Below are 72,089 nucleotides of genomic sequence, written 5' to 3'. Positions count from 1 at the left end.
CTATGTTCATATCGTCAGCAAAATCTAGGAAGGCTGATACATGATCCTCCGCTGAGTAACATATTTCTCCATTGAATCATGGGATATGTTTTAGATAACCATCGAGAAAATTTCCCAACTTTTTAGGGAGAACTAGAGCTACATACCTAGCTTGCACAATGGGTCGAAAATCCATAACAACAGGAGGAGTATGGGGTGTCTGAGTGGATGATGATGAGGAAGAGGAAGATGATGAAGATGAAGGAGATGAAGATGAGTTAGTAGGTGTATTAATATGTGGAGGAGAGGGATGAGACCTTTTTAAGGTTCTAAAAGGGGTTTTGATAACCAACTTCTTAACTTCTAGTCGAAAATCTCCTTTACTATCAAATGAAGCATTTGAATAAATAGAAAATGTTTCCTGAAAATTAGTTGAGGATGATGGAATAGAATAAGGCATTGGAGTAATGAAATTTTGAGGTTTGAATTCAGGTAAATGTAAACCCAATTCTTCGTCATATGAAGGTGATTTGATAGGAATCAACAGAACTTGATATGTTTCAAGTGACTGTATCAAAAAGGCTGATGGAAGGTCTACTCCTTTGGAAATAAGATCAGAAACTCTAGCAGGTAGTTCAGTCCACTCAGGATGGGTGAGTATAAACAAAAATGGATCTACAGATGGAATGTCTTCAGGGTGTAAAGTTGAAGATGAAGAAGGTTTTCTACATCTTCTCCTTGAAGAGGCTCGCCTAACAAGTCTTTCTGGGTCTGGTAGAGGGTTAACAATCTCAGAATCAGAATGTGATCTCGTATGCTTATAGGGAGCCATCTTGGACCAATGGAATCACTAAGTGAAATATTTTGACCTATATCCTTATCGTTTATTCACCTTAAAGGAAATGGAAAATTGTTGCCCCAGGGAAAATTTAACTTTCAATTCTTCGCTCCTCGGTAATGACGCCAATCTGATGTTGTCGTTTGAGATAACCTAAGGTCAATGGGCTATGCCATAACATCTAAAATGTTTTGTTTGATTTGAATGGGTGGATGACCAGTGAACTACTTTTAAATAGGTGCTTTAAACTTAGACAGATTTTCAATCAAACAAAAGGTTGTTCTTTAAACACATATGGTTATTTTGATTTTAAGTGGGATGGATAAGTAGAATATGAAGAAGTATAAATTATTTAATATTCAGACAAAGTATTTGATGTTTTATAAGCGGAAATTAAGAAAATTGGGTTTTCGTAATCAACAAAATATAATTAAGTCATTTCAGAAATCTAGTGCAATTTAAGTTCAAAGAGGAATTCACAATAACAGATAGTCCTGTAAACTAATCTCTTGATTAAATTACAACTTCATAGAGGGTTAAAAATGAAACTAAGATTCAATTAAATTTTCAATTGGATGACTGTAAAAGAAATAAATTATATGAGGAATACATAATGAAAAACACAATGAAAAGAACTCTCTGAGAGACAAGCCATATGAAGTAAATCCAGAATCTTTTATTATATAAAAAATGCTCCAGCTTAGTACAAATCTGTTTGCTAACTAGTTCAAGGGTGCAATCTTTCATACTTCGACAGAATTAAGTATTTAAACAAAATACAAAATATTACAATAAATGCCTGAGTGACAAGGCATGCTATTATTTCTTAAAACTAACCGAAAGGGAAGGAATTCGATAAAAAAGAATGAATCTACACATATGGCCCTGTTTTGATGGAAATTTGTTGCTGAGTGGCCACTATCCTGGTGCTGCATTGGAAAAAAAGATATTTCCTCTAATCCTGATATTCACACAGCTTTTCCCACCATTCTTCATCTGGAATTGATATCTTAGCTACTCTACGATAGATCTCATCTATCTCAGTATACTTGGCAAAAGTGGGTTTTACAGTAAAAATATGTTTTTTCTCATTCTGAATAAAACATATGGTGTCGATGGCCTCATAGAACGCCCTACCTGTCATGGAACCTTTGATGTTGGAGGACTTGGCTGTGTCCTTGGAAATATCCTGTAGCTTCTTCAAGTAGTCCTCCCTGGTCATTAACTTATCATTGATGACAAACAATGAAGGAATACCCTTCTTGTTTAATGCACCAATCCTTGTGAAAAATCTATTGATCGCCACTTCAAGAGTATGAAACTTCTCTATTAACTGCACTACTAAGTTCTTTTTGGTCATAACTTTCTTCACCTCCAGAATGGTCTCAGTCCTATCATCCACCCCTAGATCAACCAGTTCATACCTATTGTTGGAATTCAGAAACCTTATAATGTTGTTGGCTGTAGCAGGCATCTCTCCTAGTTGAGCATTTATATTGGCAATTATCTGGTTTGCCTTTTCCATTAACTCCTTCTCCTAAAAAATGATCTGGATACATGGCTAGATTCCATCAATATCCTCTATGATGTTGTTCCAGATAACTTCCTTGACATTACCAAGAGTGTAGCCAATGGAAGACTTAGTTGTTGACTTCTTCCATGCTTCTATTTGATTCTGAGCTCTCAGAAGCTCTACTGCATGAAAAGGGTCAAATTTCTTTTGATGACCCTCCAGTAGTTTTACTTGATCATGCAGTTTCTTAATCTCTTCATTCTGCAGGGACATATTTTGGATTGCATTGGCCAACTGGTCAACAACATCTCCTGTACCGGTGGTAGAAGATATGGAAGTCAGAATGACTGTGATAGGAAGTGCTTCTAAAGGAGCAATTTGTTTAGAAGCCTTCTCCTTTTCGTTGATTAATTTCTCCATCTGCTTAAGCTGAGCAATCTGCTCCATGATGAGTTTCATCATGTCTGTCTTTTTAGTCTCTATCTCTGCAATATCCTTGGCTAGAGGATCTTCAGTAGCTGGGAGTTTCAACTATTTCCTTAGTGTTGTTATATCCAAATTCTTCTTTTTGATCAGCTCCTCTGCAGCATTGATGTTTGTAGGATCATTACCCAGTTTGATTACCAAATCTTCCAAGATTTTAATATTGGTATATTTGGCAAGAGAAGAAAATTTCTCCATCTTTAGCTGTGATTGGACTTTTGCTAGTGTAGCCTGTAATTTGGACAAAGTCATGGCAGTGTTAGTGATAGTAGAGAAAATCATTTCCCTCGTTTTCTTATGCATATCCATTTGGTCAATGGGATGTATATCATTGACATGAAACTCAAAAGATGTCTTTTTGTAGTCTGATGTTCCCTTTGGCTGAGGAACTTGTGCTTGAAGGAATGCCATCTGCTTTTTCCCCTTCTCTGAGTCAAAGGCTGATAGTAGCTTGCTTTGTTCACCAGAAGTCTTCTTCTAGAACTGGTTGTATGTGTTAATATTCAAGGCTTCGTTTTTTACTTTTATTTCCTTGAAGATATCCATGATTCTTTTCTCTGGCTCGCTTGAAGTATATGTACTTGTGTGCATAATCTAATGCTGCTCTTGTGAGGTTGTGGAGCTTGTAGGAGACTGTGTAGACTGATCACCCACTAATGAAGATATAAGAGGCTCATTAGTGGTGATAAGAGTTTGCTGCTCTAAATCTTTGCTAAGGCTTAGTTTGGAACTAAGCTTAGCATTCTCCTTTTGTACATGATTTTAAATCCCTCACTGAAGATATCAGTCCCTAAAGGGGAATCTTCCTCTCTACTCCTTTTGGCTATCTTCTCTTTCATTATAGGAGTCTGCACTGTTGATGAGGAGACTTGTTTTTATTCTGCCTCTTGTATTGTGTTCTCTACCCACTCTCGCTGATTCTTGTACTTTTCTATTTCTAGTTTGGGTGTGTGAAAGTAAGGAGTAGACTTGGTTTCTACCATTAATCTAGAAATGATCCCTGATGGATCATAAGACCAGTTAAAACCGAGATTAAATTACATTTCCTTCAAAAGTTTGTCTGCCTCTTCCCATGCTATCCTGCTATTGCAAATGAATGGGCCAACTTGTGTTTTTATCTTGAACTGAGACATTTCCTTGGAAACAACAAAATAAACTTCAACCAATCAATCTCAATAGAGATGATGGCTGGAAGATCAGTTGTTGTTGGATCCCTGCCTTTTCTTCTTAGTCTTTTCGTTTTGTCCCCTTATTCCCTTGTTCCTTCTCCTTATAGCTGTCCTTTCCTTCCTCCCAGGGTTCTCCTTTTTGGTAATTTTTTACTATTGTCCTGTTCTTGTCCTCCTTGTTAAAAAATAAAAATAAATAAATAAATAGAATAAAATAAAATAATAATAATAAATAAAATTTGACGCCCGTTTTAATTTTTACTATTTCCTTATCAAAAATTTTATGAATATTAATATTCCTATTTACTAAGTCCTACCTTTACCATATAAATAAATTTAAAATGAAAATAGAAATATATATTAATTTTAACCTATTCTCATAATTTATTCCATTAAAATAAGTAAATGAATTAATAAATTAGTAAATAATTGAATAAATAAATATTTCTAATATATAAAGCAATTCCATTGACTAAATAAATTAGAATTGGGTAACTTAGTATTAATTAAAATAAAATTTGACGCCCGTTTTAATTTTTACTTTTTCCTTATCAAAAATTTTATGAATATTAATATTCCTAGTTCTACCTTTACCATATAAATAAATTTAAAATGAAAATAGAAATATATATTAATTTTAACCTATTTTCATAATTTATTCCATTAAAATAAGTAAATGAATTAATAAATTAGTAAATAATTGAATAAATAAATATTTCTAATATATAAAGCAATTCCATTGACTAAATAAATTAGAATTAGGTAACTTAGTATAATAATTAAAATAAAATAATTTAACATCCTATGATATAAAAAAACCCCCTTTTTTCGTATATGAATGAGTTAAATTAATAATTTGTTAACCTGAGAGAAAGATATTAATATGATAAATTACAAGTAGTTATTTATTCTATTATTTTTATTAATTTTCATCAATCTAGCCATTTTGGATAGTCGTTGATGGTCAATCGAGTCAACCTAGCTGTTTGGATTATCTTTTCTCCCTATATAATTGGTAGCTATGATCTAACTCCTCAGCTTGTCCTAATGATGAACCACACTAGTTGGTTCGAAACACGTCGACAAAGGTTCTCTATATGTGATTTACGCCAAAATTCTTCTTAATAACTTCAACCATGTTGATCATCTTCCTGATGTATTCTAAGGAAAAACCCTCATTGGGAAGAATTTTGGCAGCTTATAAGGTAGGAGCCCACATCCAAAAATCCTTATTTATGTGTAATTTTCACACAAGTACTAGTCTCCTGTTTGCACTTGTTTTGATAGCTACAAGACCTTTTTTATTTCTTCACTAATCCTTGGTTCTTTTCTACCACTTAGGAGGCCCAATGCTGGGTGAATAAACATCTCAGTAAATTATTTATAAGAATATTCTTTCTACTCTTTCACAACCAGAGTAGTCCAAAAAATGATCGATTTTTGGTTTCCCTTCTCATCTAGTTTTTGCAAAGACAAGTTCATGTTGTCTCCCTGAAATTATAGGAACATGTGGACTAAGACAGAGGCATATTTGAATACCTCCTCTGTGGGAAACTTAACCAATTGCTGATGAATGGACTCTGCAAAAAAATGGTTGAAATTAAACATAATTGAGGGCTTGGCATCAACAGAGAAGATGGATAAAAATCCTATAATGGCCTCATCTACCCACTTATTAGAGTAGTAGCCAAGAAGGTATGAAATGATAGTGATTATTTTCTTGGCTCTTTTAGGGAATATGGAGGAGTGATAAGGAGGATTTTTCTTTGGTAATCGATCATCTTGTGTCAAGAATAATTCAAGAGTCTAGGCTCTCTTAGCAAAGTCTAATTTCTGGTATATTTCATCCAGAGCTTCATAAGAAAATGGGGTAACATTGTTTACTGTGGGGGCTTGCATCATTTGAACAATAACCTAATGGGTTATGGTGAATAAAATTTGTCCAGTGGGATTGACTATGGCCCTTTGGCTTGGAAAATATGAGGCATGGCATTTTCTAGTGAAATCAGGAGTGTCGTGGGTGAGAGGAAAGATGTAGTGGGGTAAGTTTGACTCCCACAGTTGGATATCATCTAATTTGTCAATATATTTATCTTCGATCCAACAGTACTTTTCGAAGAGGTCAAGCTCACAGAGTGTCTCATGCATTTTGTAGTCTCTGTCAGCCATAGGGACATGGTGAAGGTCTACAAGATGATAGATTAGAGGATTGACAATTTCCTCATGTCCTTTGTCCTTTGGAGGCATGTTGGTGATGGATGAGAGTGAAAATGGATTGGAAAGAGACAATTCACAAACAGACAGAAGGTTTTGGAGACACAAACATAAGGAATAATTTGGAAATGATGAGACAAAGAGTGTCGCTGACAGTTGAAAATGTCGGGATTTGGTGAGCAACTTGTAATCAAATGAATGGCAATGATAAAAAAGAATTATGTAACCTGTAAACAGATAGGAAGGAGGTTTATATAGGAATTTTGATTTTCCGTTGGTGGCGTGGGTCCCCTAAATTAACGGCTAAGCAAATTAAATTCTTAACGGGTTGATTGTGGAGTGAATGAATATGATTTGATGGATTTTGACGAATAGATGAGGTGGCAGCAGAGGAATAGCGGAAGCACAATGGTCAGGTAAGCGGTACCAGGAATAAGGAATCAACTTTTTTTTTTTTTGGGGGGGGGGGGGGGGGGGGGTTGAGTGGTTTATGGTTTTACTCATGGGGGATTTGAAATGCTATGGAGCTGCCACGTAGGGGCGGGGCAGTTTGGTATATAGCCCATTTTGGACCCCCCTGCGATAAAGCTCAGATGGCAGGGGGGGCCAAAATTGCACGTGGGCCATCGGATGTGGGAAAATGGGTAGATATGAATCTTGACATGGCGGGGGATTAACCGTGATGTGACATGATTGCTTGGTAGGGTTGAGAATTGATGTAATATGGTATTGGGAAATGTGCAATATAAGAGGGGTATTAAACTTAGGGAAATGAGAATGAAGGGAATTATGACCGAAGGGGCTATGTGGGATTAAAACTAAGGAATCGTATTAATACCAAAAATTAATATAAAAACCTTAGAGTAAATCTTTACTCTTATTTCTTTTTCTTATGCACATGAAAACACAGTTGATGTTTGATTATGGCACATTTAGACTAGCAGCGTGTGCATTTTCAAAAACATAAAATGAAGCCTTCCTTTTCTTTTGCTTCCCTAACATTTTATTGATATGGATGCCTATAAAACATCAAATTTTCATAACATTTTATCTTTTATTTCTCTTGCATCCATATCCTAACTTAACATTTTATAATTATTTTGACTAATATTCTAACTTATCAAAACTAAATAATGTTACAACAGGGTCCAAAAACAAATTCTTGGGGCACTACCCTACACCCTGTGTAGGGGGGGCTACCGCTCCCTATGAACCCCCCCGTTACGCCTGACACAACGAAGGTGGTACTGATCACACCCCCTATAACCCCCCAACTTCAAGCGTGGATCTAGTCATGGAAATAATATAACACACACCCAACATTCTCCCCCTTGTTGTTTTCTTTCCACATGGGGGGTCATAGGAGAGTTTAATCATTGGTCCAGCCCTGCAACGCCCATTATTTCTCTACGCCAAGAAAAATTCTCAGTGCTCACAAAATTCATCAATTCATCTCCAACATTCTTCAAAGTGTCCACCTTTCCCAGCAACAACTTTTTGTCCTCAACCGTATCCCTCACAAAGTGATACTAAACATCAATGTGCTTTGTCTTTGAATTATAAGAAGGGTTCTTTGCCAAGAAAATTTCACTTTGGCTATCACAATCTATGCTTATAGTTGGATGTACTAACCCCATACTTGAACACAATCTCTGCAACCGAACTGCTTTCTTTCCTTCATGAGTGGATGCCATGTATTCTGCCTCTATAGTTGAGAGTGCCACTATAGATTATCTCTTGCTCATCCAACTAACTGCACCTCCAAATACGTTAAACACATACCCACTTGTGGATATTCTCTGATACAGATATCCAACCCAGTCTACATCAACAAAGCCATGGATGTCCAAAACTATATCCAACCAAGTCTTCCTAGGTAGCACAAACCATAATCACTAGTGCCACGCAAATACCTGAAAACCCATTTCATTGTTGTCCAATTATCCTTCCCTGGTTTTGACATAAACCTGCTCAATACTCCCACTACATGTGTAATGTCTAGTCTAGTACAAACCATGTCATACATCAGGCTACTGATTCAACTTGCATATGGAACACAGGACATGTCCTCTTCTTATTCTTGTGTCTTGGGACATTGTTTAGTAGATAACTTTACACCTACATGAATAGGAACCTTCACCGGTTTACTGTCCTGCATATTAAACCTCTGCACTATTGTCTCGACATACTTCCTCTGGTTTAACTAGAGATTTCTCTTTTCCCGATATCATTTAATTTCCATGCCCAAAATACAGTTTGCAGCACCAAGATATTTCATGTCAAATTTGGACCATGATTGGGTCTTCATTCCTGGATAATTTGTTTATCGTTTCCAATCAACAACATATCATCCACATACAAGACCAAATAAATAACACAGTCACCAATTAGCTTAAAATACACACAGTGATTCGCTTTACTTTTGGTGAAGCCAAGTCCCGTATAAATGTATCAAATTTCTAATACCACATCCTTGGTGACTATTTTACCCCATACAAAGACTTTTTTCACCTGCATACTAGTTCTTTCTTACCCTCAACCACAAAGCCTTCATGTTTCTTCATGGAGATCTCTTATTCTAGATCCCTACGAAGAAATGTTGTCTTCACATCCATCTATTCTACCTCAAAATCAAAAGAAACAACAACAGATAAAAGTAATCTAATAGAAGCTACCATAGCAATAGGAGAAAAAATATCACCAAAATCAATTCCCGACACCTAGGAGTAACCTTTTGCTACCAACCGAGCTTTTTATTTCTCTAGCTTGCCTTTTTTATTCATCTTCTTCTTAAAGACCCATTTGCTTGCAATGGGTTTCCTTCCAGCTGACAACTCCACCAAATCCCAAGCCTCATTTTTGTCCAAAGATGTCATTTCATCAACCATTGCCCCTTTCCATATTTTTCCATCATCTGAATATACTGCCTCCCTGATAGTTTTGGGATCATCATTAGTAATAGATCAAGAAAATTTTGAATAGAAAGTATATGGACTATACCTTTTTGGCTACCTTCTTTCTCGAACTAATCATATCAAAGTTGGAGTTTGTGGCTCCATCTTCTGATTCCTCTTCTATTGTAGACTCTGATTCTTCCTCCTTTAGCTCAAACTCTATCTTATTGGGTTCCTTTGGTAGGACTTAATGTTCAATAACATCTTTCACCTCTCTAAACACCACATCTCAGTTGTACACAACCTTCCTTGTTTCTGGGTTCCAAATCTTACAACCTTTTAAACCATCCTCATACCTAATAAAGACACGCCTTTCATATTTACTATCCAACTTGGTTCTTTTCTCCTTTGGAACATGTACATATGCATCACAACCAAATACCTATTAGATGTGAAAGAGAGGGTTTCTTATTAGTCCATACCTCATGTGGCGACTTATTGTCCAACGCTGATGAAGGTGATATATTAACCAAGTAACATGCAGTTTCCACCGCCTCTGTCGAGAATTCATGTCCTAACCTTGTACCACTGAACATGCTTCTTGCCTTTTCAATCAACGCCTTGTTCATTCTTTCTACAACTTTGTTTTGCTGAGGTTTGTATGGAGTAGTCTTCTATCATGCTATACCACACTTCTTACATAACTCTTCAAATTCCTTCTTTCAGAACTCTCCACCATTATCTATCCTCAACATCTTTATCTTCTTCTTTGTCTAGTTTTCCACTAGAGCCTTAAATTCTCTAAACCTGTCAAAGACTTCAGATTTATTCCTAAGGAAATATATCCATTTATTTCTTGAGAAGTCATCTATAAATGATACAAAGTACACAAACTTACCTAGTGATGGAACTAACACAGATCCAAACACATCACTATGCACAAGCCCTAATATCCATTTTTCCCTCTTAGCACCAAAGGGGAAACTCACCCGATTTTTCTTCCCATATACATAATGTTCATAGAAATAGAAATCCAGAGATAAATTAGACATACCTTCTACCATACCATTACCATGAAGTGTTTGAAGGCCCTTCTCTCCAATATGTCCAAGCCTTTGATGTCATATCATGGTATTTTTTCCAGAGACCACTAGATTTTCTGCTCCACTTTCAGGAACCCAGAACTGTTGCACTTGTCAATAATAGTGCTACCCAAAAGCTTATACATAGTTCCAATCTAAACTCCTTGCATCAATACCAGTGCTCCCTGAACTATCTTGAAGATATCTTTCTCGAACACCGTCTTTACACCTGTATCATCCATATTGCTTACAGAAATACGATTTCTGGCCAATGCAGGAATATGTAGAACACCCAGAAGAGTTCTAATCCTTCCACCTTGTAAATTCATCTTGAATTTTCTGCATCCAAGGATTGTAGCCTTCCTCTCATCCCCTAATAAGACATCACCACCATCATATTTCTCATACTCGCATAACCACTCCCTATGGGGAGTGAAGTTAAAGGTTTCACTTGAGTCAATCAACCATGCCTCATGATCTACATGTGTACTTGAAGAAGAAGATCAGTACACATCACTAAATCCATCTGAGGTGGTTTTAGGCTTTGGAGAAGGAGCATCATTAGATCCCTTTCCTTTCTCAGGAGATTTAGATCTACAGTCCTTTTTGAAGTTCCCTTTGTTGGTATTATGACACAGGTTGGCGCTATGGCACTAGTGTGGCACAGGTGTTGTCCTTGATGGCAACTCACTCTCGTGACAGATCTAAGTTCAGGCTCTCAGAATGAAGGAAAAGACATATACGTAGGTTCACCTAGACGAAGACGCATATACACGTGGGTTAGACGTTCCAAATGCGCATATGCATATACACGCACTTTCACGCAAGGAAAAGCACGTACATGTGGGAGAACTTACTTTTGGTATGTGGTATTTAGTCCTTGGTAATTGAACCTATGGTTTTGGGCCATGGTATCTCGTCAGAAGTGTTGATCCCAAGTATTGGGTCCATTGTATTGTTTTGTTATGGTTTTGGACCGTGGTATTGTGAAAGGCCTAAGACTATAAAAGAGGAAGGAGATAATTTGGCAAGGTATCATCTGAATTATTGAATATCTGATAAAGTGCTAGATCTGGTATACTGGTGATTGGTTTATGGTGCAAATCTGGAACTGATTGAAGGAGGAACTTGAGCGCAAGGAGAAGGCTATGTTCTATTGATGGGTCATAATCTTAAGGCTTGAATAATAGCATCTTTGTATGATTTTGATCTGTTATATGTGGTGCATGCTTGATCTATAAATATGGTAATCTGTGTTAACTAATGTCTGAATATTTGAAAGAGTGAATTATCCTTTATAGATCTGTACGCAGGTTCAGTGAATCGAAGGCACGTATACACGCTGGTTTTGTGGGTAAAAATAGCGTATACGCAGGTTGGTCCAAACACAAAAGTGTATGCACACGGTTTCTGGCTATCGAAGTAGCGTACGTCTTTTGAATTGTGTTCTAGTTGCTTCTGTTTATTGCTGCAGTGTTCTGGATTCAGAATTTGGTGTGTGGTTACTATTACTGTGTTCTGGGTACAGTTGTCAGAGAAGTTTATATGTGATTCAGTTTTAATTGGTGAAAAGGAGATTGTTTGATGCAGAAAATTCTTGATGTTTGATTGATGTTCATGGATCCAGTCTGAAAATTTATGAAACGTGGTCCCTGGAAGAACGAGAAGGTAACATCCTTCTGTAGGCCAGCACCTATGTACTAGTATCTTGGCTAGTGAAAGAGCTAAGGGGGTTGTATCTCCCTTACAGGAGAAGCTGGAGAATGAGAGAGGGTTGTAGTTCTCTGCAGGTTGTAGCATGCGTACTGGTAAAGGACTGCACCAGTACAGAATCATTGTAAAAGGAAGTTTCTAATTGAAAAGATAGAGACATATTGCAGCAGGTGGTTTTCACCCACATTGGATTTCCACCTTACATCTTGTGTTCTTGTGTGTGACTATCTGCATTTTTCTTGTTCCTGGTTATTGTTTCTATGGTTCTAACACACAGATTTAAAATCAGCATCTGAAGATTAATTAAATTACAAGTCTGTAAGTTATACGCAGGTTTCCTTTACTGTAGTTGCATATATACGCGGTTTTCTCTAACTGAAGTAGTGTATATGATTTGGGTGTGAAAAAGAAAATAGTTGACTTGATAATATTGATTCACCCCCCCTCTCGGTATTATTTCCAACAATTGGGATCAAAGCAGGTCATTCAGAAGAAGCTTGATCGCTTGAAGGAAGATCTATCATCATGATCAACTACAAGAGAGAAGCATCAATCAGGCCACCAATTTTTGATGGGACCAACTTCGTCTATCGGAAGGTAAGAGTCACAACCTATCTTCAATCTCTTGGTACAGAATTCTGGGATATCATAGATACAAGGTACACTTTTCCTTCAGCAACTCCTACAGATCTGGCTGGTAAGAAGCAATATGAAACAAATGCAAAGGCTGTCAATACTCTATTAGGATGTCTATCTCAATCATAATTCATCAAGGTTATGCAGTATAAATCCGCAAAAGAAATATGGGACAAGATCGTCTTGAGCGATGAAGGAGATGAACAGGTAAAATGAGAAAAACTTCAAACCCTCAGAATTCAATATGAAAATCTCAGAATGTACAATGATGAAAGTGTGGCTAACTATTTCCTACGTATAGATGAGATTGTTAATTGTATGAAAAACTTGGGTGAAGAAATAAAAGAGGTTGTTGTGGTTGAAAAGGTTCTAATATCTTTGTCTTCTAAGTTTGAATCAAAAGTTTCTGTAATAGAAGAAAAACAGAATCTACAGAACCTTACCATGTCACAGCTGCACGAAATTCTAACTGCTTACAAAATGAGGAAAGGAGGATCATCAGACAGGAGAGAAGCTGCATTCAAGGCTTCAGGCAAAGGAGATTACTATGAGTCAGGACATATGTCAGAAGAAGAGGAAGAATCAAATTTTTTTAAGAACCTTCAACGGGGTGCTGGAAGATTCAGAGGTAAGTTACCTTTCAAATGCTTTGCTTGTGGAAGAGTCGGTCACTATGCTGCCAAGTGTCCTCATAAAGATAAGCTTGAAAAAGGTAAGGAACCTGTTAGATGGAACAAGAAACAGAATGTAAATAAGAAAAGCTATTACACTCATGAAGATAGTGATGGACTTTCAAATAGTGATGAAGATGAACAAGGTAACAATTATAGACTTTTAATGGCTTTTGAAGAGGATGATTTCTTGGATGCTATAGATGAAGAAGGTCTATATGAAGAGATTTCTAAACTCAAAATTTTCTTAGAAGAAAAGAATATGATCATAGATACTCTACAATTTCAACTTGTTGAAAAGGATAAACATCATGAAAAATTAGAATGTGAAATTGTGGGACTCAGAAAAGAGATTGAGAAAACAAAAGCTCTTAATCTTAGATTTACTAAAGGATCTAAAAATCTAGATGAGATTATCAAAGTGCAGCGTTCTCCACTAATCACGATAGGTCTGGGATATAATGAAAAATCATCTCAAGCGTAGAAGCCATCCACTTCCAAAAGTTATCTTGATGCAGCAAGGAGAAGTGAAACAATTGAAAATCAACAACAAAGGCACAATGCTGCTCACCAGGTAAATCAGGGACAATTTACCTCAAGAATGAACAAAGACTACCAGGTAAATCGGGGCAATCTACTTTAAGGATGAACAGAAGCTACAACCAGCCACAGGTAAAACCTTCTCAATTTGCCTCAAGAATGGATGTCAATAGAAACTACAATCATTTGGCTGGTAGAGTTGATAATCATATGAGTTTCTTTAATGGCCAATGTTTCTCTTGTCATAACTTTGGTCATAAAGCAACTCAGTGTGTTGCCTACAAAGCTATCATGACTAGAGAAGCTCAAAAATAGAGGAGTATGACTGGGATCAAAAGAACCTACAATAACTTTTCTGCTCTTGAAAATGAAATAGAATGTTCTATTTGTAACAATTTCGGTCATGAAGAATCTGAATGCAGGAGTAGGTTTCGGCAGATAACTCAGAAGGAGCAAGCCTCAAGTGCCAAAATATGGGAATGAAAGAACCACAACCAGAAAGATGTGGTATAGCCTTATATGCGGAAGGGCAGGAAAATCAATGGTACATCGACAGTGGATGTTCAAAACATATGATAGGTGATAAAGAAAAACTTCAGTCATATAGTGCCTTAGAGAAGGAGAAGAAGGTCTCATTTGGAAATGACACCCCTGCACTCATAAAAGGTAAAGGTTCTGTTCAACTGAAAGAAAAGGTCAAAGCTGGAAATGTTATGTATGTTGATGGCTTAAAGCATAATCTATTGAGTGTCAGTCAGATGTGCAATCAAGGAACTTAGGTAATATTTCAATCAAATGGATGTAGTGTTCATGATCTTGATACATGAAAAACAGTGATCGAAGGCATAAGAAATCCAAATAATTTATACATATTCAAAGAAGGACAACATCAATGTTATCTAAGCAAGAATGATGAACACTGGCTATGGCACAGAAGATTGGGGCATCTTAGCTTCTCTAAAATAAGGAAAGCATGGAAATATTAGGCAGTTTGTGGTCTTCCAGACATCAGAATTCCAAACAATACAATATGCAAATCATTTCAGTTTGGCAAGCAAACCAGAACTAACTTCCCTGAGAAGGAAGGATCAGCTAGCAGGCCACTTGAGCTTGTCCATACTGATGTATGTGGTCCATCTAGGAAAAGGTCACCTCGAGGAGAAGAATACTTTATATTATTCATTGACGACTTCTCCAGGATGTGTTGGATAGGAATTATGAAGCACAAAGATGAAGCCTTCGAAAAATTCAAATCTTTCAAAGCCTTGGTTGAAAACGAATCAGATGACAAATCAAATGCCTCGGGTCTGATAGAGGTGGGGAGTTTACCTCAAATGAATTTTTCGATTTTTGTGAAGAACATGGAATAAGAAGGGAGTTATCTACTGCAAGGACTCCTTAGCAAAATGCAGTGGTGGAAAGGATGAACAGAATGGTTCAACAAATGGCTTGTGCTATGATGGATGAGTCTGGAACTCCCGCAACTTTCTGGGGTGAAGCTGCATTTGCTGCAGTTGTTATTTTCAACAAAACAAATGTCCGGGTGAACAACACACAAACTCCTCATGAGCTCTGATATGGTAAGACTCCTACAGTAAAACATTTCAAAAATTTTGGAAGCAAATGCTATATTAAAAATACTGATGAAAATCTTGGCAAGTTTGAACCTAGAGCAGATGAAGGCACTCTCCTTGGTTACTCTCCCCACAACAAAGCATACAAGTGTTACAATAAAAGACTTGGAAGAATTGTTGACAACATTGATGTAGTAGTTGACAAAGAAGGAAACATTCCTAGGCAAGTAAGTCCCGAAAATTTTGAAGATGATGAGGACTAACCTTCAACATAAAATCAGAATTATGATGAAGAAGAAGCTCAAGAGGCACCAGAAGAACAGATAAGGATAGAAGATAAGACTCCATCCAAATACGTTCAAAATAATCATCCTGAATCTAAAATTCTGGGGCAGAAAGAGGCAGGTATACAAACAAGAAGAACAATTGTAGAAGCTTCAAGCTATTTGGCATTGCTCTCCTCCGCTGAACCACAAAATGTAAAAGAGGCATGAAAAGATGAATGCTGGGTCAAGGCAATGGATGAAGAACTTGAGCAGATTGAAAAGAATAACACTTGGGAGTTGGTTCCTAGACCAAAGGATAGGAATGTCATAGAGACAAAATGGATATTAAAAAACAAGTTGAATGAAAATGGGGAAGTTATTAGAAGCAAAGCAAGACTTGTTTGTAAAGGGTATGCTCAACAAGAAGGAATCGACTTTGAAGAAACATTTGCTCCCATTGCTAGAATTGAGGCCATCAAAATGTTCCTTGCTCTCTCTAGTTTCCAGAAGTTAAAAGTATTTCAAATGGACGTGAAATCTGCTTTTTTGAATGGAGACTTAGAAGAAGTGTATATTGAGCAACCAGATGGATTCATCCTTGGAAATGATCCAAAACTTGTATGCAGACTTAAGAAGGCTCTCTATGGTCTTAAACAAGCTCCAAAGGCTTGGTATTATCTTTTGGACAAATATCTTCATCAACAAGGTTTCTCAAAAGGATCAACAGATAGCAATCTTTACATAAAAATTGAAAATGACAAATTGCTAATACTTGTTGTGTATGTTGATGATCTCATCTTTGGCAGCAATGAAGAAGCTATGAGTCAAAACTTTGCCTTGGTGATGCAGAAATATTTTGAAATGTCCTTGCTTGGAGAACTGACATATTTTATTGGTTTACAAATCCAACAAAAGGAAGGCGATATCTTTGTATCTCAAACCAAGTACCTCAAGTAGAGCTTGAAGAATTATGGCATGGAAGATTCGAAACCAGTATGTACCCCTATGGTTACAGGATGCAGCTTCAGTGCAAAATGATGAATCAATAGTAGTGCATCAACCAACTTATAGATCCGTGATTGGAAGTCTGCTCTATTTAACAGGTACCCGACCAGACATCATGCATGCAGTGGGAATGGTTGGAAGATTTCAGGAAAATCCAAAGGAAACTCATCTTTAGGTAGAAAAGAGAATTTTCAAGTATCTTCAAGGAACTAAAAACTATGGCTTATGGTATCCTAGAGATACAAATCTCACACTTCATGCTTATACAGATGCAGATTGGGCTAGAAGCGTGGATGACAGAAAAAGCACTAGTGGTGGTGCATTCTTTATGGGTTCTAGATTAGTATCTTGGTTTAGCAAGAAACAGAGTTCAATTGCTTTATCTACAGCTGAAGCTGAATATGTGGCTGCTGCATCTTGTTGCACACAACTCCTTTGGATGATGCAAACTTTGCAGGATTTTCAAATCACTTGTACTCCACCTATCTCCATCTTTTGTGATAATACAAGTGCTATCAGTATCTCTAAGAATCTTGTCATGCATTCAAAGACTAATCACATACTGATCAAGTATCATTTTCTCCGGGAACAAGTATTGGAACAAAAGGTCAAATTGGAGTATGTTCCCTCTAAGGAACAAGTTGCTGATATTCTCACAAAACCACTGCCCAGGGAAACGTTTGAATACCTCAGACAAAAGAAGGGGGTAGTTGATGCATCATATTATTGTTGAAACCTGTCTGTTTCACGGACATATGGGTGTACGCGAGTTGCATGGGGGGATCTGCGTATATATGCCGATTTATGCAGATACAGTCGCGTATATGGTGGATTGAGGAAAATCAGTGGGGACAGACTCTGGTTGAAAAGAGTCTGATATGGGTCTGACAGAGACCATCTGGCACAGGCTCAGGGGGAGCAGATAAACTTCTAATAATGCATTGTTGGAATTTCACTAGAAGCTCTTGGTTTGAGTTCACAAGCTGTTTTGGGTTCAGGTGGATCAGCTGCAGAAGGAGAACAGAAGGAGAACATGGTTGCTGATCTGAACAGTGCTGCTGGTATTAGTTATTGGTGACTTTCATAGTCTTGCTCTAGATTTTTCATCTCTATCTTTTATTATTAACAAGGTCATGTAACAGCCTATGTTGGTTTCCCCACTATGCCTGGGATGAATGTTGTAATGTTCTTGTTTGTCATATGTAAACTTCTGATGTATCCCCACTTGGTTGGGTGATGGATATTGTATAGAGTCTTTTGGTGATAGGAAGGTCTTTTATGATGTATAAATCATTGTTCTCCGTGAAGAACATCTTTTTGCTGATCTTGCCTACAGTCAGGGGGAGCATGGCTAGCACAGCAGAGCAGAGATTTCAGCATGTACTCGGGGGGAGCATCACCCTTTGCCCTTGATGACAAAGGGGGAGAATGACTTTGAGGATCTTGGGGTTGCCATCAAGTCCAAAGGGGGAGATTGTTGGCATTATGACACAGGTTGGCACTATGGCACTGGTGTGGCACAGGTGTTGTCCTTGATGGTGTTATCACTCAGGTTGTCCTTAAGCTCCGGAAAAGGATACGGCCGAGGTAACCACATACCAAATTTGGACTGCAGGTTCTAGCCAACCTGCAATCAGAGAGGGCTCTCTATTTATGATTTAGCTTTGTTGAAAAGGATTTTAGTCTAGGTCTTGAGTTCAGAGGGTTTTGTTTTGTTTTTGGTGGGAAACTTGATGTTTTCAGACAGAGAGGCAAGGCATATTCTGGTAGTTTCAAACCATTGGGCGTGGAGTCGAGGAGGGGAACTGCTGGTGCATTTCTTCGGTCACAAGAGAGGTAAAATGGAGCAAGATAGTCGTGCATGAAACAATATTTCAGGTTTAAATGATGGGAAGAATGCTAAGTAATGAGAGGCAGTTAAGAATCTCTCAATCAGCTTAACAGATGGAGGTAACAGAGCTCTACCTAGGGGCAGTGAAGAATCCCTAGATAATTGGCCAACACAAGTGAATCGGGGTAAACATGAGCCAGGAGGAATTCATATTCATAACCAATTCAATCAGAGGAAAACATAAAGAAATAGCAGAAATTGATCATAGAGTGTATTTAAACAAATTCTAAGCTATTCTTTCTTTCTGCTATTTAGATAGTGGTAAATAATAAAAAGAGGTAAGATGCACTTATTGCTTCAGGCTGCAGCACAAGAATTCCATCTTCATGTCTCTAAAAGCATTCATTTACAACAGTCAGTTTGCTCTCCAAGCTTTCAACAATATTTGATTATAGAAAAAACTCAGGTATACAATGTGAGTCTCCAGTGAAAATTATCAATCAACCAACCCTTGTAACAATGCAGAGGGCGGTATATATAGGGCAACTATCTACAGAGTTCCTTTATTATATCTTGACCTAATTAGGTCTGAAATAAAGATGATTACTTAACCTAATCCTATCCAGAAATAAATGCAAAAATATCTCGGGCTGCGCTCAGGGCCACCGTATCAAAACTGAGTAAATGATGTTATCCCTTGTGGCTTGCTGCAGTGTTTTCTGAAATAAATGTGTATGGGTTTCTGCATCTTTGCTGTCTGTCTGCATTTAAGGCTTTAACTGTGATTTGAGGGCAAGGATGGGCTCATGCCTCTTGATTTGACTTTCTGGGGGGGTTCATCAATGTTTAGGTGCTTCGAGCCCCTAAAAAATCTTCGGCTGATACTCTTTGGCTTTTCATCTTCATCTGATACTCTTTGGTAATAAACCGATGATGTTCTGACGTGTTGGTGGCTCTAATCACAAATTAATGGTTGTTGTTCGGCCTCTGTTTCCTTCAAAACTGTTTTCTGCTCCTCTCGGCAAGCTTCGCGAAGAAAAATGGTTCATTCGACGCCTTTCGGGCTTCCTCGGGGATGCAGAATGAAAAGATTCCCTGAAGATTCCCCATTCTGGCCCACGCAAATCGCTCATCAAAAACTGCCTCAGAAACTGATTCCGGGGCTCCAAAGTGCGATTTTTTGCCCTTCGCGCCAAAAAGTGCTGATTACATCAGCATGACGTCAGCGGACGTGACTTCGTACGGTGGGTGACGTCAGCGATGACGTGGTGGGATGATGTCAGCGGGTGATGTCATCATGTACGAACGGTGACGTGGCAGGGTATGGTGGCAGGAGGCCACGTGGCTGGTGACTTGGCGGTATGGTGGCAGGAGGCCACGCAGGCGAACGACGTGTCGCGGTGACTGGGCCGGGGGGGTAACGCAGGCAGGTGACGTGGGGCTTACGTCACAGGGGAGGGCGGTAAGCGGTTTTGGGCGCACTGCCATTAGCGCCTGGGCGGTTTTGGGGGGAGGGGCTCTGCCACACCCCAGAGCCTGACGCATGGCGGGAGTACGGCGGTAATACCGCCCATCTCCCGGATGCTAAAGCTCGGGCGTTTCGAGGATGGGAGGGCCCGTCAGCCGTAGATCTGCGGGGCAGATGATCCAACGGCTGGCGGGGATGGAGAGTCGGCGGGGGTATACGACGGGGAATATGCGCGGAATATTCCAATTTAAATAGCACGCACAGGTGGGGTTTGAAACTTAGGTTTAGTGGGTTTGGGGGGTAAATACGGGCGCGGGTTAATGTATTTTATGCCCGAAACTTAGGATAAAGGGGAAAAAAGTGGGTTTTTGAGGGGTTTTAGGGCTAGGGAAGAGGTTATTAATCTGGCCAGGTGTCAGATTAATCCCTGTTTAGACACGGATGGGCTAAAAGCAGCCCCAGATGGATTGTTCTTTCCCTGACTTAGAGAGAATATGGCTATATTGCCAGGGAGGGGATATTTACATAGGGGAATTTTATATACAAAGTTTTAGTAGGGGAAGGGGAAGATTGATAGGGAGTTATATAATACTTGTTAGTAGTTAATATGAAGATGATAAGCAGGCGCTAAGGTCAGGGACCTTAGGATATTTTGGCAAAAAGAGTTTGAAAAAATAAAATCCTTGAGTGAAGCATATCTTCACCAAGGCAACTGATATGGATGATGATGAAACTAAGAGGAATCAAGCAGATCTTGACCTCTTTGGGAAATTAGTAAGTGACTTGGGGGATTAGAAGAAGGGGGAGTTAGCTATGTCCACCTTTGAGCTCCCTTGCATGAAAACTGCTTGCATTGTGATCTGTAAAGTTAAAGCACTTTGTAACACAAAATTGATCATAAATCATCATTCTTCAACCACACAGCTACCTACCCAGCCTACTCTCCTAACATTTTTTCTTCTTTTGAATTGGGTGCACTTAGACTTGCAAACCCAGATTTACAATTTTTCTTTTGAATTTTTCCTATCTAAATCTACACTTATTTCTGCCAGGGCCCAAATTAAACAGCTGGGTCCCTTTGATTCTCTATCTATCTACAGATCTGCCAAGATTAAACTGTTTGGACAGATATCATTCTCTATATTCTAAAACAGGAAATTGAAACCTAGGGAGACCAAGATTAAACTGTTTGGACCTCCCTTAACTGAAAACTCTTCAAAACTGGAAAAACACATCAAAAATGGAATACATCAGTGCATTTGGACTAAGCATACTTCATGGCACCTCGTGGAAATATGGAACACTGCAGCCTACAAATTATGACATATTTGGCATGTAAAAAATGTCAATCATGAAAAATGATACCCTGTTGCAACAGGAGGCTAACAGATGGCAACTCACTCTGGTGACAGATCTCAGTTCAAGCACTCGGAATGAAGGAAAAGACATATACGCAAGTTCACCTAGACGAAGACGCATATACACGCGGGTTAGACGTTCCAAAGGCGCGTATGCGTATACACACACTTTCACGCAAGGAAAAGCACGTACATGTGGGAGAACTTACTTTTGATCCGTGATATTTAGTCCTTGGTAATTAAACCTATGGTTTTGGGCCATGGTATCTCGTCAGAAGTGTTGATCCCAAGTATTGGGTCCATGATAATGTTTTTTTATGGTTTTGGACCGTGGTATTGTGAAAGGCCTAAGACTATAAAAGAGGAAGGAGATCGTTTGGCAAGGTATCATCTGAATTATTGAATATCTGATAAAGTGCTAGATCTGGTATACTGGTGATTGGGTTATGGTGCAGATCTGGATCTGATTGAAGGAGGAACCTAAGCGCAAGAAGAAGGATAAGTTCTATTGATGGGTCATAATCTTAAGGCTTGAATAATAACATCTTTGTATGATTTTGATCTATTATATGTGGCGCATGCTTAATCTATAAATCTGGTAATCCGGGTTAACTAATGTCCGAATATTTGAAAGAGTGAATTATCCTTTATAGATCTATACACAGGTTCAGTGAATCGAAGGCACGTATACACGCTGGTTTTGTGAGTAAAAACAGTGTATACGCAGGTTGGTCCAAACACAGAAGCGTATGCACGGTGGTTTCTAGCTATTGAAGTAGCGTACGTCTCTTGAATTGTGTTCTAGCTGCTTTTGTTTATTGCTGCAATGTTCTTGGTTCAGAATTTGGTGTGTGGTTACTATTACTGTGTTCTGGGTACAGTTGTCAGAGAAGTGTCTATGTGATTCAGTTTTAATTGGTGAAAAGGAGATTGTTTGATGCAGAAATTCTTGATGTTTGATTGATGTTCATGGATCCAGTCTGAAAATTTATGAAACGTGGTCCCTGGAAGAAAGAGAAGGTAGCAGCCTTCTATAGCTCCCTTCCAGGAGAAGCTGGAGAATGAGAGAGGGTTGTAGTTCTCTGCAGGTTGCAGCCTGCGTATTGGTAAAGGACTGCACCAATACATAATCATTTAAAAAAGAAGTTTCTAATTGAAAAGATAGAGACATATTGCAACAGGTGGTTTTCACCCACATTGAGTTCCACCTTACATCTTGTGTTCTTGTGTGTGACTATCTGCATTTTTCTTGTTCCTGGTTATTGTTTCTATGGTTCTGACACATAGATTTAAAATCAGCATGTGAAGATTAATTAAATTACAAGTCTGTAAGTTATACGCAGGTTTCCTTTATTGTAGTTGCGTATATACGCGGTTTTCTCTAACTGAAGTAGCGTATATGATTTGGGTGTGAAAAAGAAAATAGTTGACTTGATAATACTGATTCACCCCCCCTCTCAGTATTATTTCCAACACCCTTCCTTTCTGCATTTCCAGCACACCTTTACAGGTTTTCCCGAAGATTTAGATCTCCCTCTAGATTTAGATCTCCCACTCGGGGACTTATTTTTCTTTCTGTTATGGGACTGCCTCATACAAACAAGGCATCTCCTTTCCTACCTTCCATATTGTCCAGTCTCATCTCCTCTAACAGCAAGGATGAGACTATTTCATCAAACTTCAAGGTAGTTATATTACTACCTAATGCAACAACCAGAATATCCCACGAATCTAGTAGAGAACACAAACAACTGATGCACTTATCTTCATCTGAAATTTTAATATCAATAGATAAAACTGGCTTACCACAATATTAAAGGCATTCATATTCTCTATCATCGAGTCTCCATCCATCATCCTCAGGCTATACAACTTTTTCCATAGGAACAATTTGTTCACTAGAGACTTAGATTGGTACAAAGACCCTAACTTATCCCACAAATCCTTTGTCGTAGCTTCCCCTGATACATTCAATAATACTAAATCTGAGATATACAAAACCGTATTTTTCTCTTTAATTTCCAATCCAATTTCGTCAGTCTTCATATGATGTTTCAATTATTTTAGTACCTGGATATACCATGATCAACTGATCTTTATCCATCAGTACATCCTCCTCCTTGAGTTTCAACAACTCAAAACTCTAACCATTAAATTTCTCGATCTCTATCTTTTTGCTACTCACCATCTTCTTTCATCACAAGAATCGATCCCATAGATCTCCCAAGTAAAACCCCTCAGCAGCAAAGGGTTCCCCTTGAAGCCGAAATATCTTTGATACCAAATGTAGGTTTTAACCCTGTACAGAAATTACTTGCAAACAAATTCTTAAAAGAAAAAAAATATACAATGACGAGAAACACAAAAAAATACACAGATATTTTTCCCTAGATCCCAAAACTGGGACTACTAGATTGAATTTTCATTAATTCCTTTCAACATTACAATACATATATATACACATCGAAGATTTCATAAACCCTAATCCATTAACCATGGATTAGAACATAATTGTAGTTGCCTTGAACGGATCTACAAAATACTATGGGCAGAAAACCATCATGCTCAAAACCATGTGCAAAACCCATGCACAAAACCATAGGGAGGTATGCCCACCTAATATAGGGTCCAAATAATATAACACACACCCAACAGTCCAACCTATAATTTTTTTACCCAACCATGGGGTGCCACATGGCTGCCTTTGGTTGGGCCACATGGTACACACTCATTGGCTACCATAAAAAATGAACCAATCACAATGATCCAACTCACCCAGTACAAGGCCTCCACTTGGAATATCCTCATTGGCTCATACCTTCCTAGTCAACCTAGATGATGTTAGCTGTATGAAAGCCCAGTCAGCAACCCTGCTCATTTTTTAGTTGTTGGCCCAAACGATGAGAACATGATAACTTGAGCATACAACGTCAGATTAAGGTGAAACGAATGTTGTTGGATTCAAAACGATGAACACTTTGACTTGATGCCAGTTTCAATACTTTTGGGGCACTTTCGTTTTTGAGCTAAAATTTGATCACCTTATCACAAAGGCAACATCAGTAGGAAAAATAAAATCCATCAAAAATAATATGCAACAAAAATAACTCCTCATTAGATAAATCTGTTAACTTCACACTTCACTAGCTATGACAACACCATCAATGATTCTATATGCAAAAATGAGATCCACCATATCTCCCCATGATACCATGCAAGCCTCAACTTCTTCTTGTCGGTCCTTGCTACTCCTTCTTCCTCCAACTTGGAGCGGCTTCTCTCTTGCATGCAGATGTCCAACTGTCCTCTTGTTTGGCCTACTTTACATATTATTCATTCTTTGATTTGGTGGCCTCAAGTGCCTTAGAGTCTTACAATCCTTGGCCATATGACCAAGATTATCACATATGTAGCATCTGGTATGAAGAAGAAATGGAGGAAAATATTTGAATCTCTTAATACTCCTTTTACTCCTCATTGCATGCAACCTGCATTCAATAGCCTTATGGCCAAAATCATTGCATGAGTAGCAATAACCATAGAAATGGCCATTATACCTGATTTTGGCAATAACCATAGAAATAACCATGGAGGGATTATTTTCTTTATATGACTTTCTGCACCACTGCTTCTTTTGTTGCATGGATCTACAATTTGCTGCAATCTGTCCTTGTTTCTATAAATTGTAGCATCTCACATCACCCAAAAGTTAAAATGATCCTCTAGGTGTTTTTCTTGGCATCACCTTCGGTTTTAGTTCCTTGAGTTACTTCTTTGGCTACCTTTTTTTAATGGCACTCCTTTATGTTTCTTTTTCTATTTCCATCATAGGTTATACTCGTAGCTAAAACAAAACTAGTTTCTTCCATATGCACACTGAAATCCGACTTGATAGTTGAGGAAGTGGTTTTCTCCTCTAAATCATTTTTTAGTGAAACCATTTCTGATTCTAACCTCTCACATTCCTCCTCCTTATTTCTATGCTGCTTTATTATTTCTTCCTCAATCTTATTTTCCTCCTCATGATGATTTTTCAATCCATTGATCTCTTCTCTTAGCCCATTTTCTTTCTCATCGCATATTTGCAAAAGTCTTTTTTTATCTTTACATGCGGTGGTTAGTTTTCCCATTTCAACAATTAATTCCTTGATTACAATTATTGTTGATTCATATTTAGCCTTAATGTGAGAAAAATCCTTCTCATCATCACTATCAAAACCAATGGAATCATCAGAATTATAATTCAAAAATTCTTCCAACATATTACCTCATGACACAACTTCTTTGGATGAAATTTCAGAATTTGTTGCTTCTTTTACAATGGATTGATTTTCTTCCTTCTTTGAATTATTTGGATTTTTTAGACATCCTCCTCTTCAAGATTCATTGAAGAGAACTTGGATCTGATACCAATTGAGAGGGGGGGTGAATTAGTAGTGATGGCCTTCAATTTTTCACTAATTTATACTTTTGCATCAATGTCAATTTTCCATGAAGATCCACAACATTATATCATCAAAACATATAATAAGCAATAAAATGAAATAATAACAATCATGAGAAATAAACATGAGAAATACAAGCATGCACACACAAGAAAACAAGTATTTATAATGGAAACCCTTTCAGGAGGAAACCACCCTCCTATTTTTGCGCTAATTAAATCTTCTATTAATATGTTGAACAAATTTACATGAATTAGCTTACAACCATAAGCTGGAATACTTGGATTCCTCTATAGTATGCTAACATCTATCAATTCAAAACTTTGTTTCTCTCGTGGATCTACAAAATACCATCCATTGGAAGCTCCCATGACCAATGATCCTCGCCCAACCACCATTGGAATATCCAACTCCTATTTGATGGAGAAAACTCTTCCTACTATTAATTGGCCAAATCACTGTATATATTGAAGCCTCCACACCTTCACTTCCTCCATGTGAACCATGTTTCATATATTTTCAAACTGGGTTCTCAATTCGCTCAACATGAGCAACCCAATAGCTCTAGCATTCTGCTCATCAAATTTGAATCATAAATATGACTGAGAGAAGGGAATTTCTTCACAACATCAACACACCAAACACGGCTTTCTAACACACTTAAATCTACCAAATTTCTTCCACAACCAACACACAAATTTTACATCTTCTTCTCAACTCTATCTTTGATTTCTTATCACAAATATCTGATATATCTCTGCACTAACTATGTAAGCATTTATTGCATACTCTACTCACTCACAATTCTCTCACAATAGCATCCTTACACACTCTCCAAGAAACAAACCAAATGAACTCGAATCCTTCTTGTATTTAACATTTTCTAAGATGATTAACTTAGTAAATGCAACAAGTTATGGAAAACTAAACAAATATATTCACATTCTTCAGTTTTGGTTGAGGAATGATTCTTGACCAAATCAATCATTAATTTCACTAGCCCTTTTATATCTTCAACCTTGATCAACTTTTAGAGGTCCCACAAACTTTTTCTGACCATATGCTGAAAAATATCAATCAATAACATTGCCACAATGCCAAAATTGGTTGAGCAATGCGAGGAATGCGAAGCAAAACTCATGAAATCCATCAAACTCTCCATTAGCACTATCCTCTGAGTGACTGGAGCTATAATCTCTCCCTTGATCCTTTCCTACAAGCAGTTGAAGCCTAAAATCTCTCCCTTGACCCATCATGCAAGTGACTGGAGCTAAGGAGACTCAAAATCATGCTTCCTCAGCTTAGAACTTGTCTCAACTTCTTCCTAGCTTGAAAAAACTCTCTAGGACCTCTAGAAGTCTCTGACACTTCTGCAACACTCTTACAAATCACTGTAACATCACCAACATCATCAAAAGTTAAACTAGGTTGACTAGGATTCCAATCCAAAACCAACCTAAGCATTTGAGTCATCAAACTATTCCTCAACATCTCTGCCATCAATATGCAGCTCCAAAACCTTTCAGATATCCTCCAACATATAAAAATCATCACAAGCATCGACAGAGACATGTAGATCGTCTCCAAGCCAAAGGTACAATATGTCAACATAACAGACCTAATCAGGGACATGGAGACCATGGAGAACTAATCAACAAGGCCCCTCAACACTAACTTCTGAAGAAACAATCACCATATATATGGAACAACATGATCATGAAGACCATCATCATGGGAAGGCCTCCAAGCTAGTGCAACACACCATCATCCAACTCATCATGGAATGGGACCATCTACACCTTAAGCTATTTCAGGATAGTAGACATGCCAAGGACCATCCATCACATATCCAAGCTAGTACAGGCTAATAGACATCCCAAGGACCATCTACACATCATTCATAATGATCCAAAATCTTTTGCTTATAGATGTGTTAAAGAATTGCATGCATAAATTGTAGCTTTAACATAGAAATTTAATGTGAACATGAGAGAAGAGAAGAAACACATAAAGCATGAAATAAGAGAACAAGACTTGATAACGAAGTTAATCCAACTTGGACTACGTCTCCGGGCCCTGCTCAGTCAATGGGGAGGCCTTCATTCATTAAGTGGCATGAGAAAGAAGAGTACAAGAATTAGTTACAAAAAAGGAGTTTTATACCTCCATATTGAAAAATGGCCGAAAATTGCAGAATTCTAATGGAGAAATATACAATTCCATTGCGTTCATGGCGTCGAGAAATGCTGAAACCATATCAAATTTGTCAAAATCTGACAAAGTGGAATTTCAGCCTTCCTGCAAAATTCTGCCTTGAACTGCGTGCACTGCCTCCTCTCTGCCTGGGCGCACTGGTGAATTGCGTTTAATTAATAAAAAATGTGGTGGACTTAACAAGAAGTCTGTTTTGGCATGTTGGTTGAAGATTCAGTTAATATGGAGGAGTTCGGTGGTAAAACCCTACCTCCTCCTTTTTTATATACATCAAATCTTTTAATTTTAGATAAGGGTCGAGTTGGGCCCGCCTTGGGCAGCTCGCCCACCCCATCTCCCACCAACTCCATTTCTTTTTTGGATGGTTCGTTGTTTGTTTAGAGTGGGTGTGGTTGGCTCTGTGTCCCAAGGGCTGGACCACCACCCGCTATGCTTTGTTTATTTTTAATGGGGTTGGGTCCACGCCCCAAGGGCTGACGCACCCCAAACTTTGCATACAATTTGTGGTTTCGTCGGAGGGGCTGGGGATAGTGGCCCACCCCTCCACTAATATGATATGTCATCTAGTATGGGTTGGGGTGGTGGGGTTGGTGGCTCGCCACCCTTTTTTTATACCTTTTTGTTTAAAAAAAACAAACTGTAGATTTTTGAAAATTTGGTTTTTGACCGTAGGAGTCGTTTTATCCAGGCAACATTTTCACATAGAATCTGGCCGGACTTGACCAGATTTCATCCATTGGAAAAAGTTTAATTTTTTCCTTCATTAATCTTGCCGAGTCATCAAAAAGTCAACCCAACTTTGACTGCCTCTATCTCCTTCATCCGGACTTGGATTGGAGTGTCATTCACACCGTTGGAATCATGGCGACGAGTACTTCAATATGATGTCAAGTTCATCATCTTTCTGCCACTTTGAATTTTGAGCTTTTTCCATGCCACTAGTGTCTGGAGATCCACTTACATCAATCCTCCCTATTGAGGAGCTCTTGGACCACCAAAAGAATTTACACTTAACACACTATTTATGTCCTTTCAACCCACACTTTTGATCACCTGCATCCAAAACTAGTACATTTTTTTGCAATCATGCACACCACACATGACTTAACAACCCTTCCTTGCCAAGAGTTTATAGCACACACTCCTTGGCCAAGGATTACATAAAAAGTAATCAATACCTCAACTACTAGTAAAGAAAGGCCAAAATATCATCGTTGCGTTTTGAAGTGATAGGAAACACACCATCACTTTTACATTTACTTGCAACGTATGATTTACAATGGTGGCCATAACAAGCTACTACCTTAGAAAAACCAACTTAACAAAGTAGACCACCATGAATGGGGTGGTTTCATTTGCTGAACATGTTCACCTTTCAGCTCCTCCAGCAATGTTTCCAGAGCATGGAGCATCAGACATGCGGTTTGTTGGTGTCCCTCTTTGTTGCAATGGCTACAACGATTATTTTTCCTCCAAACTTCTAGGGTTGCCTTGGGGCGCTTTCCCTGGTGTTCCTCCTATAAGTGTTTATGGGGCCCCCACTATCGTTGGAATGTGAGGAGGGAATTTCATCGTCTATAATGGGTTGGCTACTAGATGTATTGGAGCTTTCTCCCATTTCCTTTCTGGTGTATCCGAGTCCTGCATGACACGGAAATTCCTCGACTTTGATGGGGTTTATGATGCCTTGGCCTTTAATGTTGAGGCCCTTTCCCTGATACCCCATCTTCTTCAATAGTTTGGATACAATCCCTGTAGTATGTTTTTCAAAAGAAGCTAATTCATCATCATGAAAATCATATGAAATCGAGGAATTGCTTTTTACCTCCGGATAGCGATGCTGCAACTTTTCCAAGGCCTCATCCTTGGCTTGCAACTAGCGTAGTAATGTTTTGTTTTCTTCCCTTGCCTCATGCAGAAGCCTCCTTAGCTCAGCATTCTCTGCTTGGATGCAGTGGTTGATCTCCTCAAGTTCTTGGAGTCTTGTTGCGGGGAGTGCCCTTTTCGTTATGTCTGTTGGAATCCTTGATTCATGGCCATAATCGGACCCCAAATCTATGGGTCCTACTGTAGCGATCACAAGGGCTGCAAACTTCGTTTCATCACCAGAATCAGACCCCAAGTCAATGGGCCTACCTCATGAAAATCCTGCAACTATGACCTTCTCATCTTCCTCTAACTCAGAATCTTGGTTTTGTTGCATGGTGTTGACGACCTTCTACTTCCCCTTTCTGTCATTCTTTTCAGGTCTTAACTCAGTGTGCAACTTCCAACAATTTTCTTCATCATGCCCCTCTTTCTCACAATGTGTACAAGAGGGATTTTATCCCCTTCTCTTGGATGTTGCGGCTCTCTTTGGGTGTTCATCCCATTCAATTGTTCCTTTATTTTCCAGATGAATGGCCTTTACACTAGCCGAGTCAATTGTAGTAGGTTCAAACAATAATAATGAATGCTTTATGTAACTATGTAATGATCCAATATACTTTGTTACTACTTCAAGTGAATCAAGTTAAATACCCAAAATTAAGTGATTGTTTTCTAAACTCCTCGGTAAAGCTTTGAAGATCCTGACCTCTACCTTGCCTTAATTATTGCCAATTCATTAAGGCTTTTTTCTTATAGCCCAAGGGATAAAATTGTTCCTTTAATGCGGAAATGAAACTAGGCCATGAAGAAAGAAGATTACCCACACATTTACTGCTTCACAATTTTCTCTCCCACCAGACAAGCACGGTGCCACTCAGTCAAAGAGAGGCGAACTGAATCTTTGCTTCATCCTCTTTGATCTGTTGAATCCTACAGTATATCTCAATCTGCCTAATCCATTTATTAAGCTTTTCTGCATTACTTTCACTGTTATACATGGGAAGATCAAATTTGACATCTAATTTAAAGAAAGATTTCTTAGATGCATCCCTTGAATTTCTATGATGATGGTGATGAGAGGAAGAAGAAATTTCACTCGTGGAAGGAGAAGGAGGGGGTTCTTCTCCACCATTTTCATGCACTGAACCTTGTTCTTCTGCCCTTTTCCCTTCTTCTTTCTCTAGCCTTGAAAGAAACTGACCAACATTTTCTGCCATTGTATAGAAGGTTTTGCGGAAATTGAGCTCCTCTTCATGACGAGTCTCTTCATCTGCCATGTTTCTCCTTCGATGTGCATGCCTTGCTTCGGGATCGCAAGACTTTAGTTTCCCTTCACCTCTTTAGAGCCTATTTATTGTTAGCATACAAACACTAAAAAGACCTGCTCCGATACCACTTGATCCAAGATCTTTTTCTTATAGATGTGTTAAATAATTAAATGCATAAATTGTAGCTTTAACATAGAAATTTAATGTGCACATGAGAGAAGAGAAGAAAAAAATAAAGCATGAAAGAAGACAACAACACTTGATAACGGATTTTGTCCGACTTTGACTATGTCTCTAGGCCCTATTAGATCAATGGGGAGGCCTTAATTCATTAAGTGGCATGAGAAAGAAGAGTACAAGAATTAGTTACAAAAAAGGAGTTTTATACCTCCATACTGAAAAATGGCCAAAAAGTGCAGAACTCTGACGGAGAAACGGACAACCCATTGCATTCGTGGCATCGAGAAATGCTGAAACCATATAAAATTTGTCAAAATTTGGCAAAGTGAAATTTTTGCCCTCTTGCAAAATTCTGCCTCGAATTGTGTACACTGCCCCCTCTCTGCCTAGGCGCACTGGTGAACTACGTTTAATTAATAAAAAATGTGGCGAATTTAACAAGAATTCTGTTGTAGTGCGTTGGTTGAAGATCTGGTTAATATGGAGGAGGTCGGGCGGTCAAACCCCGCCTCCTCATTTTTTATACATCAAATCTTTTAATTTAAAATAAGGATCAGGTTGGGCCCGCCTTGGGCGGCTCGCCTACCCCATCTCCTACCGGCTCCATTTCTTTTTCCGGATGATTCATTGTTTTTTTAGAGTGGGTGTGGTTGGGTCTATTCCCTAAGGACCGACCCACCACCCATTATGCTTTTTTTATTGTTAATGGGGTTGGGTCCGTGCCACAAGGGCCGGCCCATCCCAAACTTTGCATAAAATCTGTGGTTCTATGGGAGGGACAGGGGTTATTGGCCCGCTCCTCCACTAATATGATATGTCACGTAGTACGGGTTGGGGTGGTGGGGTTGGTGGCCCGCCACCCTTTTTTATATTTTTTCTGTTTAAATAAAACAAATTGCAAATTTTTGAAAATTTGGTTTTTGACCATAGGAGTCATTTTATCCAGGCAAAAATTTCGCTCGGAATTTGCCAGAGTTGGTCGGATTCCGTCCGCTGGAAAAATTCTAAATTGTGCCTTCATTAATCCTGCCCAGTCATGAAAAAGTCAACCCAACTTTGACTTCCTCTATCTCCTTCATCCAAACTCAAATTGGAGTGTCGTTCGCACTGTTGGAATCAGGGAGACAAGTACTTCGATCTGATGTCAAGTTCATCATCTTTCCTCCACTTTGAATTTTGAGCTTTTTCCATGCCACTAGTGTCTGGAGAAACACCTCAATCACATAATCACCTCAACCATACAAAATCCACCTGCAACCACCCATACCTATGCTTAACCAACTGGCCTGTAACCCATGCAACCAAGTTGACATCAATGACAATCAACCACACATCTGCAACATTGCAGCACATATCAATACCAATAATTGGGACTTAATACTAGGGAGACCCCCTTGGTTGATGGTTTTATAACACCATCAACAATTGGTGCTAGAAGGAGGGCCATATGACAAGATAAGACCTTTAAGTCTGCTTGAATATCTTAGCTTGAATGGGTCATTCCAAAACCATAATCCTCGAGTGTTGTCTAAAAGATTAAATCTTAAAATACCTGTGAGAACAATCAATAACTTGTCTCAAGTTAATTTTGATAGTGAGGGTGAACTAACTATCCTTGAACACTTGATTCAATTTATTCATTTTTGTCTCTCTAATGGAATTCGTTGTAAAGATGTTTAGAGTAAGTTGTTCATCCTCACCCTTGAAGGTCGTATCAAGCAATGGTAATGGTTGCTTCCATCCATTCATTTGAACAACTTGTTAAGGAGCTTCATGCAGCCTTTGACGGGTATGATTATCAAGATGTATATAAAAGGATAAATACACCTAGAATGCAATTTGATGAAACATTAGAGGATTTTATTGATTAGGTTCTTCATCTTTGTTATCAGTTTTCAGAAGAAGATGTGGATTGGGATTTCATGTATGAAAATTTTCAATATTTGGTTCAAGTCTCTTTGAAATTTTTTTAATTAGAATCCTGGATGATTTTTCTCTTCCAACTCATATCAATTATGACACATCTCTAATCTCATAGGAGGAATCTACCTCTTCTTTTATCCCCTCTCCTCCTCCTTTCAAATTTGGCATTAGGAAATCTAAAAATCAAATTGTTTATTCATTTATCCTACCTATATTTCCTTACCATGATCAAGGTCTCATCTAGGAAAATTCTGAATGTTATTATAATCCCATGAAACATCAGGTAAATATTGATCCCGTGACTCCTTCAGATGACATTTATGCACATAATCATAGTCTTGAATCTAATTTGATTGAAATTATTATTTATTCAAGGGACACCTGTAATCATCTATCATTTGCATGTCATGACCCTTCATACCTTGATCCACTTGATCAATCTCCTCCACCAGCGAGTTCTTTAGATACTTTTAATTTTAAATTTGTTGGTCCAAATTGTGATAAAGTATAAGGTGGTCAAATTTCATAGCTACGAAGACAGGAGTGTGAAGATGGTTTTAATCTCTCTTCTATCTTTAAAAATCATTTATGTCCAGATGATATTCCTTTGTTCTTGGTTGATTTAGAATCTAGTAATATCAGTATTCAATCAGATGAAATTGAAGCTCTTAATCAACCCAAAGCCCCAAGGAACCACCATCTTGACAATGATGATTTCTCTAATGTATGTTGTTATGAATTCCTAGGTACAATAGCCAATATTTTGATTTCTCAAGAATATCTTCTTATGAGTACTTCTTCTTCAAATCACTTCCCCTAGTGTCCTACTTTTTGTAATGAATTAACTCATGATAAAGACATGTCATGCTCTTTGAATCTATACTATGATGAATAGAATCTTGAATTGACACAAGATAGTGAGGTCATCCATGATGAAGAAGAGAACAATCAAATCATTAAGCATCCATCTCATTCGTTGCAATCTCCTGTTTTACATGAGGATAACATTTCAAATCTGGTTGCTCATGAGATTTCTTCGATTTATGCATCTCTAGATTTGAAATTATAAGGATCTTATGACTTGAGTAACCTATTTGTTGAAGTTAAAAAATATGATCAAACCAGTGATGTAGATCAACTCCCGTTGATGGTTATGTTAATTTCTCGCAATCCTGATGAGATCCCCAAATTATGTTAGATATGGATTTTCTCGCAAAATTCTTTTCTGTATATTATTTCACTAGATGATTACTCATTCTTGATAAATTTTGGTTTTTTCCGAGACTAATTTTCTAATTTTCAAGATTTGGTTTATTATCAAATAGAGGATTATTTTAATTTATCTTCATATAAACCTCTTACATTGAACTCAATATTGGAATGCACATCTTCCATGGATGCACAGATTTCTAAACCTCATCCTTTTAATTATCATGAAATTGATTCTCATCAGCCGAAGGATTCACATCTTTCAAATACTTATGTGAATTATCACCTCCTAGTCTTTATTATGCATATTATGATGGTAATAATTTTTATTTTATTTATTTTTTAATTTTTTTAATTTTTTTTTAACTTTTTTTTTTTATTATTATTTTTATTATATATATATATATATATTTATTTATTTTATTTTATTTTATTTTTTTTATTTTTTTATTTTTATTTTTTTTTTTCTTGGCACATTCTATCCTCTTGAGTGTTGGTGAATCCCTGAGTTATTTGGTGAATCAAATATTCACAGATTAATTTCCCAAGCTAATTCAAAGGTTGAATTTGATTCAATGCATGTTGATCCATTGTATATTGATTGTTTTCTCATGTTTTCTATATTATCATTCATCTTTATTCCCTCTAATCAGACACAAGGTAGTGATTTTTTGTATTCAATTTGTGAGGAGAATGATTCGATTATTGAAAGCATTTGTGAAGCTTCTCAAATTGATCCATTTCCATGTTCGAATAATGAAGAATCTGATGCCTTAACTAACCTATCTAATCATAATCATTGCCTCAACACCTTCCTTTCAGATGATCATGACCCCATTGGTGTATTTGATGATAATGTTTTCACATTTGTTGATCTCATTAAGGCCATAACTTCCTATGATTCATCATTTGATTATTCATATACTTTTCAAGTAGTTGAAGCACTTTAGCTATTGTTGATGGTTATTTCAAGTCTTCATGATCTTGACAAGCCTTATGAATGTGATCAGAATCATTTTCCCTTACAAGATTATCCCCTTGATTTTGTGCCATTAAATTCATTTTCTCAAGGATTTCAGGGTTTTAGAGATGATTTTTTTGGATTTGATGATCAAATCAATGATTGGCTGGGAGCATCTTACTTAGCAAGTGATGTTGCAAATAATAAGCTTTAATATTTCTTGATGTTTCTAAGAATGAAAACATGGACAAAGGTACATTCACAAGAAGCTCTCAGGGTTTGTATTATTGTTGTTTGGATCGACAAGGTAAAGTTACAGATTGGTTAAGACTAATTGTTATGACACATATTTATGCCTATGAGGCTAGACCTTCAAATTCTTGGGCTAGGTATTCAAGTTGTAATATTTACATTTGCACATTTTTCTATTGTTTTTAATTACTCATATATTGTGTCTTACAGGTCGATAACCACTTTGATGGCTACATTGGAAATTTCACTATACTTAACCCTGACCTTCTAGCTAGTTAGATTGCGAGTAGGTCTAGTTGCATTTAGTTCTACCCTACATCTAGTCTGTGCATCTGCTTTATTTTTTGTTTCCTATATTGCATGTTTTTTTTTTCTCGAGTATTTCTTTTTCTTTATTATTTTTATTTTGTCCTTCTTGTCTTATCGTGTATTTTTGTTTGTGTTTTGTTCAATAAGACCACGCATGAAAAATTCTATTGTTTGGATCAAAAGAAAAATGTGGCAAAGTTTTAAAAGGAAATTGTGATGACGAGCAACGCTTGGCTAATCTGTCTTCCTCTTCTTTGTTTTGGCCTATATATATCTAAGGTAAATGATGTCTTGATGTAAAACACGATCCATTCGTATGGAAAGCTTCAGAAAAATCCATGATACCTGCAACTTTCTAGGATATTCTTTCCTTAACTCAGTTTTATAAATAAATGGTGTTTTACATGCTAATCCAATCAAGTAGAGAAAGGAAATGGGAAAACTAATAGTGATTGCATTATTTTCATAGGTATATAATAGTATCTTAAGGAATAACCTCTCTTTCTCTCAATAAGTCGAGATCCCTCTTCCACCTTGGCAATATAAATGTATTAAATGCTAATGAGCATATTGAAACAAAATAAAAGGGGCGAAAGAATAGAAAAGGATTCATGCACAAAGAGGTGGAGCAACTAACTTTGTCAGGTACTGAACAGGCTCTCTAGCAGTGAAGAAATGCTTGTGTTCCTATAGTGACTTGGTCGGGGTATTGAACGGGCTTGCTAGTAGTGAATAAACACTAGAGATGGAAACCAAGACTCTTATCAAATTAAACTCATGATTACTTATTACCCTTCTCCTATATCAAAACAATTTTGATATGGCAATATTTGTAAATCTGTTTAACCGAAAAAGGGAATAGAGGAGACTACATACATAGCCAAGTCATATGGGGAAGCCTACGTAATCCATATAAAAAATCAATACTTCCTAAAGAACTAGACCCTGTGCATAAAGTTAGAATAGAATAGAGAATTTAGAGCTCTACTATTGTGTCAGCAAGTGTTGTCGTTGCGAAAAACACCCTCCAAAAAGTTTCTTAGACTAGTATTTTGCAGCCTACTTATGATCTCATGATCTATCACTTCGGTTTTTCTTGGTCACTTCATAATTGGTTATGTCAAAACCACTTTCTTAGACATGCTCAATCTTTGATGTGTCCATAAGCACGCTCCCTTTCTACCAAGTTTAATAACCAATGTCTATCCTTTAGAATAACCATTGTGCAATTCTTTAAAGTAAGGCTTATGTAATCCATAGAGACATTAGAATACGCAATCTATTTAGGCAGTCAATGCATAATATCAGCTGATAGTCTCCCTCTCGCTCTCAGTTACATTGTATCTTCATTTCAATGATTTTTATCAACTGTTGCTTTTGTGCACTTTTACTTTCGCAAGTGTCACTTTCACTTTTGTGACTATCGCTTTTTCTTACCTTTACTCTCACTCTAGCATGTGTTGATTTCACTTTATTTAGCTTTTGCAATTGTCATTTTCGCTTTTCTTGTTGTCACAACTATTACTTTAATTATTTAAACTCCTACATGTGTTTCATTTTAGCACACCACTGGAGGCTACTCCAGAAAATTCTTCTGCATTAGCTTATCATATATATCATAAGAAGATGTGCTAGACACTCTCTCACAACTAAGCACACTTTCTGGTTGCATTTGACACTTCTGTTGTAACTTGTATTTTAAGTGTCGAAAGTGATGTTTCAACTGTCACACTTAGAAATAAGTCCATATTTGTTTTCGTTACAAGGTATGAATGTGGATTTTGAGTTCTATGTATCCTTTTAGTGCGTGTTGATTTTATTTGAGTGTTATATCACCATTTCAGGACTTGTTTGCATGTCATGTTCTTTCTTGTCTTACTTATCCCATACTTAGTCATTTTGGAGCTTTCACTGTCTTTGAAACTTACTCAATATTTGACCAATATTTCTTCCCCTTGGAACTATGCACTACATAGTCTTAAGCCATAGTGAAGTATCATATGCCTCTTGAATCTATGCATTACGCAGTTCTAGAGGACAATCTCCCTCCATCAGTGCACTGAACAACCTTGATTCCTAGGCCATCAATTTAGCTACCTAACCTTGACAACTACGCAATCCATGTTATATCTTGCCTTGAATTGTGAATTTCATAGTTGAAGTGGGAATTGAGGCCTCTCTATGTCACTAAATTCACAACTGCACAATTGCATAAGCCTTCCCTTTAGTTACTGCGCATTGCGCAGTTTCAGTAAGCAACCTTGCCTCCTTGTCCCTATGAAGTGCTCAAGGACCCAATGCTATTCATTAGGTGGGCCTCCTATTGTGCATTGCACATTTCCAATGAGAAAGGGATCACTTTTGGGCCACTGAATTCCTCAACTGCACAATTCATTAAGCTTGTCTCTCGATCATTGTGCATTATGTAGTTACAATGACTAGTCATGATCCTACTATTTACTGAGATCCATCACTATGCAATCCTTTAACCTATTTTTCTCTCTAATACGTACTAAAAATTTCCGATGGACAATGTGACCTTTCCCTTATCCCTATGATTAAAAACTATGCAATCCCTATCTCCACCTCTTTCAACACTCCTAATCGTACATCATTAGTCAGCAAGCTCAGTACCTTGCATCCTGGACTCCCTCACTCCATAAGAAGAATTTCAATGCCCTCCTTTACTTTTAATTTCATAGTTCCAATTAGTAATGAGGAATCCCCGAGTCCCTATAACACTCAACTGTGCAATTCCTAGCCTCCTGCTCTCAAATCCCTTGCATTTTGTCTCATCTCAATCAACATATTCCATGAGTAAGAAGAGGTAGAACATGTGGTTTTTGTACAAATTTTGGATTTTCATGAGTGTTCTCCGTCTGTAGGTATTATCATTACAACATGAAAGGGTCATTCTTAAGAGAGGCAATCAAGGAGAGGCTAGAAGAAGGAGAAAACGAAGAACCATCGTGAAGAAACCTTTGACCATGACAGAATGGTGGCACCTCATACTGACTTGGAAGGTTTCGATACTCATATATTCTTTAGAGGATGAAGATGAAGAACATGAAAAGATCCATCATGTAGAAATCAAATTCATAGCAGCAAAAAGAAGAGCTTGGCATTGCCACATTAGCATGGAGTTCCATGTCATCATTGCCAAGTCACAACTTGTACAAGTGTTACCACAATGTCATATGTGTCAATGTGTCTTGCCACATCATTTGTGTAATGTAATTGTGTAATTTACCAAAATGAGAAAATGTGATGTGTGGAAGCCCAAGGGTCCCACATGGAATGTGAAAGGTCACTACAAATTTCTAGTCATGTAGAAGCTCAAAGGTCATATAGGAATTTGAAAAGTCATAATAGAAGCTTAAGAGTCATGAGGGAGGTGGAGAGTCACCTCATTTGTTATAAATACATCCTCATAACTCAATAAAAAGGTGTTTTGCGACTCTAACTTTTCACCTTAGCTTCTCTAGCTCGACATAGGAGAGAAGATATTTCTTTGTAGGAGCAAGTGGTGACTTAATGTTCCACTATTGGGACTAGTGTGGCATCATTGTCATTGTATATCTTGGCACTTTCACTTAATAGATGATGCTCTCAGAGTTGATGCACTTTCATGCATATGTCATGAATGATTATGAGACTATTCTTTGATTGTTTGTGGTTTATGTATATGTTAACACATACTAATGAAAATGAACTATTTCATTGGATTTGGTATGTTCTTATTGAATGTGTGTTGTTACTTACTTTTATGATCATTATTTTCTTGTGAAGTACTTTTCAAGTTCACTAAAAATTCCCATATGCTCTTGTGTGTCACTTTTAGGATGGTACTATTAATTTCCTTTTAGAGTTTCACTCCCTCTTTCCTTTCCCTAAAAGAACCTTATATACATTGCAATTGTATGCCTCATAGTATCAATTTTCTTGTTTCAAAGATTGTTGTATAACATCTTATGTTAATAATTGCAACCAAAGAAGATTCCTAAGAGTAATGGAAATCGAGCGTATTTCTGATTGGGGCTCCTACTCCAAACATTGTGAGGTATAATTGGGACTTCATACCAGGGATACCCCCTTGGTTGAAATAATTCCAACACCATCACCACTAAGTTAAAATTAGGCTAAGTTACATAAACAACTTGCTCAACCTAGAGCAGGTATTCTAAGGTGATATGTGGGCGACTTTTGCATGCCTACACACAAGGCCTATGCAAAAGTAGCGGCCCAAGCTACAAAGTTTAACACCATATACCCAATGTACTAGATATCCTATCTTTAAGATTTTAGCCAAAGAGAGTATTAAAACTCTCTTAAAATCTCGTAAAACCATTAAAAAATTATTTAAGATTTCTAAGGATAATCTAGCTCATGTTTGGCAATGTAGTTTAGAAATTTCCTTACTCCTAAGGAAAATCATACATGGGCCAAACTAATAGATCATTTAAAGTGTCTCAAATAACATACAACTAACACCTTCATAATCACATCTCTAAATTAGGTATCAATGAAAACTCCCACAAATCAAATCATCTCATTTTCTTTCACCAAACTAAAATTCTATCATTAGAACCTTATTACTCCACTCATATAATTAGGAAAGCACTAAAATAGAGAAAATCCTAATAGTTTTAGTAGGAAATATGGCTATAAACTTAAACATTTTTGGAAACCCACTATTCACCTAGTTAAACATCAACTCCTTTTTTTTCTTTTTGATTTCTTAATTTATTTTTTATCTTTTATCTCTTTCCGCTTATGTTATTATTTACTTTTTACCTTTTCATTTTCTTACCTCTCTCCTTTTGTTTTTATCATCTTGGCATTTTTATTTCCTTTAAATAAATTTTATTTTCTTTAATCCTTTATTTTAATTCAAATTTTGGTGTTAGCACTAAATAAATTTGATTTCCCATGACTTCGTTAAAATTTTAATCATTTTTCACAATGGTCAACCTTAGTTTGTACACTATAAATATCAATAATACAAACATGCAAAAGGGTATCCACATACTAAAGATTGTTGGAAATAATGAGAAACAAGTGTTTATCAGGTAATGAATCCTCATCAAAATATTTCTCATTCCCCTTGGGTAGTTCCAAAATTAATTCAATTAAGACCAAAGAATTTTTGGACATTTCTAATGTGAACTCGATATAAATTTCTTATAAAATTACAATGCATTAATTTAATCTCCCCTGACCACTTGTCTAGTCAGGATGTATAGAAATGGATTAACATCAACAACTATGATGGTTTTCTTCAACATAATGTAATAATGAAGTCTCTCAACAACATTGACTATTTCCATAGCTAGCTTCTCATTGTCCATGTGATTTATTTTAGAACCTATTAGGCCACAAATTAGGTAATAAATGACGCATTTTTTGAAGTCATCAAACTAGAACCATACCTATGGTATATTCTACTGCAACGAAGTACAAAAGGAATTATTTACTATTGTTTGGAGGAATAAATATCGAGGTAGAGATCAAAGCCTTTTTTCAAGGCATCAAATGACCTATGAATAAAATCATCCCAAATAAATGGGATGCACTTCTTTATCAAGTGCACAAAGCCTTTTGTAATCTTGGTGTAGTTTATAATAAACTACCATGAGAAGTTGTATTTTCCTTGTAAACTCTAATGTTTTCATATGTTGCATAGTGGGGGTAAGTGTATAATTTCACAAACATTTAATGGATCGAGCATGGTCCCATTGTTAAAAACATTGAAACTTAGTAATCTCCTAGAATCACATAAAATGTAAATTTTGGTGGGTTCAACAAGATTTTATAATGACAACATCAATCAACAATTATATGGAGGTGTATCAAATGACCAACTCCCTTTCGAGAGTAAGCAATGAGATCATCCAGACAAGCCTCTACAATAATTTTGATGTCGTGGAAAGCATATGACATGGCCTACTGGAACGTAGCTCCAATTTTTTTGAGACCAAAATGCATATTATTATATGCAAACATGCCGCCAAAAAAAATAAAAGTTGTATTATTTTGATACTCAAGTCATATTTCTATTTGGTTATAGCCCAAAAACCCATCCATAGATGAGATAGTCTCAATCCCTACACATTAATTAATAATTTGGTCAATGAAAGGTGTAGGGGATTCGCCTTTTGGGAAAGCTTTATTCAAGTCATGGAAATCCATCACACCCTAAAAAATCCCTATTTTTAATCAACTAGAACAATATTTGAGACCCATTGCATAAGGGTAACTAGATAGTTGAAACCTACTTTAATTAGCTTCTCTACTTGTGCCTTAATTACCACATCCTTCCTAGGATTGGTTATTAGAAGTTTTTTTCTAATAGGTTTAATTTTTAATAAACATTAATCTCATTTTGGACAATTTTGGGGTAAATTCCTGGAATTCTTCATATTACCAAGCAAATACATTGAAAAAATATTTAAAGAGTTTGGTAGAGGTGCAGATCTCTTCTGCAGAATAATATTGTTTAATAAACACATTTTTCATGATTCTAGGATTCTTATAGATGTTTATCAACATAGTATCTGATATATTTTTCATGTTCCCTTCAACATACACTAAAGGTACCACCAAAGGGTTCATGATTTGATCTTCACCTTAGAACATGATCAAATGAAACTTATTGCTTTCTACCATACTTAACCTTAGGAGTAAATAAGATTGATGATTTATGTCCTCCAAATATTTCTATAGATTGGACATGGCTTCAAGGATTGCTTCATCAGATGTTAAAATGATGTCTAGGCAATCCATTAAAAGGGTAGAACTGGTGGCCCATATGAGAATCATACCAAGATCTAAATATTCTATCCCAAGCAAATTTGGATCAAATTTTACAACATTATTGACAATAGGTTGATATGAAATTATTGTTATAAACAAAGAAACAACCATTATTGCATGTTGATCCTATTCAACTATGGTAGAAGGAGAAGGTAAAATCAATGGATCCTTGAAACATGATGTACAAACATAATAAGTTTGAGTGATCAACTCAAAACTAGAAAAAATTGTGTTAATATACACAATAGGAGATGATAAATTAAATGTTTCCATGAGTAATGTGTACATTCCAACACCTATATTCTTAGAGGCCTTTTAGGATTGATTTACTAAAGGGACAATTATTTCTAAAGAAGAATTTGGTTCCAATTGACACTATGCCATCTGATTAATCATAGCAATATTCCCTTCATGAGGGAGGCACTAGACATGAAAAAGTGTGGATACGACAACTAAAATTTCACAGACCCAAATTTGTACCAACAGAATATCATAATCAAGTTTTGGATCAACTATTTACACTTACATAGAAAAAAATCCTCCTAAATTGATAGGAGAGGAAGCAATAATCCCATGGGTTGGTGACAATGAACATCGAATGCAATTATTAATGTTGGAAATGGAAAAAGCTTGGGAGAACCTATTACTTTCCAACATGAAAAAGCCACAACACATGTGGAAGTATCCTCATCTATGATAGTTCAAAGGATAGGTTTCACATGGTAGTCAACTTTAATTTGGAGGAAACATGGTGAGGGAGGTGTGGGTTTTACATTAGAAGTGTCAAACACAGTTATATAAGTTTTCATTAGGTGGAAAATTCCAATGATGATAAGTAATGTAATCCTTTGAGTTGGACACATTTGGAGTACCTATAAAACAAACATGGCACATGGGGCCTCGGTAAAATCCTTAATTTCTAGTGGCCCTAACATTAGGATTATGCATCAACCTTTTTAAAGAGCATTTTGACACATGAATTATACGCTTAACCACAAGTTTCTCAATATGAAGAAGAATCTATGACTAGGAAGATTGTTTCCCTTTGGAAGAAAAAGGAGGAGCCAAGGTGAAAATTTCTTTTCTCATATGATGAGGGAGTATATATGACGAAGGGTGATTGTTTGACTACCCTCATGACTGTTTGACTTCCTATGACTTTCCAACTTACATGACTCTTTACATTCCATGTGTGTCTGTTGAACTTCCACTTTACAATACATTTTAATATAATTCACATGATCCACAATAGTGATGTGGCATATGACTACTCATGACATGGCATGACATGACACTGTTGACATGGATTGCTTGATGATGTGGCAATGCCAAGTCACTGTTGTTGCTAAGTGTTAGATATATTCTTGAATATTCTTTATCTTCACCTTTAGATGGCTTGGTGATGCAGAGTCTTCAATGGTATTTAGTCTTGGTCGGGACTGCACAGTTTCTGGAAACAGTGGGGTCAGGGTGAAGGAATGGACACTAGGAAAGCCAGCTGTGTGGTTTTGGATGTTAAGGGAGGTTTGGCGTCTGCACATTGCTCAGTTATAGTACCCAAAGGAAGATCTTGATGCTTGAAGATGCGAAGTACATAGATCAAGGAAGGTTGGGGGACATAATTGCGCAGTTATGGGGGTCAAGGTCGGGAGTCGGGCACAGGAATTTTGTAGTACAACAACCCTGGGAGACAGGGATTGTGCATTGTGTAGTATCAAGCAGAAAGGTCTCAACTTAGAGGGTTGAGACTGCATAATGCAGGGTTTAGTTAGGGCCCATGAAGCTAAGTTTCTCGATCGAGAATATTTTTCGAAAATGGCTAAGTGTGGGATAAGTGATCAATTGTGATGAACCTTAACTGTGATCACACAGTTAGCATTTTTTGATGACACAACAACATAGATCATCCAAACACATGAACAAAGATTTCCCTCTGTGTGACTGCCTTACAACAAGATATGACAAGTGCGACACTTAAGATATACTTTAGGACACTTTTGCGACAGTGCTTAAGATTTTGTGTATGGGTGTGACATATGTTTACATAGTTAGAAAAACTCATATACACAAAGAAATACCTTTGAAACCATCAAAATAGGATTGAAAACATTACAGGACAACCAAACATGCCAAAATATGACAGTTAGCCCAACATGCAAATGGGACCAAAGCACTACAAGAAAGCTCATGAAATGAGCTGCAATGTTTGTGAAAAAAAATTAAAAGACCAAGGAAGGCTCTAAAATTGAGTGTAAGACAAAATTTTGGAGGGTGTTGCAGTAGCTAAAACAATTTTTTACTATGCCTTCTTACAAAATTTGGGATGTTAGAAGGAAGTTAGGTGGAGAGTGGGGGATAATTTCAATTATAACACATTAGATTTTGTTGTGAATATTACAAGTGTTATCATCGATGTTAGCGATTCATCGATTTCAAGCCTAAGGAGAGCATTGAGTAGGTTGGAATTTGGTATTCATTCATGTCAAAGTTAATACACTATTAGGGGGAGCTTGTTGAGGTTGTAACTGATGATATTGTGTGCTTGTTAATGGTTTGGTGTATGATTTAATAACTTTAATTTGAATGCATGCTTTCTACAGATAAGGTGTTCAAAAGCACTTGTAAATTGATTAGTTGGATAACCCGCTTAGAGACCTTTCCAATGGTATATGGCACTTAGTAAAACACTCAAGGATTGATAAGAAAAAGTGTTTTGAAGTGAAGGTGTGTATGGAAGAAATAGAAGGATTCAAAGAATCTAGGGGCATCCAAGAAATTGAGGATATAAAAAAATTAGCACATGGAAAAAACAGATATATTCATCCTAACTTATCTGAGATATTTGAGACCATCAAGATATTTTAAAAATTTGGGATATTCAAGCACATTTTAGGTTGTATTGTTTTTCAAGTATCAGTGTCATCCAAATAATCCATGGGTTTCAATATTATTCTTCCAAAACTAGAATTATTTTAGAGAGATTCATGTCAAGATTTTGGAATATTAGAGTTCTGCGTGGAGGAGAAGATATCTAGGCATTTGGGTATCCAGGGTTTGCATAGGGAAACCACTTATAGAAAGACTTAGATCCAGATTCATCTTGAAAGCAAATGGTTCAAGGTTTCATTAAGGAAAGGTTCCATGTAGAATATTTATCCATGGATTTAAGCATTCGGGGCTAGCACAATGCAACAATTAAGGATTGATTCATATTTGGATATGAGCTTAACATTGATGGTCACAGTTCCATTTTTTTATGGTTCCATAGTAAAACATTGTATATGAGCATTCAACCGTTTCGAGATTTGGAAAAGGAAAACATATAAAAACACTTGAATACCATATTTCTTTTGGACAATAATGACATGGAATCCACTTAGAAAATATGGCAAGTGGAAACTTTATATAGGATGAAAAATAGTGCCAAGTAGTATGATATGGTGAACAATTGGTGTGGGACACTATCAAGGTGACATGTAGAACCACTCAAAAGATGACATATGGTAGGATGGCATCACTATGATAATGTGGTATAGTAGCATGACATGGAAACATGAAAAGGTAGAGTGTGATGACAATGCGAGGTGGCAGAACCTAATTAGCTCACACAGATAAACTGGGTGTTTTATTGTTGGATCAAATAGCTAATATACCAACATAATATGGTAGAGAGACATGGCAAAAGTTTTAACCACGAGAAGTGTATTCAGACAATCGAGCCTCCGAGCATTTTGCACAATTTTTTTTACCAAAAGCACTCAGATGTTGGACTGATCAAGAAAAAATGATAAGCACCTTTTTGGATTAAGCTATTGATTCTGGCTTGTGGTCATATGTGCCTTATAGTTGAGATTGAAGGGAGAAACGAAAATAAAATTTGGTGGTTTGAGCACCAAATTTAGTTAAGAATTTTAGTTGTAGGGTCTAATGTAGCTGTGAATATAACTATATTTAAGACAACGAGATGATAAGTTAATTTAGATGAGAGAACCTCTATGTAAATAAGTGAAATAGAATGAGGTTTCCATGCATAATTTGAGAGTGTGAGAATTCTCAAAGAATTTAATGATTAGTTCAATTTTTACATAAAGAAGAGAGATCTACACATGAATCAGTCTGATTGATTTAGTCAAATGATTTTATCTAGTTGATACAATCATAGTGTATATTACCATGGGAAAATACCATGGAATGATACCCATAGTAAATAATGGATAGAACTGTAAAAGAAAAATGTAAAATATAGAGGAAGTTGAGTTGTTCCAATGAAGAGTTGAAAGGACCAAGTTTATGATAGGGCTAAGATTGTTAAATGGATGAGACTGTTGGAGCCCATGTTGATGAAAATAAAGGCTGAGTAAGTGGAACAACTGGATGCTACTACAAAACAAGAGAAACTGATGAGGGTCAAGAGAGAGTGTGAAGAGTGTTAAAGAAGGATGAGTTGGGAAAAACAGCCCATAGTATATCTATATGAAGATCTGAGAAGTTGTTGTCTGGTAAAAGGAGTTGATTTGAATGCTAAATCAAATCTAAGATTGCATAGAAGAGTTGATGAGTAGATTTGAGAAGTTTTGATCACATCTGGAACCAAAGGAAGAGTTGTTGAGAAGATCTAGAATGTTGTGATTAGATTTGGGTGTGAGATGAGATGTAGAGTAGAGAATGAGTTAAAATCAGAAATATTGCTAGCCTGAGGATGTTGGTTATACAATGAGATATCTGGATGAGCGAGATTTGAAGTAGTGAGAGAAGAAAATACAAATATGAAGTTTGAAAGTGATAGAGTACCTATAGATCTAAGTTTGAAAATGTTATGAAAGAGGGATCTACTAGAATCTGTAGGGTGGTTCCTACACCTAAGGTAGATAGTACTTCCTTCGGTTGGGTGTGTGTAAAAGAACTCGGGGGTCAGTGCCCCCTGCAAGTGGGCACTTGCAAATCATGGAATTGGTGCTTCCTTCAAGTTAGTGCCTATTATTTTTTTTTACAATTGGTGCCTCTTGAAAGTGGGTGCTTGCAAATGGAGTGGGTGCTTGCTTCTATTTGATTATAGCAAACATGATATAACAATAGGTTGTAGCTTGAATTAAAAACAAAACTATATTTGTGGTTTCCTCCCTTTATGGGTTTCCATGTACATCTGGTGTCTTTATGTGTTACATATGTGTATGTTTCTTATGGTTTTGTTGTGTGATTTATGAGTTACTTACATGGTTGATTGACAAATGAATTGAAATATTTTATATTTGTAACAATTGTTAAGATTGGTCATAATACTGATTCAACCCTCACCCCTTCCTCCTCTTAGTATTATCCTAGTTTCCAACATTTGGCATCAGAACAGGTTCTTTCATGAACAATTTTACTGCTAGAAGGTAGATTTCAAGGATAATTTATGAATTTATTAGATTATATATTCTGGAAGGTAATAACGAAAGCTTACTTAATGGCTCTTGATTTATATATTTGGTTCTCTATAGTGAATGGAGAAAAGAATGAACATAGTTCAAAAGAAAAGAAGATTATCTTGAAAGGACTATTAAACATAGACTTTGATAAAGTGGGACATTGTGAGACTAAAGAGATGTTGGATAAGTTGTAATGCATATATGAAGAAGTAAATCAAAAGGCACCAATGAATATTGAAGATCATGGTTGCTTAAGTAATGAAATAGATCTTGAAGAAGATCTCTTTGTCATAAATGCTCTAGTTGTTGATCATCTAGAGGATGAAGTTAGAGGTAAAGGCAGTACTAATGAGAAGAAATCTATAGGTGTGTTGTTATTATATTTTAATTTTAAAAGAATAGGTCATGTTGCTCTTAATTATTTAAATGAATGTTTAGAAGACAATAGTAATAGAAATAGAAATTGAGAGAATACCCTATAAGAAAAACGAAAAAAGGTCTCATGATTACCCATTAAAGAAGTCAATAAATACACATCTAGTAGTGATAAAGAAGGAATAATTCCTATGTCTATGGAAGATATTTCAGATTCAAAAAAGGAAGAAAGTGTTGATGAATATATATCTTGTAGAAGAAAAATTATCTTTTCTCTAGACGAGATTGAAAATATTACAACAATAATCAGAGACATAATGGATTGTTATAGGATTATGAGCATAAGGATTAAGATCTTGAAGAATTAAACAAAAGAGCTTATATCCTGAAGAGTCAACAAGAAGAGGTCAAAATAATGAATGAAGTAGTGAAAAACCATTTGAAGGAATGAGAGGTTCATTGTGACTAGAATCTAAGATTATTTCACTGATAAATGATCTAAGAAAAGATAACTATTAGATAAATAAATATAATAATAACACTATAATATTGAATGGAATTCTTATAAGTTAAATATCTCCTCTCATCAAGACTAGACTTCAAAGATCCATTAAACCATGTTGAATAAGTCAAAATACCTATCAAAATTGTAGTCAAAGGAAGTGGTGGACATTAGCAGTAGCTAGGAAATTAACAACAACAACAAAAAATCAATAACAACCATAAGGAAAAACAACAACAAAGAAATATAAAGAACACAAATATATATAAAAAACAACAAAAGGAAGCTCATTATAACAATTCATATAGCTATGTGACTATCGGAATGGAACTGAATGTCGTCGAATATTTAGCTAACCCAAATCCCTACAAGGAGATTTGGTCACGCCCACACACTATGTCGGGATCTGGCTCCTTTTTCTTGCCACTTCGCCCGTTGTCTGCATAGATACCTGTCTTGGACCGCCCAGGGCCATCTGTGCCCCAACTGTCTGATTGAACTGCTCTGGATGCATCTTCGGGCCTAGATTGTCCTCCGCTCTCCCCTGCAACCCTCAATCTCATCATGGCTTGCATCCCTCCTTCTCCCTCTCCCTACCGCTCCCGCCGGCACCCCCTCCTCTATCGAAATCACACAGCCCAGGCTTTCCTCCCCCTGCTTCTCTACTTTATCTAGTATCTCTAACCCTAACCCTAATTGTCCTTCGCTCAGTTTCCACATTCCCTCAAGCTGCTTTAGTACTCTTGTCCACCACCCTAAGAGAACCCTTCATTCCCCTCTGATGACACAACAGGGTATCAAGGGCCCCTTCTGGGACTACCTGACAACTCCAAGATCTAGCAAAGTCAAGAAAGGGAAGTGTGTAAATGTAACAGACAAGGACATTAACCTCACAATGGGTGAAGACCTTATGATGGGAGAGGTGGTGGACATGGCCAACAGGGTTCTGGTGGGATGCATCTGAGGGTGAAAATACTCTGCGGAGCTTTTGCGTCTCTGGACCATGGAAATTTAGGGTTCACACCTCAAAGATCTGCCCTCTATTACTGTCCTTACTCGTGGGTGGTTTTCTCTCTTATTCCACAAGGAGGAGTATACAGATTGGATCCTATCGCCTTATTAGTACGTTGAACTTTTGCCAGTCCTGCTAAAATGATGCAGTCCTCTATTCGACCCAAAAAGGGAATAGATCAGTGCAAGGCCGATTTGGGTCCATCTTCCAGGGCTCCTGATGCACTTTTGGTCGGAGGATGTCTTGATCCACATAGGCAATGCCCTGGGGACTTATCTGGAACATGACAAGACATCGGAACCTTTAGGCATCATGTCCATGGCATGAATCCTTGTCCCTCTAGATACAAGGGAAGGATTGGAGGAGACGATCACCCTCCACTAGAGACATTTTTCTCATAAGCAAACCCTTGATTACGAAGGAGTTCCCTTCTGGTTCTAGAGATGTCACAAGGTTGGGCACCTGTATAAAGAATGTCCGCTCGTTTCACCATCATCTCCTCCATCTGCAAAGGTAAAAAATAATTTGTAGCCTGATGAACCACAAGTGGAAGATCAGCCTTCATGTCCTACTAGTCCGATGGATGCGGTTGGGGACACTACTCAGAAAACTTGTTCAGTCCAAGTTCTACCTATATCCCTGCCCATGATTAGATCTCAGACTGTTGTGGCGGATTCTCCATCCATGGGTACAACTCCTCCTCTCTGTTCCTCTATTTTGCAATTTAGTAATTTCATGCATTCTCTATTTGCATTTGCATTCATCCCTTGTATGAAATCCACCCCTATCAACTATTCACTTGACCCTCCTCTAGCTATATTTTCCACCACCCCTCCTGTTGTGTTTTCTTCAATACAGTCTGATCCATTTGTGCCATCCACTTCCTCTTGATCGCATTCATATAACCTTTGTTCTCGTATCCCTGCACTTCCAAAATCGATTGTACTAGGCATTTCATCTTCGATAGTGGAGACTAAACCCTCCTGAGGGAGGCCCTCCAAGATTTCTAAGGCTATTAAGCTTACAGGGGCTGATGTGGCCCTTGGAAAACAATACACCATTGAAAGGGTACTTAGAGCACATGAAACCCTAGCTATGGTTCCCCCATGAAGTGGATATCTTTTAATTGCAGGGGTTTAGCTAGTCCCTCCAAAAAACTAGCTTTGAAGAGGATTTTGGATTCTGAGCCTTGCGATATAATATTTCTTCAAGAAACCCTAGGAATGGATGAGAAGATTACCTAGACCCTTCACTCTCTGAAGCCTGGTTGGACCTTTCATGCCTTGGATGTCTTGGGGCGATCGGGTGGTTTCGCTCTTGATGTTAACTCCCATTCCATTAAACCTATCTCTACATGGGATGCCCATGGGTACCTTGGGATGGACATTTTCTCCACAGAGTTGGGCAAGAATCTTTGCATTGTTAATATATATGCTCCTAATCATAATAGAGAGGATTTCTGGCAAAATATATTAGGGCTCTCCCTGATCAACAACTCTACCATATTAGGAGGCGACCTAAATTTCACCATTGGCCACGAAGAATCATGGGGTCATCACTTACAGTTGAACCCTCTCTTAGACCAACTATAACTACTATTGGAGCAGCATCACCTTATAGATGTCCCTATGGAACAAAAAAAGATGCCCACCTGGCATTAAAAAAGGATTGGAGATGCGGCAATAGGCATAAGATTGGATCAGTTTCTCATCCATGAAGATCCGTTAGCATCCTTCACTAATTACAGGTAGTGGGTGGGGTTTGGTGGGATCTCAGATCATTGCCCCATATGTTTAGAGCTGGTTGGACCATCACAAAAGCCCAAGTCTCCTTTTAACTTCAATGTGACCTAGTTAAAGGACCCATATTATCATAGATTAGTTTCTAAGTTTTGGAGAGACCACCCACTATCAAATGATCACTGTGTGGTGGAGGGATTTTTTCGTAACCTAGTGATTCTTAAAATACTCTCCATAATTGGGAAAAACACAAAAAGTCTAGGGATGAATAGACTCTTTGTGACATTGAGCACCAGATTGACGATTTGACTGATGACCAAGGTAGAGGGTACTGTTGGAAATAATACTGAGAGGGGGGGAGGTGAATCAGTATTATCTAATCAATAAAAAAAAATTCATTTCCATACTTAGATACATATACGCTACTTCAGTTAATGGAACCCGCATGTATACGCAACTGTGTCTAATGAAACTAGCGTATATCCAAAATACTTATGATTCAGTTAATCCATTAAATGTTGATCTTTAATTAGTGCATCAGAACTTCATTAACCATATGAACAGTAAGTAGGTGCAGTAAAACAGAACAGATCATCACACACAAGAAGCAAACATGAACACCATGATATAAGGTGGAAATCCAATGTGGGTGAAAACCACCTGCTGCAATGCGTCTCTATCTTCTTTCAATTAGAAACTTCTTTTTACAATGATTCTGTACTGGTGCATTCCTTTACCAGCACGCAGGCTACAACCTTCTCTCGTTCTCCAGACTCTCCTGGAAGGGAGCTACAACCCCCTTAGCTCTTGTACTAGCCAATCCAGTTACTAGTACATAGGTGCCGACCTACTGAAATGCTCCAATATTTACTCGTTTTCTAGCTACTACTGGAAGGGAGCTACCACCCCCTTAGCTCTTGTACTAGCTGATGTATTAGTATGTAGGTGCCGACCTACAGAAGGCTACAACCTTCTCTTTCTTCCTCCAGGTACCACGTTTCATACATTTTCAGACTGGATACTCTTGAAGCATAACACAATAATTTGAAGGCCACATTTCATCCCATTTTCATACTGGACCCATCAATATCATTGAAGCACAAAATCAATCAATACTAGCATCATAAATCTCTGAATCACTGAAACACTGAGACCCTGTCAACAACACAGTCACCAGAACACAGAGCATACAACAGAACTCTGCAATAACAATTAGACCCAACCGCAAGTTCAAATATCATACTTCATAATGTATACGCTACTACGATGAACCAAACCTGCATACATATGCGCTTTCACTAAAGCCAACCGACGTACAAATCTATAAATATTCAATCATGACTTGCAGCTATTTCAATCTTAAGTTATACCCAGTTCAAAACATTACATGCGTCAGTATACAGATCTAGAATAAGCATAATCAACCATATAGAGATAGTTCATTTCAAACCATTTGATCCCGATCTATCCTTAGATCTTGTTCCCCATCAACCGGTGAGATTCATCCTTAGCTTAGATCAAGCAATGCATCATAAACCCATAACCTGCATACTAGATCTCATACTTCATCAGATATTCAAGACTTTCTCAATGCTTTTGCCTAATGATCTTCTTCTCCTTTTATAGTCTTAGGCCTTACTCAATACCATGGTCCAAAACCATTGAGAACCAATATTAGGGACCCAATACCTGGGTTCAACACTTCGGACGTAATACCAAGGACCAAAACCATAGGTATAAATACCACGGACCCAAAAATAGGCTTTCCCACATGTACGCGCTTTTCTGTGCATGAAAGTGTGTGCATACGCATACGCGACTTTTGATGAGCAATCTCGCGTGTATACGCGTCTTTGTATATAGAGAACATGCGTGTATACCCTACTTGGTATATAGCGAACCTGCGTATATACGTGACTTGGTACATAGTGAACATGTCTATAACCTACCTATGTACGTGACTTGGTATATAGTGAACCTGCGTATATACTCATCTTTCTTCATTCTTTGTAGTCTGATCATCAATTCTTTGCTACTGACTTGCTGCACTATAATCTGTCATCTTGCCATCAAGGACAACACTTGTATCATAATGCCAATAGGTACATCACTATTGAAGCAAAGGCCACATTGACTAGTCTGGAGGCCCAGAGATCCAAGATTCTACTAGATGGGGAAGGGACATGGAGACTCAGAAGCCGAGCTATCTGGCTTCAAGCAGGGGATGACAACACAAAGTTATTTCATAACTTTTCCAAAGGGAGGAGGGCCAGTAATACCATATGGGAGATGCCTACTGAATAGGGGCATACGACTTACACTTTTCATCAACGGACACATTTGGGGAATACACACTTTAGTCAGCCCTTCGAAGCTCCCCCTGGAACAACACTTGCAGAAATTATTTGAATTGTTGGGCATTTCCCTAGATTTATGGATCTAGACTCTCTGGAGGATCTTATCAAACTAGTATCATTAGGGGAATTAGAGAGCACTTTGAAATGGTTCAAGAAGGATAAAAGTCTAGGGCCGAACAAATGGTCGGTGGAATTCTATCTATCCTTCTTCGATACCATTGGCCCAAATCTTCTCAAGGTAATCGAGGAATGTAGAACTTCTGGGAGAATGTATGAAGCCATTAACACTACTTTCATAGCCTTTTTTCCTAAGACGAACTCCCCTGAATCCTTTAGTGATTTCAGCCCATCTCCCTTTGCAAGTGCCTGTACAAGATTATTGCTAAGATCATTGCAAACCGTATCAAGACGATTCTATCCGATAACATATCATCTAAACGATTTGCCTTTCTCCACAACCGTCAGATCCATGAAGCCATAGGCACTGCTCAGGAAGCCCTCCACTCTATCAAACTGAAGAATATGAAAGGATGCATTCTCAAAATTGATCTCTCAACGGCCTTTGACCATGTTAGTTGGCTATACATCGGATGATTCTAACTCACCTTGGTTTTCTTATTCCCTTCATTCAATGGATTATGTGTTGCATTACATCTTTCTCTTTCAGTGTCCTCATAAATGGATCTGCTTCCTATTTCTTCCATGTAGAGAGGGGACTCCGACAGGGATGCCCACTCTCCCCTCTTCTCTTCCTGATTGTCATGGAAGGTTTAAGCAGGCTAATCTCTTTTGAAAAAAGGGCAAGAAGGCTACAGGGCCTCAAGATCACGGACCAATGCATACTTACTCACCTCCTATTCGTGGATGATGTACTTATATTCCTCAATGGAGGCATACATGATTTCAACACTCCTTCAGAGATTCTTCATTTATTTTGTACAACCACGAGGATGGAAATAAACCGACCAAAATATACCATCACCTTTTCGGTTTGATCCCCTCAAGAACACCGTCATGCATATAAAAAATTCCCCTTCTAGAGTCTACAGCTGGAGGATGGACTGAAATACCCGGGCTTTCACATAAAATATCATGGATATAAAATATCTGACTGGACCTAGTTGGTAGCCAGGGTTGAAAAAAGATTGAACAACTGGAGCCATCAACTCTTGTCCAGGGCAGGGTGCCTGGTGCTTATTAAATATGTTCTTGAAGCCACCCCAATTTATTGGATGTCTCTAGCTTGGATTCCTCAAGGAATTCTATCTAGGATAGAAAGGATATGCTGCAAATTCTTATGGAAGGGGCATAAGGAAGGTAAACCCTTTGCTTGGGTCAAATGGAGCCAAATTGTTATCCCTAAAAAATGGGGGGGATGGGGCCTCAAGGATCTCCCAGCTTTCGCTCATGCACTGGCAACCAAATTGGGTTGGCTCCTCCTGAAGACCAAAATTTTATGGACAGAAGTCATCACTTATAAATATATCTGGCCACAGAATATCATGGATTGGGTTCGACTACCATCTTGGAACAAGCAAGGCATATCAGTTATTTGGAAAGCAATCATACAAACTCTCCCCACTATTAGGAGTGGGCTTACATGGCGAATTGGAAATGGTACAACAGTTCACATTGGGGTTGATCCATGGATTGGTTGCGGCAATATGTGCAACCTTCCCCTAGAACTGAATGAATTTCTAAAGAACAAGGGCATTGTCCCCATAGCTCATATCATGGACGGGGGAATACTACTATTTTTCAACAAGCTTGGATGTCTGCAGCTGATCTCGGTATCCCCGATCTGTGGAGTTAGGAGTGGAGGCATTACACAAATGCATTAACATAATCACATGTGCGAATAAGGGACGACGAGGATGAATTGATTTGGGCTCCGACAGTGCATGGGGCATACACACCTAAAGATGGCTACCCCATCATCCACACTGCTCATAAGCCCAATATACTGGAAAGTTGGTGGCGAATGATCTGGAAACTCAAGGCACCGCCCCACACGTGCCTCTTCATGTGGAATATGATCATGAATAAGACTCCCATAGGCACTAATCTCATGAAAAGATCTTTTCAGGGTCCATCTTGGTGTGTTTTATGTCACCGGGAGGAGGAATCAAATGAGCACTTATTTCTGACCTGCACTATCACACAACAGATTTGGGAACATGTGTTGTCCATGCTAAACATCAACCAGAGATGGGAAGGGAATTGCATTAAGGAAGCGTGGAACAGTTGGTGGACTGTAGCCCCCACAATGAAAATCTGAAACCTCCCTTTGATCATGTGTTGGAATATCTGGTTATGCAGAAATAATATCATTTTCAACAACATGAAAATAAAGTGGCCTCTAATTACCTCAAAAATTTGCAACTGTTATAATGAAATCCCAGACGAGGACCTTCCCACCTCGACTCGAACTATCACCCCTGAAGTAATAGATCATGCTCATCCCTGGGCCTATTTTGATGGTTCAGCACAAGAACAGGGGTGTGGGTAGTGGTGGGGGTGGGGGGGGGGACTCCTACTCCACCTATCTGATTCACATTTCTTCCGCATTTGTATGGGCTTGGGTGCAGGCACAAATAATTATGCTGAGCTCATCTCGCTTCGCCATCTTTTATATTATGCTCTAAACCAAAACTGTAGACATTTACAGGTCTTTGGGGACTCCAAGATTGTCATAAATTGGTTCAATTGCACAACTACATGCCATGTTCATTCACTCAGGAACATTTTGGATGATGCATTGTTTTTAAAATCACAATTTGGTTAGATTTCATGTACTCATATTTATAGGGAGCACAACAAATCTGCTAATCAACTTTCAAAAGAGGTAGCACACCAACCCAGGGGTGAATGGCAGATACATGAACAAAGACAGGGATAGGCCTACCAGCTATACCACAGGCCTTATATAGAACAAATGTAGAAAAGGGCTGATAGGACCTAATTTATCATAGTTTTTTTTTGGGCACCTACAAACAGAAAATTCACATAATAGAACATTTTTTAAATTTTGTAATATTATTTGTAAACACATATTGATCTCTTAAGGTCCACCCTACCTAGGTAATATGTACAGACTTATACTATTTTGATGGCTACAGTCACACATATAGCATATGCCACAAGCATCAACAACATGTAATTTTCCATATACAATAGAAAATTAGGATTTTTCCCTAGGCTTCAAAGATTCATAAGCTTCCCATCTCAATGGAAAAGTACTCCCTAGTATCAAATATTTTTCAATGGGATCTTTGTCACTACTATAATATTTGGGTTTCCATGAAACTTTTGAATTGTTTCCATAAATGCAGTAGCAACTGTACTGGCTTTAAAATTTTGAGATAATGCATAGAAGTGTGCATACTTGGTAAGTATATCAACTACCACCATGATGACACTATTTCCTTCATACTTGGGTAAACCTGTGATAAAATCCATTGAGACCTCCTCCCAATGTTGACTTGGAATGGCTAAAGGTTGTAGCAGACCTAAGATCTTAATTCCCTCAACTTTATTTTGTTGGCAAACCAAACATTTTGCCAAAAACTTCTAAACATCAAATTTAAGGCCAAATTCCCTTTTGACCCTATGGTAAGTTTCTTAAAATCTTGAGTGCCCTCCTATGGGAGAGGTGTGTAATTCCAAAAGAATATTTTGTTTGAGTTGGGAATTCTTACAAATATATAAGTGATATTTGTATCATAACGAATAATTTTTCCAGCTAAATGTATCAGATGTACATGGATCTTGTTGCAACTTTAGAATGAGTGTCCACATCTCTTCATCATTCTTCCATTCATCCCTTTCTTCAGTTATCCACGTAGGTTAGATAATAGAAATGACACAAAGAAATGCTTCCACATCCTCATCCTTTCTTGAGAGTGCATATGCAACAACATTTTTCTTCCCTTTTTTGTAGATGATTTCAAAGTCATAACCCAACATCTTTGTCACCCATTTTTTCTGCTCTTCTAAAGATAATCTTTGTTCCAAAAAGTATTTAAGACTGTCATGATCTATTTTTACCTTGAAGTGTATTCCCATTAGGTAAGGTCGCCATTGCTTTAGTGCATGTATTATTGCCAACATTTCCTTCTCATAAATAGGTTTGTGTAAATACTTTCCTTTGATTGGACGAATCTCAAAAGCAATGGGTCTTCCTTCTTGAATTAAAACAACACCAACTCCATTTCCCGAGGCATCACATTCCAAAATGAAGGTTTTTCTGAAGACTGGCGTAGCTAAAACCGGTGCTTTGCACATTACCTCTTTAAGATGTTCAAAGGCCTTAGTTGTGTCTGGAGTCCAAGAAAATGAATATATATTCAGTAACGAAGTTAGATGTGCCACTATTCTCCCATAATTATTAACAAACTTACGATAATACCCTGTCACCCAAGAAATCCTCAAAGATTGTTTATGGTTGTGGGGGATTTCCATTCCTTAATGGATTTAATTTTTTTAGGGTCTACCTTAACACCCTCATGAGATAAAATATGACCCAAATATTCCACCTCCTGTACTCCAAATAAACATTTGGATTCTTTTTCATATAATTGTTTCTCCTCCAATAGTTTGAGCAACCTATCAAGATGTTGAAAATGATCCTTCCAAGACTTTTTGTAGATTAGTATATCATCAAAAAATACTAACACAAATTTCCTAAGGAAGGGTTTGAAAATGGAATTCATCAAACCTTGAAATGTGGAAGGTGCATTAGTAAGGCCAAAACTCATGACCAAAAAATTATAATGACCCTCATCAGTTCTGATTTTTTTTTATAGAAAGTATTCAATATTCATTCTAATTTGATCATATCCTAAACGAAGATCCAACTTGGTGAAGTAAATTTCTCCATGTAATTCATCCAAAAATTCATCAATGACACGAATGGGAAATTAATCTTTAATCATGAGCTTGTTTAGCTCCCTATAATCTAGACACATACTCCATGATCCATCCTTCTTGTGCATCAATACCACTGCAACAGAGAAAGCTCTTTGACTAGGTTGAATTATACCAGCCTCTAGCATTTTTGCAACCATACGTTCAATTTCACTCTTTTGGGCATAAGGATAATTGTAAGGCCTGATGTTTGGAGGAACACTTCCTCAAATAAAAAGAAGAATAATTTGTTCTCAACACACTTATGACCTTTAGTGTATTTGTTATCACAATTGTAACAAATCCCTTTTTCTCTTTTTTCCTCCAATTGTTTTGGTTTCAACCCTGTAGGTTGTGGAAGAATAGGAGCAACAAAACTTCCATATTTATAGTTGTGAGTGGTAGATTTCATTGTTGCCATAATTTTTCTTTCAAATTTTCTTGCCACCATGAATGCCTTCTATAGTGGATCAGGTTCCCAAAGGAACACCTCATGTTTGATACTATCTTTTAAATTCCCTATGAATAAATGAATCCTATGCTCATCTGGAATATTGGTTACCCTAATATTCAATTTTTGGAAGTCTTCAATGTGCTCCACCATTGAATGCTTTTGTTTAAGATTTATCAATTGGCTAAAGAAGGCGTTTCTCTTTGTATATTCATAATGTGCTATCATTTTCTCAGTAAAAATTGACTAGGTGACAAGTGGTTTACAATAACAAAGCCATCTATACTATACAAACTGGTTGGGTTCTAAATATAAAGATGTAAGACGTACCTTTTGTGAGGGTGTCACATCAAAATATTGCTCCACCTGTAGCATCCATGTTACCAGATCCTTTCCATCAAACTTCCTCATATCTATATTTGGAATGTGGTGGTTCTTAAAACCAACATTGGAGTCTCTAAAATCATAATTCATATTCATTTTGTCCTCATCATGATTTTTATGGATTACCTTGTCACCATTGTGAAGCCTTTCTTGAAAAAACTTTGTCAACCCTTCCAACTTGACATTCATCGCATCCATGTATATTTTAAAAACGTCCTTATTTCCTTTGATACCATCCATGTCCCCTTTTAATCCATCCATGTCATCTTTGGTTGTTATTTGTGAGAGCGAAATGTGTTACACTTGGTCCCGTAACTTTGATATATCATGTTGCAATTCTTCCTCTTCATGTGTCAGAGTAGAGCTTTCTGAGGGCTTAATGGGTGTAGATTTATTTTGTTTGGGAGGAATTTTAGAACTAAATAATTATATCTATGCTTCAATATGGCCTTTAAATCCATTCAAACTGATTTTCCAAACAAAAATTATGCAAAATTAAAAAATACACACCTTTTTCTTGATTTTTTGGAGCTCGATATATAAATTGTTGTATCTCTGAGATTTAAGATCTCCAAGATCTGAAATTCGATCCTGTGGTATCTCTATGAATCTTATTTCCAATGTCATAACTCAAACCAAATGTGTATTCTTAAAGATAAAGTTATACCCAATTTCCCATGATGTCCTAATTGTGGAATAGATCAGTTTAGCGAACTCGTACGGAGTGCCACATGTCACTCTTGCGACCTTCGGCCTTAAAAATGATAAAAAATATACTACAGTCCACTTACTTTTATCCAATATTTACGAAATTCAAATCTAATGCTCGTACAGGAAGTTATGATGATTTTCCCAAGGTCGCCTATTTGAGACGAAATTTTGAAGCATGCAAAAACCCTAACTTCTTTGGACCATATCTACGAAAATATAATGAAGGCAGATTTGAAACTTTTACAGGAAGTTCATCAGGATTTTGGATCCATGTGGTAAAATTTCAGCTTCTGAACTTTTGTAGAAACAAAGTTATAGTGAAAATTCTATGATGACCTGTTTGCAGCAGCAAAACCCTAGAATCCAAAGCTTTGATACCAAATGTTATGCAACCAAGTCACAAAAAGGTAGATCAATGACTTAAAAAGTATCCTCTTCAAGGGGGAAACGTCCTTTGCATTACATAAATGAACACTTCTTTGATGATACAAATGACAAGACCTCTTTTCTATATCTAGGAGTCTAAGGGGTCACAATATAATCAAATCCTACATAACAATAATAATGTAAGGGCACAAAATAACAATAGTGGGCTTCTGTGGGGCACAACAATAACAATATGGGGGCTACATGGGAAAACAATAAAAATAAGGGGGATGCACTGATAGGGACCTAACACATACATTGCGTTGTTAACATCATCAATGTAACTTACACATTAGCTTCTGCCCTCTCATGCTATACCAAGCATGTTGTCCTGCAATTGCACATATATCTTGATTTACTTATTAGTCACATGTCTCATAATCTAGGACATTATTTATGCATACTTTATATCTCAACATAATTTTCAAAACCATAATGTGTATGCACATCACAAGATCAAAATCACTTTATTACCAAGGCTTATTGACACTAACTAAACTAAACCTCTCAATAGAAAACCATTTAACATATAAGCATTTGAAATCTGAAAAAAGATAGTTAAAATCCATTTGTTACATCAATATATGCCATCTTTGAAATTTTATAATTATCACATTTATAAATGCATCATAGATATGCATAGAATCTAACCTCTTAATCACATTTCTACACCTAGCACCCACTTGCAGAAGCAAGCTACTAAAATGCAATAGTACAACAACTAGTACTAGCATGAAATTGTAAAAATAAATTATTCTTAAAGAGAGTCACAATATGGCTCTCTTCTCCACAACATATTTCTCCACAACATATCTATCTATCTATATATATATATAGAGAGAGAGAGAGAGAGAGAGATAGAGAGAGAGAGAGAGAGAGAGAGAGAGAGAGAGAGAGAGAGAGAGAGAGAGAGAGAGGCTCTTTTCCATCTATAGACCATGGAACTCTCTTCTCCACAACAAGAACCCATGGTCACAACAATAGACTATCCACACCTTCAAGATGTCTAATAATAAACACATGTAATGCCATCACATTTAAAACAAAACAATCATATCAAAACAACCTTACAACTAGCATACAAATCAGAATAAAATGCCATAATATCATGCAATCATATCTAGATTCGGCTACAACACTCAGAGGTAGAGATCCACCCTAGCTCCAAAGATCCAAGCATTGGATCTACTGCTTTGTTAATTCTGTAACAGAGCACCAAAGTATTCCCATTAGTCTAGAATTGAAACCTTTGTCTAAAATTATTTTACGATAGATCCCATCGAGTCTAAGTGTTGAACCTAGAAGCTATGATACCACTTTGTAACACACCCCCTACTATACATAGCCCCAACTAAGGACAAAACTTGGTAGTTACTTCGCTGACCCGATCTTCAAGGTACCACTATGGAAATGGGGTTTGAATTTTTCAATATTTTTTAAACTCTTCAAAACTTAAAATGAATATGCTTATCTCGTTGAGACCTTTCCAATGTTACAAATTTCTCCCTTGTCTGACTCTTAGATAAAAAGATACATCCATTTAAATATTTGGCCTATTAGATAGTGCCATGTCTCTTTGGCATGTCATGTGACACCTACGTGGTCCTGATGTGGCTACACAAGTCATATCCAACTCATCACCATAGGGAAACCCTAGCCCAAATGTCGACCCATTCATGTCATGTCACATACTACCCCATTTTTATACTTCACAGGACCAAACATGTAGTATGTATATAATACTTACAAGTTGAGGGGATGCAAGCCCATTTATGCCACCTCACCTCGGAAATAGAATCCCAATGGTATCCTTTGGACTCCCCCATCAAAACTTCTGAGTAGGATATTTTGAAGTGACATGGGTCCCTTGTGAACCCCTCATCCCATGTGTCACAATGCCATTCTCTACAACTGCACACTTAGATTTTCCCTTTCCACATCGTCTCAACCCTTTTGTTTCCTTTTGATGCATTCATAACTACCAGGGTGATGTGGAAGATTTGCTAGCCACTCACCACCTCAACTCTACCTCAACCAATCACTAGGGTATTTCTCTATTACACCTGTGCATGTGGACCCCACCACGACCACCTCATTTAGGGATAAAATCTTGGTAGGTATGCATCCAACTCCATAACAAATTTTCGGGGACAATGCACTAGGATGATGTCAGTGACCCTTTCTGCAAAAGTGTCATCACCTTCCATGTGGCACCCCTTAGGTGTGCCATGTGTTACGCATTTATCGATCACTTGGCCACATCAAAACCATGAACCCATGTGATGCCTATCTTACTTTCCTTTTTCCACATGGCTTTGTAGCTACATCACCTGTCATGCTAGCCATGAATCCCACCTAATCCTTTGTTGCAAAAAAAACACAATTTCATGTTTAATCTATATTTGTGTTCCTATGTCCTAATTTTCCAAACACATGGACATGAACCCACTATCCACATCACGGTGATGAATAAATCATCACAGGGCTAGGAATGACATCCACTTTAGATCTCTGAGGAAAATTTCTATCGAGGTTCATCCAAAAGAGAGGAGCACGTCAATCTTTAATTACCAAGATCAACCATGAGGTTTCTATGCCAATGGTTACCTCAAGCCACATCATCCCAAAAATAAAATCCCAGTAGGATGTTTTCATGCCTCACTTCGAAACCTTTATGTAAATACTTCCAGGGTCTGTCCTAGAGCACAAAAAGTCTTGTGAAATCCAACTGCCCTAGACTCATCAGCCTGAGCACCCTTGGTCATGGCACCAGGAAATTTAGTTAGACATGGTGTCCAATCTTATAACCCCTAGCAATGAGTTTCAACTCCCATGGCATATGAACATATATTCTTAAGTTTTTCCCTTAGCGCTTAGCTACAACACCTACAAACTTGGGCTAATGCAACTTGAGGTTCAAACTCTTAACGCATTAAGCTTAACCGCATTCATTTTCCATGTGAGCACATAAATGCATAATGGTAATTTCATTAGATATTTCCCACCTAAGATTTACGATGTGCGTAAACACAATATGTGTTTTATCCTTCCTGAGCTTAGCAACTGATAATAATTCCTCGGAGCCAAATCTGTTAGCTACATAATAAATAAGACATAGGTTTGTCCATTCATTATACTTATGCCCATTGGACCAAGTTCAAGCTTATAATATTCTTAGAAATATATAGGCCTCTTAGGCTAATGATAAGTAGAAAAACAAGCTCATGATTTCATACAGGAATCATTCAACTACTCATGAATTTTGGCATTAAATCAACATTCTTCAGGCATGCAACAAACCACATTCTACATTATTCACATGCATATTAAATGGTAGACATTTTTGAGAATCAACCTCTCATTTCCACACATGGATTAGGGAATCCATTGCTATAGATCTAAGAAAAATCTCAGCACATCAAACACAAACAAGATATCCACATGCATTATAAAGAAACATAAGGCATTTAACTTACAAATGCATGACATAGTTTATAATAATATTATAGAACATTCAAGCATTCAACCAATAAACCTAATGTGCCTACATCCTAAAACAATGTAGCATTTCTCTAAGCCACACATTGAATTCCACAAAGAAAAACTTTGATTTGATAGATCTAGGCTAAATGCATTCATTTATTATAAAACAAATGGCCAAACTAAAGGTGGGAGTTCAATTTTCCACACAACCTTAGACTCACTTCAACCAAAATCACTTGCAATAGTCACCCCTGATCCAAATCCACAATCTAAGAGGAATTTTTTTATTAGTTTAAGTAGGATGTCATACTCAATTTAAGGAGGATATGGATTACTTATAAAATCAGGTGGTTTATCATCTCTTTAGAAAGAATCCCGAGTGGTTTCTCAGCCAATTCTTGGCAAGCACTCATTCCTCTTTTCCTCAAAATTTCTTGAGCTCCTCTAAGCTACAATTAAGCTTCCTAGGGAATTCATTCCCTCCACTTTGCATTTTTTTCCAACACTTCTCATGTGCTTTCTTAAGATGAAAATCCAACGCCAACATTGGTGTGGAGATGTCTTTTTATAATTTATCAAGGGTTCCTCTTCATGTTCCTCATTGGCTCTTCCACTTCTTTTTCTTATTATTTGGGCCATAAAATTAATTAAATGTGCCAGCTAACTCCACTTGGCTTTCTTTTCCTCTTCCTCAAACCATGTATCTTGGTCCCACTCTTAAGGTCATTGCATAAAACTACATTCATTTATAATTTAGAGTATCATTACATTACAAAAATGATGGGAAAGCATCCCAAATGTGTCACACTTTGGCCTACCAAGGAGCATCATTTCAGACAAGAACATGAGATTTCTCAGTGAATTTTTTACTACATTGTGGGAGAAGATGGACACAAATTTTAAGAGGTCTACAACATTCCATCAACAAATAAATGGGTAGATGTAAGTAGTCAATAAGAGATTGGTGAAACTTCTAAGAGGATACAACAGAAGAATCTGAAGACCTGGAAAGAAAATATAGTATATTTATAACACTCTTATAATAGAGCGGTCCAAAAGTCCATTGGTAGGTCCCCACTTGAAACTTGTTTTGTATATTCCCCCCCTTTAACTTTGGATATTACATATGGGAAGAAAGGAGGAGTGAGGGAGGATATATGGGATTCCTTGAGGGATGTGTTAGTGTGTCACCTGGATCAAAAATGATTTTACTATGTTTCTCCAGGCTTTCAAAATCAATTTTTTTCTATTACTAGGTTTACACAACAATTTGGTCATTGTATGCTCAGTCTAAAGATGAAGTCATTGTTTGAAAATTCACTCAGCTGGTTGCCTATCACACTTTATGAAAATGTCACAATGAAAATGGGTTAGTCATCATCATCATTCCATTAAGACTTAGGTCATCCATTAGGTCGCTAGGGTTTCCAAGGTCCATCATTTCCATGAATAAAACTAGCAGTGAGTAAAACATAACAAAGCAACTTTTGGAGAATTGATCTTGATTTTTCACACACTCCTCATACTCTCATGATATCAAAGGTTCCAGAAAAAGAAGCTCTAGCACTCAGGAAAGCAAAGGACATCTCAGGTTTGCAATGGTAAAGGTAAAATCTATCTTCATAAAGTGAAAATTAGTTTGTAAAGGACGGTAGTTCCCATTTCCTTTTGCAAAAGTGAGGAAATTTTCTCTATATAAACTCAAAAAGCCCCATAACTCCTTCATTCATATCCTACTCACTCTTTATCATCAAGCTCTCTCACCCAAAAAAGCAAAAAACTTGTCTTCCTAGGAGAAATTAGCAAAAATTTGAAGACGTTGTGTGTAGAAGCACTGCGCTGCGCTTACGAGACAGGCGTCGCACGTAGAAGCACTGCGCGTAGGAACATTGTGCTGTGCGTAGGATAGAGTGCCCCAAAATTCATCAAAACTCTCCCAAAATTCATTTTTTCACTTGCAAGCCTGATTTCACTGAATTCTAAGATAAGGAACAAGTAAGTACATCATCATCCTCCATCTTTTTCTTTCCCAATTTCATCTCATTTCAATAATTCTTCAAGTTAGGTTTTGTAGCAAATTTTGCACAAGAAATGTTTGGGTAAAACTGGCCATCATTATTTTTTATTTTCAAAACATGTAAAATGATATCCTACACCTGCATACATGTTTAATGAGCCATTTTGACCATTTTACCCACCTCAAAACAAAGTTTAAACACTCAAAAAGCAAAACCCTAGCTCATTCCTAGAGGTTTTTTGGCAAATTTCGTCATAAACCCTCTTGTTTCCACCTACAATTAGAGCATATTTCCACTATTTCTCCACTCATTTTCATCATCCTTCAAATTCATTTCACCTTTCCCAAGACCCCTTCCATCATTTTGTCAAAATCACCTACATATCACTTCATTTCCATTCACACCTCACATCTTATTTTCGCTTCCTGCTGCTAGGGCTTTGTGTCATTATGGAGGCAAAATATTCACCAGAAAGAAAGAGACAACACAAATGAGGGAGGATCCTCAGATATGAAACATTAGACTATAGCACAATTAACTCCTATCCTTTCATCAAACAATTCTTTGAGGATGTACACTGCTTGGAATTTTGCAAAAGGGTGAGCGAGGCAGGATTTCATGAGCAACTAACAGATGGGTAGCAACACAACTGAAAGGAGAGATTGTTGTCATTTTTGGTATTGAGCTCAGTTTCTGAGTGGCCTCCATCTCAATAGCAACTGGGTTACCAAACAATGGTGAATATTGGTTCAAAGGAATGAACCTAGATCTTGAAAACTACTAGCCTTTCTTCAAAACGCCATATAGAGATACACATACTCACCTCTTGCCTTTTAGATATTTATTGGAGAAATATGCCCCTTTAATGAAAAATGTCATGAGGTTCTTCACTTGTGAAGGTATCTTCTCCAGGTTGTATGCCTATCATATTCACCTCCTGATGCATTTCACATCTCAAAAGCCACTCAACATGTGTAATTATCTATTTAGGAGCATTTCCAAAATGTTTGAAAATATACAATTAAAGGACAAAGAGAACTCCCCAAGCTTGTTCCATCACAGTCTCATCAAAACCATTGTCCTTCACCAGCTGGCAGAGAGAGGTATGGCTTGGGAAGCCTTTTTGGAAGCAGCCTTGAAATGGCATGAGGAAAATGCAGCATCTTAGTCTCCAAGTGCGCCAAAACAACAAACAGAGGTGGGGTCATCTAGAAAAATAATGGAGAAGACTTAGCTATCCAAACCTGAGGTGACTAAAGTGTATAAGAAAGGGTAGAGGCTTGTGTTTTCTTCTCACAAAGAGAAAGGGGCCAAGCCTTCTTCATCGACAAAGTAGAAATCAGCAGCAAAGGATAAAGACACAATTGAACATGAGTTTGAACTAATTGATCCAAAGACTGAGGATCAAACCATAAAAATGTGATAGACTATCAGGGATAAGGACTACCAAATCAAGCAAGCCTGAAGCATTAGAGGTGAGAGGAAAAAGGAAAAGACCAAGAACAAGAGGCCTCAAGAAAGCTTTGCAAAAGGAGAAAGAAAAAATTCTGCTGAATGAGGACCTTGACCTAGAAGATAGGATTGCCCTAGAGATTCATCAAGATAAGGAATATTGGCTAAATAGGGTAAATGAACACTTGGAGAAGCTCCTTGAGAAGGAAAATATGGACAATCAGTTGCTTAGACACATGGCACGCCACTACCAAGCTCAAAATGTGATCGCCAATGTCAAGGTAAAACAACTTGAAAACAAGCTCAACGAGGCCAAAAAAGACCAAAGGATGAGGGAAACTTGGATATGCTTACTGAAGCATCCATGAAGCTATAAAAAACCTATTTTAACACCTTCCCTCCAATTTTGAGAAAATTCTGAGCATTTTGAGTTTTTTGAGAATTTTTGGTCTAAGTTTAGAAATTCAGCGGCTCGAGAAGCACAACGCTTTGGCACTGTGCTTTCTCCTTAGGCCTCCATTTGATGAAAGATATAATTTTTGGAAAGGTCTTGTCATCCTATAAAAAACCATTTTCCCATATTTTGCAGAGGTGGCTTATTTTTGGAGAAAAATGCAAAAAAGTGGCAAAAAACTAGCATTCTAGACCATTTTTTGACAGGCATTGCGCTTCTGGAGCGACCTTGGGAGAATGGATTGTTGAAGGTCTTCCCTTGCTCCAAATTTGGAAATTCAAACTGTTATGGCAACTAGACTTAAATGTCTAGTTGACCGTTCTCTCAGATTGAAATTTTGACCCCTAGAAGGCACCTAAAAATCAGATCAAAGTTAGTGCTATGCTTCTACACTTTTCTGTGTTTAAAATTGTAAAATTCACTGTGTAAATTTCTAGTTTGAATTAGTCAAAGTCAAGATTTTCTATGTAATGGCACTAGTTATGAGGCTAGGTGATGTAGGAATGAATAAATTTACATCATAGGTAGTTTTTTATGTTTATTAGACCTCATAAAAGAAGCAAACTCCTAAACAAACTCTTCATGAAGTGTTTGAGTTTCACCTTCTCACTCTCACCTGTTGGTTGAGAGAATCTTGGAGTCAGTTCCTCCACCAAGGCATTCAACTTCTGAAGGTGGGAAAGTGGTCTAGGAGAGTCTATATGTATCATTTTCACTTAAGGAGAAGAAGGTTGAACTTTTTTTGAAGGAGGCTTGCATTGTAATAATATTTCATCTAATACAGATACAGGTTGCAGCTATTTTCAAGGAACTCTAGCCCAGTGAGTTCATGGTGCTTGTACTTCATTCCTTTGGTTTTCTCATGGTCTAAACATATTTATCTACATTATATCTCTTCTTTCTATGAATTCCTTGTGATAAAATACTCTGAATTTTTGTTTTTCAAGCACCGTTATCTGGTTTTCATAGTTATGTGTTTTGTCTTCCTAAGCTAATGAAATCATGTTTATTTATGCACAATAGTTTCTTCCACACTATATCCTCTATACTACACTGAAAAATACTCAAATTACACCATGGCTTCTGACATCTAGCTCCTTCTTATGTTTGCTCCTGCATTTCCACAGTTTAGACCTACTTGTGGCTCCAAACCCTAAGTTCAGCAAATCCTTAAAAAAACCAAATTTTCACACACAAATACACATATCTAGCCTAAAATTCATTTTTTTTAAAGTCATATTACTGATAAGAGACATAGAGAGATCCCTCTCATGCTCAGTAGGGCTAGCTACTGAGCTGAAGTGGTTTGAGGTTACCCATTCGATTTCATCTTCAGCCTAGGAAATTGTAAGGACTAACAAGCTGAAAAAATTATCAAGAAGATCAAGAAGTTCCATAAATAAATACAAGAGAAATTACAAAAGTCATAGGAAAAACGTAAGGCCAAGCATGATCAACAAAGGAACAGAGAAATTATTCAAGGTGGGAAACAAAGTGATCCAAGTGGATGTTTGTGGCCACCCATCTATTCCACTTGAACCCCCACCACTGTCTCTTTCAGTTTTTCAATTTCCTTAATTGTAGCACAATTTACTATTTTTAGGAGTTTTTTCTGGTCCTAGACTGCTTGAGCCATTTTAGGGCCCCAAATGATTTTTTTTTGGGGGAAACTAGAGCCAACAAGGGTTTTTATTTGATGTTTTCCACTTTAAAGTTGTATTCCTCAGATAGATATTTCTAACGAGGTATTTTACATGTCAAACAAAGATCGTATGCCAAAGTTATGACCCCGGGAAGTTGATGTACCAATTTACCCAAACGGGACCCATAGTTTTGGCACTTCATCTCTTAGGGTTAGGTTTTTGGATGTTTAGGGTTTTCCATTAATAGGACTTCGAGCCTCAGTTAACATAGTTCAGAGGCATGTAGCCGCCACATCTCTTCTCAGAGATAAGCTACCATCGCCCGAGATAGTCTTATTTCCATTATGTTTGTTAAGTATATTTTAGTATTTGATATTAATGAAATTAAGTGTTGTTTATGTTGCATCTCTGTATTTATGGTTATATCTATAATTTGTTGCATTCCTGTTTAATTTAGGATCACAAAGTATGGCTAGAGTTGAATAAGGAGAGGCCACAGGGTCCTGGTAAGAAAATAAAGGCTCTATGGTATGATCCCTTCAAGATACTGAAAAGGTGGGTGATAATGCTTATCAACTCATTCTTCCACCATACATGCACATTTACTCAGTTTTGAATGTATAGAATCTAAAACTCTATGAGCCTTCCATGCTAGGTTGGGAATAGGAATATGTCCTATCTTCTGTGGAGAATTTAGCACCAGATGCTTAGGAAAAGTTTACAAAAGATATAATTTTGCAGAAGAGGTCTAGAACTATGAGACAGGGGCATAATGAACTTTGGAAAATTGGGTTGAAAGGACAACTTCCAGGAAAATATAAATGGTACACTCGAGAGAAGGTGGAAGAAAATTTTCCTCTCCTCATGCGGTAGAAGCTTTGGGGGACCAAAATCCTCCAAAAATAGGGTGTGATCTATATTAGATCAATATATTATTTATCATCCATATCGATGCTTTCATAGTGGAAAAAGTGGAGGAATTAGCTCAGAGGACCATTTTTGCGAGTGGGACACAGTTTGGAAAATTGGGGTCTAAAGCCTTCTAGGAGAATTTTGAGGCATAAATGATGTTTTTGTGGGTAAAATTTTCCACTTTATCAAAGAACCTTCTTTTCTTATTCTACACACATAGACCATTCCAACAATGCAATAATCATGTTAATCAAAGTCTATATGCAAAAGTTATGCCACTAATAAGTGGACCTTCCTATTTCACCACCATAATTCGAGAGGATGCCATGTCAAACCCCACTATTCCTGGAAAAGTGGCTAGCCACATGATTATGAAGAATACTCTATAAGAGTCCATATTGTAACTCTAGTTAATATTTGATGTAGTCAAACCTAACCACTAATAGGCTATCGGTTGTGTTTTAACCAGGCCAATGGGAGGAAAGGGGTTTCATTTCTTTTCAAGTGCATTTGTTCCATAGATGAGAAAAAATAGCTGAGAGGGATAGTAGATAAAGAACATAGAGAGGATTTGTGTGATGTATTATCTCACGGGCCACAATTCATACTTATTTGCACTTGTATCCATTTTCTATTTATAGAAAGAGAGCAAAGTGGTGTCACATTCCATGTGGGTTTTCTCCTGAAAGGATTTCTCGGGTTATATCTTGTGTCAAATCATGGTTTGTGAGTCTGTATTTTGTTGTTTTATATTTTGTGCATAATTTTAATTCACATGCATATGTAATTAATAGTGATCTATAGATCTAGGAATCTAAAGAGAAATAAAACTATAATAATGTATATTTCATAATTTTTTTAATATAATTTTACCAAATTTGTTGTGACGAATTGTTCAGTGGAATATCTATGTCCATTTATGGATCAATGAGAAATTAAATAATTATGCATGCCACTAAAAAAACTCAATGCCAAAAGTATCACTAACAAAAAAATAAATATTTATCTACCAACCAAAAAATACTAGAAACTAAAGTAGGGTGAGCCACGTTCCACCCCACCATAGGTTCAAATTTTCTACAAATTTTCTCACAATTGGCTTCCCATGTTGCAGATATTTATGTGTTGAGGAGAACTTAACTCATGGGTATTCCACACGCTTAGATTTAGACTAAAA

This window comes from Pinus tabuliformis, chromosome 9 (genome assembly GCF_031772625.1).
Source record: "Pinus tabuliformis cultivar Carrire ecotype Pingquan chromosome 9, CPIR1, whole genome shotgun sequence".
NCBI lineage: Eukaryota > Viridiplantae > Streptophyta > Pinopsida > Pinales > Pinaceae > Pinus > Pinus tabuliformis.
This window is presented reverse-complemented; position numbering follows the sequence as displayed.